At 42.9% G+C, this 72,089-nt stretch overlaps 1 protein-coding gene and 1 pseudogene across 1 annotated transcript; both read right to left on the bottom strand.

Annotated features, from left to right (window-relative positions):
* Window positions 1–32,062: 32,062 nt before the first annotated feature.
* LOC136456154 (calcineurin B-like protein 9) lies at window positions 32,063–35,741 on the bottom strand (annotated as a pseudogene).
* Window positions 35,742–35,895: 154 nt separating this feature from the next.
* LOC136456155 (chromatin modification-related protein EAF1 B-like) lies at window positions 35,896–60,520 on the bottom strand. The gene is given in 25 exon segments (XM_066455935.1): window positions 35,896–37,234; window positions 37,527–38,990; window positions 46,621–46,990; window positions 47,071–47,277; window positions 47,401–47,501; window positions 49,252–49,368; window positions 49,781–49,918; window positions 50,225–50,305; window positions 50,378–50,431; window positions 53,750–53,934; window positions 54,070–54,127; window positions 54,533–54,583; window positions 54,663–55,016; window positions 55,018–55,241; window positions 55,351–55,411; window positions 56,171–56,251; window positions 56,548–56,725; window positions 56,908–57,161; window positions 57,264–57,383; window positions 57,463–57,530; window positions 57,533–58,908; window positions 58,985–59,082; window positions 59,163–59,217; window positions 59,298–59,529; window positions 60,157–60,520. Coding segments are annotated over 23 exon segments (5,766 nt in total). The 5' UTR covers window positions 59,435–59,529; window positions 60,157–60,520; the 3' UTR covers window positions 35,896–37,234; window positions 37,527–37,592.
* Window positions 60,521–72,089: the final 11,569 nt, after the last annotated feature.

Here is a 72,089-nt window from a genome sequence, read left to right as displayed (position 1 = left end):
GTGCTAGGCTTGTCGGTAACCTTCCCCCGCTTGTACCTCTGATGAATGTCGGCTTTGTACCTCCATGGGTATTTAGTAAGTGTTCGTGATTCTTATGATTCAAAGTCTTTGAGTAGTTAAGCTATACTTTTACTTGTTTGTGGGTTAGTCATCCGTCCCATGGTGGATGCTCTAGTAGAGGACTCCTGATAAAGACGGATGTTCCTAGCTAATGCTAGAGTCATAGTTGATAGTGTAGACGTGGTGTCTAGGCTAGAGGCTACCTTTGTTTGGATCATGCCCTCTGGTTGAGGGGTAGGCGATAGGTGGTGACAACCATGTCCGTCCCTTGTAATACCCCATGTTTGGGTATGATGTAGAGCCATAGGCCGGTATCGCTTGGCAGACTAGTTGTAAGCTGGTGCCCGAAAGTAAGCAAGTAGAAGAAGAGTTTAGTCTTCTCATAGACCCAAAAGCCATAGGAATCCGTCTCTACCTTTTCCAACTTTACCCCTTGTGTTGTCCTTGGACGAATTAGTTAGAAGAAATACCTCTGTTCCCTGTGGAAATACGATACCCTCAATACTTCTGGGTGAAAGCTACAACGGTAATTCTGTACGCTTTGGATTAACTTCTATAGACGTTAAGAAATACCAACATTGATCATGCTCAAAATAAATGAGTAGCTTTGATCTATTGTGAACCCAACTCGTCTTATTTAAATGTGTAGAGTTCATCTAAACAAGTCTCACTCTTCAGTTTGCCCCTTGACTATTGTGACTTCTTGGATAGGAGTGAAAAGACCTATCACAACCACATCAGGCTTTCAAGTCTCAACCGTATCATGGTGGTCAAAATCTCTTAAATTTTCTCTGATTCACTCCTGTCTAGCTTTCCTCCTACATTCACTTCACACTCGGCAACCATGCAAGGTTTCTTTAAGAGGAGCAAGCCTAGCCTAAATGTAGAACAGAGTAGCCATAGGTGTTGAAATTCTACTGCACACGCAAGAAAGTCCTCTCGCCGTATATTTGAACTGCTTCGAATAGTCTAATGTGTTGTTCGCATTTGTGCAAATGTACTCCCTGGCCCCATGTCATACATTATGAAAAATGTTACATTCTTTTTAGGAATTACTCCTAAATTAAAAGCCAGACTCATGCCGAGACTCACGCTGTCTCATCGGCGTAAATGGAGGAGACGTGCTCTATGTTTTTACAGCTGCCGGTGTAATACAGGTTGTCGATTCCGAAGGGAAGCACGATGGCACTCACCTCTAGGAAAGATAAATCTTCATAGAGTATCTTGCCTTAGAAGCCCTAGCATCCCTATGTATAAATAAATCTTTGTGGAGTATCCTGCCTTAGAAGCCAACGTCCTTGTGTATACATAAAGTCTAGCCTCGCTCCAATTCCAATCATTTCCCATTCCACCTTCCATTATGCAAAAGCTCTCTCCTTGTCACCCACCTCCACCACCCCATTGGTTGCCATGAAGGCCATCTATGGCCTGGCTGTAGTCCCTACCTCCTCCAATGGTTCGGTAGAGGCGGGGCCAATGGCACACCCCGGGTTGGTGTTGGTGGAGGCGGCGGCGACATCCAGTCCCCTTAGATCAGCATTCCCATCACCAAGACTCACGCCATGTCCTAGGCTACTGCTCTTCCCATCGACCTCAGTGATGACACTGACACCATCAGCACCGGTGATTCGCTCGCCACCGCCGGCCCCGATACGGTCCCGCTAGCCATCGTTGGATCCTTTCCCCATGTGGGTGGATCACTTGCATTGTTGTGGTCCCCCTAACCATCCACCAAGGCCAATGATGAGGCCAAGGCCAAGGCCGTTGCTGACATCTTGGTCAAGGCCAAGGCTGAGTCCGATGGCTCTCTAGGCTATGTCACAATGGACTCAGAGAATGATCGTCTGCACCACTACGCAGCGCCTTTTCCCCCCAGGCCCAAATTTGTTCTTGTGCGTTAGCCTATATGGTGGTATGGTGTGCCCCATCTACCCCAACTGTATGGCCCGTGGTTGGATCAAGGCTAACATTAGGGCGCATGTGCTGGCAAGGGCACATGCCCCCCTAGACGACACCTGCACCAACAATAAGAATGTTGCCTGCCATCGCACCCTGGCGAGGAACCAGGGCTAGGTGCCCTGAAGGGATCGTCCAGCCACACCTGTTCATCGAGGTAGAGAGGTTTGTTGGCTTCAACCAAGGCTGGTTTACCTTGTAGGTGTTGGATTTTATTCACACATGTTGGTGCCCTTGTTGCATGACTTGCGTAGAGGTGTGGGATGGCACTCCTCGTTAGTAGTATCAAGTCATGTCAATATATGTAGTTAGGACTAGTTTGCTACCAGGTGTCGTTAGAATTAGTATGAATTCATGTTAATCATCTATAGTTAGAATAGTATGTCTAGGTAGTAATTGGATGACTTTGAGTAGTGGGATGGCACTGCTCTCCTCTTATTATTATGGCAGATGAAGGCATGGTTATGTTGTTTGTACTCATATCATTTCAGTAATCCACATATATATATGAAGTCTGGTTTGCCGTTATCTTTCTATCTAGTAGCACTGATATCCTCTTATTATGCATGTAATGTGTGCATTTGTGCAAACATTTTGCTTCACAAAGTATCGTATACAATTATTGTCATGCGCACATGATGTTCTAAGCATAGTAAATCTAAATGGACCGAACATATCTCAATCTTGGCAACCGTGCAAGGTTTGTTTGAGAGGAGCAAGCCTAGACTCAATGCAGAATAGAGTAGCCATAGGAGTTGAAATTCTACTGCGTGCACTAAGAAAGTCCTTCCACCATATATTTGAACGTGTCGGATAGAAAACATGTTCGTCCATAGTTTTGAGTGTCGTAGCAATTTGTATGCATTTGTTTGTAGTATCAGTAGTATGAGTAGCTTTTGATCTATGGACCTATGGTGATCCCAACTCGTCTTGTTTGCATGTATCTGATAAAATTTATTGAACTTCATTTCAAAAAAAAGATAAAATTTGTTGAACTTGCAACAACCATGTCGAGAGGAGTTCATCTGAATAAGTCTCGCCTAGATAGAAAGTTTGTCGGCCATACATTTGATATCGTCGTGCCGTCTCATCGGCATAAATGGACGAGATGTGCTCTATTTTTTGCAGAGGATGGTTGGGAACGCCATTACTCCTGCATCTCTAGTCGCACACACCTTCCCCAGCAGTAATACAGTTGCAATTCCTAAGGTAGTGCAACGAGCACCTGAGGTGACACGCAGCAGTTTGGAAAAAGTAAATCTTTATCTTGCCTTAGAAGCCCTACTGTCCCTGTGTATACATAAAGCCTGGCATCGCTCTAATTGTTTCATTCCACCTTGCATTGCACAAAAGCCCTCGCCTTGCCTTGCAAAGTCCCCACCTCTGCCTCCCCATCGGTTGCCATGAAGGCCATCCCCATGAATCGCTACAGGTCTGCATCGAGGAAGGGTGGACTAGCTATAGTCCTTGCTTTCTCCAGTGGTTCAGCAGAGTCAGGGCTGATGGCGTACCCTGGGTTGTTGTTAGTGGAGGCGGCACCGATGTCCAGTCATGGGAGATTGGTGTTCTCGTCGTGCTCTTACACAGCATCTCCTAGGCTACCATTACTCTCCTTGTCACTCTCAATGATGACGCTAACGCCATTGGCACTGGTGGTTTGCTCACCATCGCCAGCCCCAGTGTGGTCCCACTCGCCATCACGGGGTACGCTCACCGCTGTCAGATCTACTCCCATCGAGAGCTGGTCTCCTCCACCATCATTGCCCCACACCATCTATCGAGGCTAAGCCTGAGTCCGATGGCTCTCTAGGCTACATCACAATGGACTCCAATGATGATCATCCACACGGCTACCCAATGCCTATCCTCGTGGGTCTGAATCTATTCATCCATCCATCCTATTTGGTGGTCTAGTGTGCCCTGTCTACCTCAACCGTATGCCCTGTGGTTAGAACGAGGCTGGTGCCAGGTCGCATGTCCTGGCAAAGGCATGCGGCCTCTGAGATAGATACTACACCAAGGACAAGAACATTGCCCACCATCACGCCCTAGGCGAGGAACCAGTGCTGGATGGACTGAAGGGATCGTTTGGCCACACCAGTTTGCCATGGCTGAAGAGGTCTAGTATGTTGCCTTGTGCCATTAGAATTAGAATGAAGTCATGTTAATCATCAGTAGTTAGAACTCATATTGTATAGGTAATAGTTGGATGCCTTTGAGTAGTGGGATGGCACTACTCTCCTCTTTTTGGTAGATGGTAGATCGTAGTTGTACTCCACATATATATGAAGTTTATTTTGCCATTATGTTGTCTTTCTATCTAGTAGTACTGATATCCTCTTATTATGCATGTAATGTGTGCATTTGTGCAAATATTTTGGTTCACAAAGTAACGTTTACCATTATCTTTGTGCACACTTGATGGTCCAAACATCATCCATCTGACCAGGGCCAGACACATCATAGTCTTGCCAACCGCACAAGGGTAGCTTTGTGCCTTAGTTTGGTGAACCAAACACGTATCAGTAGTGGTAGTAGTCATGAGTGGCTTTCATTTGTGGTGAACCCAACTCATGTCTTCAATAAAATTTGTTGAACTTGCAAGAACCATGCAGTGAGGAGTTCATCTAAACAAGTGCCACCTCGATCTAATGCCCAACAGAGGAGGCATAACTATTGCATTTTTAATGCACATGCTAGAAAGTCCGCCGCTATCCATTTGATCTCGTCAGATAATAAAAATTGTAGCCATCTCTAGCTAGATGTTGCATGCATCTGTAAAACCAACCAAGAGAAATTGCTTACGAAAGCAACTCATCTTCACTCTTTCAGTCTGCTCATCGACTGTTGTGACTAGCATTTTCGGAGTGAAATAACTACAGAGGCTTTCTTCCTGCATTCAATTCACTATTGGCAACCGCGTAAGGGTTGCTTTGTGCCTCGGTTTGGTAATCCAGACACGTATTAGTATACGTACTGGGCATGCTGGTAGATGTGATAGAACCACCCAATTTATACAAGATCAAGTATGGCTATCCCCTGCTAACACGTTGACACTGCGCATACTTTCACTTATATAAACTCGATAGTCCGCCGAGTGTCACGTAGGACCTCGGTAAATCAACATCACAACCAAGATCATGTGATTAAGCAGATACAAATCACATATGCAGAGTTGCAGCTGGAAAATAATATTACAAATAGGTTCATAAATAATAGGACAAGTTTGGGTTTCAAAATCGATTAGTGAAAACAACATAGCTTTCAAATGATTACATTAATATAAGTTTCAAATACATTGCTAGTATAAGTGACATCCTCAGATAAAAGCATATAGATGAGATAAAACATAGAGTCACCGAGCCCACCGGCGGTTAGCCATCATCTTCAGTAGGCCGAAACCTCACCTGCAACATGGTGGGATAAACCCTGAGTACTCGAATGTACTCAGCTAGACTTACCCAGTCATAAACCAGAAATAAAATTGACTCCAAGGAGTATGCAAGGCTTTATAAAGTGGAGGTATCTTGACAACATTTTACATAAAAAGTGATTACCTCAATTATACAATTATAATTCTGTCCTCAAGTTAATTATAACTATCCATCTCTAGATTAGCAACTATCATGTGCCAAACATGTGGTATATCTTTTTAGAGCATACAATAGTAACCATAGCAGGTGTAGTAATTCCATATTTATCCAAACCATCAACTTCTATAATACAATTACTACGATGTTGGGGCTAGCCAAGTTTCCTCACTATCCGGGAGAGACGACGATTCGAATCGATTTCAACCAGCTGGAAATTTATTCCTAACACAAACCCAGGCAGACCAGATCAACGGTCACCTTAGGTCACCTTTGGTACAACTCAGGTCCACATTTTGCGGGTTCATACCGTGCCGCACAATCGGGGACACCAAATGCCAGGATGTTCAGGCCTAGCCTGCCCTTGGGCTCAGTCTGGCTCCCTGCAAGGAGCGCACAACAGAACAGGGCCTGGCCTGAGTTGAGCTACTCGACTTCGCGGTCAGAATGAGTTATCCGGCCAGCTAAGTGATAGGCATTCATTCAATCTTGTCAGAAGTGCCAACAATAGTACGGTCCTTAATCGGCACAGACGGAATCACATGAGTCAACGTACACATAGACTCCGCCCGGCCTTGATTTTCTTTTACCCCATGGTTCTATTCCACGATAGCAAATATAGCCAACCATGCTTCGGTATCCACCTATATCTCGCAGGTGATAGAAAATCACCCGACTTCTACCGGTCTAAGCATGGCTAAGCATATATTCGATCCTGGACCTACATAGGGTTAAAGGTAGCATTTCTGGACAAGAAATTTATATGCATCAAGTGGTTCCAATCAACTCTTATAACCTAATGCATTAATCATAAGGACTTAAGTAATATTTTGTAAAATACTGGGAGACTTAGAATGCTCTAGGGCTTGCCTTGGAGTCCGACACAAGTCAGTTCAGTTTGCTTGCATCGTCTTGGTGACATCTCCGGTCCTAGCACTTGCTTAGTCCTTCCATCTTCGGGATAGATCCACCCAACCAAATCTTCGAGTTCGGTTCCACATCACATCCTTCACATGGTTTATCTAGTCTACCTAAATGAGATGCAAGATGCATGTGTATGAATGTGAAGAATGGTAACACAAGACGCATCACCTAGGCATTCAAGACAAACACAAGATTATGCAAGACATAGACACCAATAGCTATTTAACTAACATCACACAACTAACTATACAGAGCAAGCACATCAAGCATGACACAAGTTTAACAAGGACACAAGTATCATAACTTGACCATCAACAAGGGCATAAGCCACACTTAGCAACACATGGAGTAAATAACCACAACTAGCATATGTCTATTTCTGGACTGGAAACAACAGCTTCATGTTAGGATCATAACTAGAGTTATACAAATCCAATAGCCATGCAACAAGACATTATGGAAATCTTATGAAATTTTCTCCAATTCATCTTTAATCATCTTAGCATGATTCTCAGGTTAGCTAAGTCAAATATACCCATTTACAGAAACTGGTCCACAATTGACAGAGAGCAGCCATTTCTGAAACCCAACTTTAAACAGGCATAACTCACAAACCACAAGGCCAAATACCACCAAATTTTAACAGAAGCTAGATACATGAATTATCCACAACTTTTTTATTATCACCAAAAGCTTATTCCAAAGCTAACTAGGTCAAACATGCCAATGTTTCAGATCTGTGCCGAACTAGGATAGAAAAGTAGTAGTAGTTTCAAAATGGCATAACTGGAGTTCTAGACCTCCAACAAACATGAAGCATAACTTTTTGAAAAGCTTATAAAGTTACCTACAACTTTATTATTCTCATATTAAGATGATTCTACAGTTAGCAAGGTCAATCAATCCAATAATTGTATCTCTGTCCAAAACATAGACAAAAACTGACATACCACTTCAAACAGCTACAAATGGAGTTATACCTATCCAATAAATGTGGTTCTAGACTTTTTAGAAAGCTTAGTAAATTCTAAACAACTTTGTTGTAAACACATATAGCTAATTCTACTATTAAGAAGGCCCCACAATAAGAACAAGGAAACACTCTCTGGGTTTGGGCAGAAACAACCAGAGAGATTCAAGCGAGTATAACTCAAGATCTACTTAACCAAAAATCATGATATTTAGCTTTTTGAAAAGATTAAGAAAAGTACTACAATTCATTTATTGTCATCATAGTATGATTCAAAATTTAACTGAGCTGAATAATGCAATCTTTCAAGTCTGTTCAGAATAGGAGCAAGGCAACACAGAGCATTTGTTATTTTTATAGCTCCTAAACTCCAAATCCTAAAATCCTGAAATTTTTGCAAGACATTTATCATCACATAAGTAACATGCCATAAACATTTCACATTTAATTGAGCACTACTACTGCAGTTATGAAAAAGACAAGTAAGACTAGCATTCAAACCCTAACCTGCATAAATCTATTTTTATAGCAGAAACTTTAAACTAAAACATGCCATATTATAGATCTACTGCATAGACAATTTCACAAGGATTCCAAAAAGTCCTCAATTGCTATTTTACGAATTCCCTATGAGTTACTATGAATTTCCAAAAATTAGCAAATTTCCTGCAAAAAGGTCCTTAATAGCACTATTCATTTGAGTCACAGACTATGCAGTTAGGTCCTTCCATTTTCTCAAATTGGAGCCCGAGGCCCCTGGTCGGAATTTAGAGCAGAGAAGCATGTCGGGCTTGCTGTTGCCGGCCGAAGGAGGCTCATCGGTGGCGGGGGAGTGGAGGCAGAGCACCAGGAGCCTCACGGGCATCCATGGGACAGCTCGTCTTGGCACGAGGCAGCTCGTGGTGGCCCGGCCACATGCGCCGACGGCCATGCCCACGGCACCACCGGTGGCTGGGCACTCCGGTGACCACGGTGGCCAGGAAAGGGGCGCAGGAGTGGCGGCTCGAGCTGGAGATGGTGATGATGCACTTGGATGGGACGAAGAAGGCTCGCAGCAGCGGCAGCGAGCTCAGCTCGGGAGCTCAGCGGTGGCGGCCATGGTGGCTCCGCTCTGGTGCGGCCATAGCGCGAGCGAGAGCCTAGGTGAGCGCAAGAGGGAGCGGAGAGTGAGTGAGTGATGCTGGGGTAGCTTGGGCGTTCGCTTTTGGAGGCGCAGGAAGCAGGGCGGCGCGTGGCAATGGAGGTGGGCGCACTGCGGTGCATGGCTACCACAACGCCCTTTCGTCGAACATGTGGTGTGCGTCACTGTGCCCTCCTTGGAGTCCGTTTTTGGGCTAGCTCTGCCCCGAACTGGGCTATGGACCTTGAAGCAAAATCATTCCACTTCTGATGCTCTACAAACTTCATTAAGGGTTCACAGCCATTGGGGCAGTATATTAGCGATTAATGACACTCCAAGATGGCATTGTCAATGCATTAACGACAATTAACAAACTCCAAAAATTGATGGTCACAATGAAGTCAACTGAGTGCCATATTTATACATGCTCTTCTCCATAAACTTAGCTCCAACTTTTATTTTGAGACCCCATCACATTGCTTAACAAAATCACAAGAACGCGAGATGCCAATGTCGACGACGATGAATTCGAGACTTAGAAAAATTCTAAGTACCAAAAACAGCTGCCGATTCAAAGTTTGAGCCTCGATTTGACTTAGTTCCAAGTTGATCTGACTCTTGGTACAAAAACAAAGTTTGTTCTACTCCACTCAAACTTCAACTTTGATTTAAGGTGCAACTCCATGCAAGCAATATAAGTGATTGGTCAACACCGGTCAAAGTAGCATCATGGTAAAGCTTAAATCCAAGTTTTAGACCGATTGAGGTATTTTCTTGTCCTTCGCTCAACACAAACCCTTCATGACTTCTGTTGTAGAGTTCAATTAGAGTCATTTGGGCAAGGTTACAAGGTTTGGTTGATGATCTAGAATTCCATTCACTTTATAAAACAATTCAAGCAAGGACACAACTTGTTATTTCATGTGACTTCTTGATTCCAAACTTCATGAAACTTTTCCATGGATCAATATAGATGGATATTGATGTGAGACACGTAAAACAAGTACATCTAACATTACTCAAGCATACTTTTTAGAAAGGCAGCATGTAAGCAATAGTGCATGGTCCAAGTTTAAGTGGTGGCTCATTTTCATATGTTTGACCTAACATCTCCATCACCACTTAACATGCCATGGTTGAGCTTAAACCCATTGCTTAATTGGTGATAAACACCTGGGGTGTTACAGCCCTCCCCCCTTACAGGAATCTCGCCCCGAGATTCGGTGCGAAAGCCATTTAAGGGAAGAGAAGCGTGTCATCCATTTTCCAATATCAGTGATAGCATTATGCTACTTAACTTCAGAGTATCAGAGAGGCTAATTTGGTCAAGACACTTTTTGATACTTGTCCTTTATAGTAAGTTTTGTCTGAAGAATTTCCTTCATTGGCCTTCATGAAGTATTGTTACTTTGGGAGGAATCAAAGACAGCACAATACTTCATTCTCGGGATACGGAGAGTACTACGGAGCATAAACCAATTACCCACAATCTCTATTTCCATAATGAATATAGCATGGACCATGTGAACTTTGCACTAGACTACAAGCTTCTAAAAGCTACACATTACAATGGTTCCATGTTCATTCACAAAGTTCAAAAAGCAGTTCTCTACCAAAGTAGCTTGAGTACAACCTTTCATAAGGAATGAGATTATAGATGGGGTAAGCATCCTCTAAGGTTGTGAGAAACCGAGTAACCAACAGACAATGTTGGTGTTGGTCGTGACTATTCAATCGCTCAGATTCCCAGCGATGGAAACTACATAATGTTCCATGTGTGCAGTTCTCTTTCTCTAATGATAACACTATATTATCTAAGTTCGTTGAGTGAGCGGTGAATGTGATAGCTGACTCAGTTGACTCAGCATTTTTGACGATCATTATCTAAGGTAATCCTTGTATCCAAGCGGCAATAGTTATCTGGGTTGAATCTGAGGCAACCTCTTGGGTAAAACACATGGAAGGTACTCAAGGACAAGTCCGCCTTAAAAATCCTTGCTGAGGAAGGATGGTAGCAAGGCCTGGAGGTCAACAAAAGTTGCAAGTATACACCAACTGGAAAAATAGTACACTACTAAGGAGGTTGAGCACAATTTGCCTTCATGGTGCAGTTGCTCAGTAAGTTGAGTTGACTTGCACTATATCAAAACTATCTTTGTGGAACTACTTTTGACATTGTGGCTTCATTTCTAATGTCAGTCAATATCTCCAAATCACAATTTGAAATCTATTGTTTGACACCTTTCAAATTGCTTCCGATTTGCAAGGGTACAATTGACTAGTAGAACACCTTGATTGCTCGAATATTGTTGATAGAAGAGGCCAAAAAAAACAAGGTACGAAGGGGTACAAGGAGTCTTCTTTAGGGCATCTAAAGGATTATCTAGCAACAATTATTGACCGCATTGCATACCTTGGCATCAATTGCAAACACAACTTTCGAATGCGAAGAATGATCGCAGTCACAAAGAAATTACAGATTCTTTACACTTCTATTTTCTATTCATATTTCACAAACTACTGCTCCATTGTGCATGAATTTTGGTAGGAATATAGATCCATGAGTCCCCTAACTACTCACCAAAATTTAGCTCAAACGGACACTGTTTGGCTATCCAAACAATGTGGCTACCAAAACTGCTCTATTCTGTAATTATAGCATACCGAATTGACCAAAACATCTCTCAAATCCGATGTTCCACTCAACCAATCCTCAAACAAACTTAAGGCATCGACGTGTCCTAAGTGAGGAATGAGGTCACCAAAGTTTGAGGCCATTCCAACCATGTCTAAGCCACTAATCGTTGACTTGAAGATGTTTGGTTTTGTACCCTAAAATCTAGACAGATTTCTCGTTCTTCTCTTTATAACCGTGGTAGCTTTCTCACTGAGGATGGAGGCTAGGATTTTCCTTACATGCCTCTTAGGAAACAACCTCAACTGTTGATTTAGACACCAACTTGACGATGCACAAACATTGGACTTGTGGGCTATTTTCATAGGGCGCAAAGCATTACTCCACATGGAGGGCATCCCTATATAGATAAGGAACCATTTCTGAATATTCTCTGGCACTTCGTCCAATAGAGCATTGAACAAATCTATTTGTGGTACCTAGGGGCACAATGACGCTAATCAAAACTAGGGATATGCTTTCTCTAGTTCTTCACTTAGCTGATACAACATCTTGCACTATATACATGATTGTCCAGGATGGAATTGACTTGATAGCACATTTGGAGAAGAAGTAGCACTTGCATTGCAGGGCCAGGTTTGCTGTTTCCTTGATCAACATTATTCTGTGAGATCTGGTCTTCATAGTTACCAAATAGTCATTACCTAACTGAAGACTAACTTTCCTACTGGTAACTAATCAGTTGTCTCTCAACACTAAAAAGGTTCCAAATCTTCACTCTTGATAATAAAAATTGTGGTCGAAGCATACAGATGGTCCATTGAAGTCAGCAGAAAGGGGTCACACCAAAGAAGGTCGGTTTGTCTACATGACCCTTATGCACCTAAAGATTGAAAACTTGGATAGGAAACTCATAAGTACCAGGTGACCTATTACAACACATAATATCCTGGTCCATTTATCATCCGACTGATAACTTGCTCAACCTTAAGTGTGGTGCACCTTTCTGATCCAACAGAAATGACATAAGTTGCTCACTAGATGACAGACGCCATTAACAAGACCGTCAAGTAGAGTCACTTGTCTACCACCTCTTGCAGTCTATTTATGTTCCTGTTAGTGACCTGTTCTTCAAAGGCTAACCATTGAACGACTTCAAAAGGGAGTCATATTGCATCTAGTTCGACATATAGATCTCTTGACATGATAAGGAGAGATAACCAAGGAAGAGCTCATGTGAAAATAACACATTGGTGTAGTTCTATAATGGATCATGACTAGAAACCTTGATACCAGCGTGTGCCGAGCAGCATAGCCTTGTGTGTGCACCCATAGGAGGCTCTCGGTTTTGTTGCGGCATCGTAGATCGCTAATCGTGGCACCATTACTGAACATACAACCCACAAGAAATCTCACATGGCATAAATTGGGTTGCATAGGAGCAAGCACTATGCAAAGGAAGGATAGCAAACAAAGGTAGTCACAAGGTTAGGAGCCAACAAGGAGGCGATCAAAACACAGCGCAAAAGAACATAGCCTAATTGTTGAAGGCAACTAAGCAAGGGACTCATGCTGAATTTTCATATACGCCTTGTGTCAACTAAAGTGATTACCAGATAAAGATTAACATGAGATTAAGACCGATAAACATCCAGAGACATGAAAGGATTGGAGGCAAAATAAACGAGATTCCAGGGATAGAGCCAAGACACTGACTAGGGATTCAATTGATAAAACAATGACATGATCTGCAAGGAAAAGGTTCCAAAGCCAGGGTAGATAGCGATTAGCGTTGCACCAGATCATCCGTAGAAGAAGGAGCAATGAGATCTGATAAGGATTTTTGAGCAAGGTCCTCCCACACAGGAGCAGGACAACCACGACACATGCAAGCGTTCAAGGGAACTAAACTTGGGCCTAAGGTCAAGCAAAGGCATGGATAAAGGTCTTCGTAGCACAACGTTCAATGGCTAGCAACCACATGTACAGGCTTAGGCTCCTAAGAGAGAACTTAATTGAAAATGATAACCATGAGATTACCAAAACTTGGACGTAGTTCTAGGATAGCTCTCTTCAACACTCATATGCTTACCGAGGACAAAAGGGGTGATAGCTATGGCATTACCTAGATAACGAACATCCGCACCTACACCCTGGTCTTAAGCAAGCATTTCGAAATACTCAATCTAATTAGCTTAAGCGACTGTTACTAAGCACAAAGCTCCACCTAACAAGTAGTCACCTACAACAACACTACTACACATCATGCAAAACATGGTGGTAAAGTATTGTTATCTTTTAATTCCTTTTTTTACTAAGTAGGTGGATATCTCTACAAAATAAGTTTTACTTACATTTAGCAATTTAGTTTTCAAAGGGGTGAACCTTTTGCTAACCATTAACTTGTCATCTATTTCCTTTGGAAGCAAACATACAAGGCAAGGCTAATCACACACTATCTTCAAGCACAGCTATTCAAGCGGCATGGAACAAGGCACTTTGTCTAGCTTCACACAAGGAAGATAGTAGCATCACATTGATCACAAGTTACTTAGTATTAGAACAAGGTGAGGGAAGCATATTCATGCACAAGCACAATCATGATGCATGCTCATCCTATTCATCCTCACAAAATTGCTAGCCTAAGGCGGCAATCACGTTCTATGTCGGTGGCATAACACGTACTCTCTCGATATATAGCTAGTCGTCAGCCACATTCAATCTATGCATTCGTGGTTAGCATACCTACAGGCAAATTCATTGCAGCCCATCCCCACAAGAGATAAATAAGCACACAATGAAAGCAGTAAACTAAGATACTCTCCATATATACATCCCCAGATATATATACTTCGGTATCCAAAGCTACCCGACAGATATACCCACAATTAAGTACCTTCATATATACATGTATGTAACATGTAAATATTCCAGTAACCACAGCTAATTCTCCCCTAGACCGATAGTTGGATGGTCATGCTCTCACAACTCACACTTACCTGGGCGTAGAGGCAATTGATCCATACATTACCATTCAAGTGAACGGCATCCATACAATAGCACGCCGTATGGATGATGAAAGTAAAAATTGCAATAAAGTACATCCCCCAAAGTTAGTACTTAGATGGCCACCTAATAGTCCTTAACTGGGCATAAAGGAGGATGTCGCTAGCATAGTTTTTGTAAATAAGTTTTGATAAATTTATCTGTAGCTAAAGTTTTAGTTAAAATAGGCTTTTTAAAACCAAAACTTGGCTTTTAAAACTATGTACATGACAGTATTATGCTTAATCTCGCTCTGATACTAGCTGTGACAGAACCGCCCAATTTATACAAGATCAAGTACGGCTATCCCCGCTAACACGTTGACACGCGCATACTTTCACTTATATAAACCTGGTAGTCCGCCGAGTGTCACGCAGGACCTCGGTAAATCAACATCACAACCAAGATCGAGTGATTAAGCAGATACAAATCACATACGTAGAGTTGCAACCAAAATAATATTACAAATAGGTTCATAAATAATAGGACAAGTTTGGATTTCAAAATCGATTAGTGAAAACAACATAGCTTTCAAATGATTACATTAATATAAGTTTCAAATACATTGCTAGTATAAGTGACATCCTCAGATAAAAGCATATAGATGAGATAAAACATAGTCACTGAGCCCACCGGTGGTTAGCCACCATCTTCAGCAGGCTAAAACCTCACCTGCAACATGGTGGGATAAACCCTGGGTACTCAAATTTACTCAGCTAGACTTACCCATCATAAACCAGAAATAAAATTGACTCCAAAGAGTATGCAAGGCTTTATAAAGTGGAGGTATCTTGACAACATTTTGCATAAAAAGCGATTAACTCAATTATACAATTATAATTCTATCCTCAAGTTAATTATAACTATCCATCTCTAGATAAGCAACTATCCTATGCCAAACATGTGGTATATCTTTTTAGAGCATACAATAGTAACCATAGCAGGTGTAGTAATTCCATATTTATCTGAACCATCAACTTCCATAATACAATTACTACGATATTGGGGCTAGCCAAGTTTCTCACTATTCGGGAGAGACGGCGGTTTGAATCGATTTCAACCAGCTGGGAATTTATTCCTAACACAAACCCGGGCAGACCAGATCAACGGTCACCTTAGGTCACCTTTGGTACAACTCAGGTCCACATTTCGTGTGTTCGTACCGCGCCGCACAATCGGGGACACCAAATGCCAGGACGTTCAGGCCTAGCCTACCCTTGGGCTCAGTCTGGCTCCCTGCAAGGAGCACACAACAGAATGGGGCCTGGCCTGAGTTGAGCTACTCGGCTTCATGGTCAGAACGAGTTATCCGGCTAGCTAAGTGATAGGCATGCGTTCAATCTTGTCAAAAGTGCCAACAACGGTATGGTCCTTAATCGGCACAGACGGAATCACATGAGTCAACCTACACATAGACTCCGCCTGGCCTTGATTTTCTTTTACCCCATGGATCTTTTTCACGATAGTAAATATAGCCAACCGTGCTTTGGTATCCACCTATATCTCGCAGGTGACAGGAAATCACCCAACTTCTATCGGTCTAAGCATGGCTAAGCATATATTCAATCCTAGACCTACATAGAGTTAAAGGTAGCATTTCTGGACAAGGAATTTATATGCATCAAGTGGTTCCAATCAACTCTTATAACCTAATGCATCAATCATAAGGACTTGAGTAATATTTTGTAAAATACTGGGAGACTTAGAATGCTCAGGGGCTTGCCTGGAGTCCGACACAAGTCAGTTCAGTTAGCTTGCACCGTCTTGGTGACATCTCCGGTCCTAGCACTTGCTTAGTCCTTCCATCTTCGGGATAGATCCACCCAACCAAATCTTCAAGTTTGGTTCCACATCACATCCTTCACGTGGTTCATCTAGCATACCTAAATGAGATGCAAGATGCATGTGTATGAATGTGATGAATGGTAACACAAGATGCATCACCTAGGCATTCAAGACAAACACAAGATTATGCAAGACATAGACACCAATAGCTTTTTAACTAACATCACACAACTAACTATACAGAGCAAGCACATCAAGCATGACACAAGTTTAACAAGGACACAAGTATCATAACTTGACCATCAACAAGGGCATAAGCCACACTTAGCAATACATGGAGTAAATAACCACAACTAGCATATGTCCATTTCTGGACTGGAAACAACAGCTTCATGTTAGGATCATAACTAGAGTTATACAAATCCAATAGCCATGCAGCAAGACATTCTAGAAATCTTATGAAATTTTCTACAATTCATCTTTAATCATCTTAGCATTATTCTCAAGTTAGCTAAGTCAAATATACCCATTTATAGAAACTGGTCCACAATTGACAGAGAGCAGCCATTTCTGAAACCCAACTTTAAATAGGCATAACTCACAAACCACAAGGTCAAATACCACCAAATTTTAACAACAGCTAGATACATGAATTATCCACAACTTTGTTATTATCACCAAAAGCTTATTCCAAAGCTAACTAGGTGAAACATGCCAATGTTTTAGATCTGCACCGAACTAGAACAGAAAAGTAGTAGTAGTTTCAAAATGGCATAACTGGAGTTCTAGACCTCCAACAAACATGAAGCATAACTTTTTGAAAATCTTATAAAGTTACCTACAACTTTATTATTCTCATATTAAGATGATTCTATAGTTATCAAGGTCAATCAATCCAATAATTGCATCTCTATCCAAAACATAGACAGAAACTGACATACCACTTCAAACAGCTACAAATGGAGTTATACCTGTCCAATAAATGTGGTTCTAGACTTTTTAGAAAGCTTAGTAAATGCTAAACAACTTTGTTGTAAACACCTACAACTAATTCTACTATTAAGAAGGCCCCACAATAAGAACAAGAAAACCCTCTCTGGGTTTGGGCAGAAACAGCCAGAGAGATTCAAGCGAGTATAACTCAAGATCTACTTAACCAAAAATCATGATATTTAGCTTTTTGAAAAGATTAAGAAAAGTACTACAATTCATTTATTGTCATCAGAGTATGATTCAAAATTTTACTGAGCTGAATAATGCAATCTTTCAAGTCTGTTCAGAATAGGAGCAAGGCAACACAGAGCATTTGTTATTTTTATAGCTCCTAAACTCCAAATCCTGAAATTTTTACAAGACATTTATCATCACATAAGTAACATGCCATAAAAATTTCACATTTAATTGAGCACTACTACTGCAGTTATGAAAAAGACAAGTAAGACTAGCATTCAAACCCTAACCTGCATAAATCTATTTTTACAGCAGAAACTTTAAACTAAAACATGCCATATTATAGATCTACTGCATAGACAATTTCACAAGGATTCCAAAAAGTCCCCATTTGCTATTTTACGAATTTCCTATGAATTACTATGAATTTCCAAAAATTTAGCAAATTTCCTGCAAAAAGGTCCTTAATAGCACTATTCATTCGAGTCACAGACTATGCAGTTAGGTCCTTCCATTTTCTCAAATTTGAGCCCGAGGCCCCTGGTCGGAATTTAGAGCAGAGAAGCATGTCGGGCTTGCTGTTGCTAGCCGAAGGAGGCTTGTCGGCGGCAGGGGAGTGGAGGCGGAGCACCAGGAGCCTTGCACGCATCCATGGGACAGCTCGTCTTGGCACGAGGCGGCTCGTGGTGGCCCGGCCAAGTGCGCCGGCGGCCATGCCTGTAGCACCACCGGCGGCTGGGCACTTCGGCGACCACGGTGGCCAGGAAAGGGGCGTAGGAGTGGTGGCTCGAGCTGGAGATGGTGATGACGCGCTTGGTTGGGATGGAGAAGACCTGCAGTAGCGGCAGCGAGCTCGGCTTAGGAGCTCAGCGGCGGCGGCCATGGTGGCTCCGCTCTGGTGCAGCCAGAGCGCGAGCGAGAGCTTAGGCGAGCGCAAGAGGGAGCGGAGAGTGAGTGAGTGATGCCAGGGCAGCTTGGGCATTCGCTTTTGCAGGCACAGGAAGCAAGGCGGCATGTGGCAATGGAGGTGGGCGCACTGCGGTGCATGGCTGCCACGACGCCCTTTCATTGAACATGTGGTGTGCGTCTTTGTGCCCTCCTTGGAGTCCATTTTTGGGCCAGCTCTGCCTCGAACTAGGCTATGGACCTTGAAGCAAAATCGTTCCACTTCTAATGCTCTACAAACTTCATTAAGGGGTCACAGCCATTGGGGCAGTATATTAGCGGTTAATGACACTCCAAGATGGCATTGTCAATGCATTAACGACAATTAACAAACTCCAAAAATTGATGGTCACAATGAAGTCAACTGAGTGCCATATTTATACATGCTCTTCTCCATAAACTTAGCTCCAACTTTTATTTTGAGACCCCATCACATTGCTTAACAAAATCATGAGAACGTGAGATGTCAATGTCGACGACGATGAATTCCAGACTTAGAAAAATTCTAAGTACCAAAAACAGCTATCGATTCAAAGTTTGAGCCTCGATTTGACTTAGTTCCAAGTTGATCTGACTCTTGGTACAAAAACAAAGTTTGTTCTAATCCACTCAAACTTCAACTTTGATTTAAGGTGCAACTCCATGCAAGAACTATAAGTGATTGGTCAACACCGGTCAAAGTAGCATCACGGTAAAGCTTAAATCCGAGTTTTAGACCGATTGAGGTATTTTCTTGTCCTCCGCTCAACACGAACCCTTCATGACTTTTATTGTAGAGTTCAATTAGAGTCATTTAGGCAAGGTTACAAGGTTTGGTTGATGATCTAGAATTCCATTCACTTTATAAAACAATTCAAGCAAGAAGATAACTTGTCATTTGATGTGACTTCTTGATTCCAAACTTCACGAAACTTTTCCATGGATCAATATAGATGGATATTGATGTGAGACACATGAAACAAGTACATCCAGCATTACTCAAGCATACTTTTTAGAAAGGCAGCATGTAAGCAATAGTGCATGGTCCAAGTTTAAGTGGTGGCTCATTTTCATATGTTTGACCTAACATCTCCATCACCACTTAACATGCCATGGTTGAGCTTAAACCCATTGCTTAATTGGTGACAAACACATGGGGTGTTATAGTAGAATTGATTAATGATCTCACCATAGTGGTTGAAGCATGTTGTGTGAAAAGGAATGCTTTATGTCAATGGCTTATGTAGTGTATATGAACCTATAACAAGTACTAGTTGCAGTTGAATGGAGTAGTCATGTACACAACACACAGTCCGCATAGTGCAGTACTGACCCCGGTGGACAAAGCCTGTGGCCCTATTCTTTAGCACTACTTTAGCAATACTTTTTAGTGAACGAACAGTGTTTCCCTCTCGCAACAAATCATTATAAGCATCAGCATAAGCCAAATTTTAGCGAAATGAACAGAGCCTATGTGTCCGCTCAAACACAAGTTTATAGGAACTAACCATACCAAACATGTTCAAAATACAAAGCCAGAAATCCAAAGCAAAGTGTAGTTTTAGAATACATATTTTCCCAAAGATTATACATGAAATCACCTACAAGTCTTCATCGTCTCCAGACAGGTGATCTCTGCCGTCATAGTTACTATCATCACTACAATATTGGATTCTAGTATCATCTTTATCCTCATATTCATCCTCACTGCCTTCAAGTATGCCAACTGGTTCCATCTTATCTCTTAGAAGGTCTTCTAAATTGGCTTCAATGACAGTGGCTTCTCCATCATGACTAGCTTCGTGCATAACCTGATCACCATCACCCTCTAACACTTTATGCTCATTGTCAAAACAGTGATCATCTTGGTGCACTTGATGCTCTATTTCATTCATGTCATACATATCCCTATGTTTGAACTTCTGCATGACCCACTAATCTTTGCCCAAGGAGGTGTCCTATAGATAAAAAAATCGTCCTTGCTTGTGTCGTGAGAATGAAAGGGTCACGCTCATACCACAATGATGTAATGTCGATGGATTTGAAATGTTCGTCATTGTTAATGCTTGCAGACTTCATATTGATAGCTAGATTGTACCAGCCACAGTGCAGAAGAACCACTATCCTATGGCTTTGTACGCTGGAGTTATACATCAACTGAATAACATCTCTAAGGACACCATAAAATTCCATTATTTTGCCTTCATGTGTGATGGCGGCCATGACACCACTGTTCTGTGTATGCAGGAATTTTTCATGGTCAATAGTGCTATACCTGACTCCATTAATACTGCAAGTTGCATAGACCCTAACTCGGGTATCAGGACCACATGACAGTGCATACAAACCTTCACTGACCTTAGTTGGTTTCTCTCTACACAGCTCCTCGATCTGCACACAAACATGAAACCATAGTCACCACTAAATTGTCGTATAATTCTGCCAATGATTGGCCTAACAGAACTAAAATATGCTAATCACATACATGAGACTTAAACCATGCTGGAAACTCTGCTGCTAGCCTACTATCAACATCATCACTTGCCCCTTCTTTCTGTAAACTTTGTCTGTATATTCTGTAGCACATATAAGCATTATTATTGGTAATATTTCATACGTAATATAGGAAACAGCAAATCAGCATATAAAAAATCATACTTACTCCACATATGGTCTAACCTCATTGTAGTTATTAAGCACATACTAAGATAGCGCATTGATGTGGGCTTTATCAGCGATTTCCTTTACCCCAATCCTACCAATGGGCTTGACACCATGCATGAAAATAGAGGTGTCACCATCTGCTGGCCCATCATGTGACATATTGTTGTCCTAGTTATATCTTGTTTGAACATCGTCCATGAACCTCTCCCAAAATGCCAATGTCTCACTTTCTAAGTAAGCCTCCATAATTGATCCTTCAGACCTGGACCTGTTCCTTACGAAATTCTTCAACGTGCCTAGTCGTCGTTCTATTGGGTACATCCATCCATACTGTATGGGCCCTTTAAGAAGTGCCTTGATAGGTAGATGGACAGCCAAGTGCACCATAACATCAAAAAAGGCCGGTGGAAAAATCTTCTCAAACTTGCATAAGATGAGTGGGATGTCCCATTTCAGCTTTTTCATGACTTCTTTCCTCAGAGTTCTACTGCACAGTTGCCTAAAGAAGTTTCCAAGTTCTGAAATAGCTTCATATACATATTTGGGAACAAAACCCCTTAAGCCTACAGATATGATCCTCTGGAGAAGGACATGGCAAGTATGCGTTTTAGCTTGCCAACTACCTTGATACCATCTGCACTTATGGATTTTGCTAGGTTGGCTGCATAACCATCTAGAAACTTGACACCCTTAAGGAACTTGCAAAATTTTGCTCTGTGTTTTTCCTTCATGACATAGCAAGCTTCTAGGAATTTAAGCGCGGTGCCTTGTTGCACGCCATGATATTCAGGCCTTATGTTCATATCATGAAAATCTAGCCTAGCATTCGTTGTGTCCTTTGTCTTGCCCTCCACTTTCAGCAATGTCCAAAGAATGTTGTCACATATGTTCTTCTCAATGTGCATGACATCAAGATTATGTGGCAGCAACAGTCCTTCCAATATGACATCCCCCACCAAGCAGATTTTTTATTATAAATTACTGGCTCTCCACGCTTTTGTTTCTTGCTTCCACCGTGCTTACCTAGGCAGTCATCTTTCACCTTCTTGAGTTCCTCAAGGACCTCCTCTAAGGTGAACTTTTCTAGCGCATCTTAGTCCTTAGTTTCTCCATCAAAATCCATGCTCTTCCTCCAAGGGTGATTCCTAGGAAGGAAACAATGGTGTCTAAGGTAGCCTATCTTCTTTCTTAGCTTCCTTGACAATGGATTGTGTCTCAATAAATACATGCATAATAACCTTTTGTAGTTTGGCCTGACAAGGTGCTCAATGCTGGAAAATTGTGTCTGCACCAAAGCACGATAGCGCCCAGAGTGAAGCCTTCCTTATCATCAGGATGTAGTACATGAAAAGTGTTGACACCCTTCCATAGTTTTTGTAGTTCGTCTATAAGAGGCTCCAAGAATACATCAAAATCCTTTTCTAGAGAGGTTGGGCTAGGGATCAGTAGTGACAAAGCAATTCGATGGGTTGACACATTCCCATGGTGGAAGGCTCAGAGGTGTTACAAGAACAGGCCACATACTATATGTCGAGCTAAAGTTGCCAAATGGATTGAAACAGTCTATGGTGACGGCAAGCCTCAAGTTCCTTGGATCATCTGCAAAAGTTTTATGCTTACTATCAAAGTGCTGCCATGCCTCCCTGTCTTCTGGATGGCTCATTTCATCGGTATTCTTCTCTCGCTTAGTCTCATGCCATTTGACATCTGTTGTTGTTCCTCGAGAAGCAAAGATCCTTTGCAACCTCGGTATTAGTGGAAAATGCCTCAAAACCTTATGAGGAACCCGCCTGCTACCATCTGCATCCTCCCATCTAGACACTTTGCATTTTGGGCACACTTCCCGTTTCTCACGATCACCCCAAAATAACACACAGTTGTTCTTGCACACATGGATACTTTCATAACCAAGTCCCAATTCTCAAATATATTTGCATACCTCCTCACATGATTTTGGTACGTTGCTCCTAGGGAATGCATCTAACAGCAACCCTAATAGTGCATCAAAATAGTTGTTGCTAACTCGATAGTGGGACTTGATATAGAGCAACCTAACAAGGAAGGAGAATATTGAGTAGGTAGATCAAGAAGAAACTGATTGCTTCAAATCATCCAACACTCTTGTAAACTTTGGCTCTCTTCTAGCCTGCTCTTCAGATGTGAACAGGTTTCTAACTAAATCATCATAATCTAGTAATATGTTATTGTCACCGTCCTCCTGCTCCTTCTCTACAATCCAACCATCATGATGAGATCCATGCATATCTGATGGCTCTATAATCTCAGTACCTAAAGATTCTTCCCCATGATGAATCCATCTAGTGTATGTGGCCAACATTTTGCATATAAATAAGTGGTCCTTCAACCCCTACCAAGTATGATCCACCTGGTTAAGACATGATTGACACGGGCAAGGGATCTTTTGCCCCGGGTATGTTTTTTTAACTCACTCGATGAACTCTTCAACTCTTGTGTTGAATGTAGGCGAGAATGGTACCCCATAAGGAATCTAGGATCTGTCCATCTGTTGCAGCAAAAGTATGCAAAGTCTGTTAGAGTTTAGACCATTAGGTGGACAATGGCAAAACTAGCATTAGAACAAAGCATATAGTCTTCAAGAGCACTAATCAGTGCATTTGTTCATATCATACTATGGGATAGTCTGGTTTTCTATTTTTGTGTGACAAAAGCATTGATTTCAATTGAAATTCATACAGAATAGTCTTTCTTTATGTGTACTCAGTCCTATAATCACAGAAGAAGGTACTCATACCTTTGTTCTATGAACTAGCATGGCTCGGCTGCAAGGCACCTCTGCTATGGCACACACCTAATCACATGGACGCCAATGCTGCCACACCACCAAAAGGATGCCTGAGCCACCACAGCAAACCAAGGATCCTCCACCTTTGCCACCACCGCAAGTCTAGTGGACATAGATTTGTTTCCACTTATAGGGGATATCTAATTCAGGTCAAACTTGTAGGGCATCCATAGAGCCAATAGGATACTATAGCGTCTCCAAAGAGATATCAGCACAGCCAGGCATCTAGCATAATGGTAAAGATGTTCCATTCCTTGGTCTAGATCATGGGTTTGACTCCTAGGTATCAGACCTTTTTTGAGAAATTAAACCTCGACAGCACACATGGTACAAGTGACACGCAAGCCATCGGGCCCCATAGGTTGGATGCATATGGAGAAAGGTCCCATAGTTAGACGTGACACATAAGTCATCGGGTCCTAGAGGTCGGATGCAGAAGGGGCCCGTAGGTACACGTCGGATGGATAAAGGACCAAGCAGAGACTTTTATGGCAAATTCCAAGCATCACGGATGAGTAACTATAGGTCCCATAGGTCGAATGTAGAAGGGTCCCATAGGTACACGTCAGATGGAGAAAGTACCGAGCAGAGACTTTTATGACAAATTACAAGCGTCATGGATGAGTAACTATAGGTCCCATAGGTACACGTTAGATGCAGAAAGGACCATGTGGAGATTTATGATGAAGTGTCATTCATTACAGATCAAAAACTTTGTCACAAATGTGTAATTAGTTCAATAACAAAGCCCTGGTCATCACAGTTCTAAAGAGGATCATCACAGATGAGCAGGAACAGTCGCGCGAGGGTTTTTTGTGACAACCCATGTGCTTTTCTGTGATGGTTTTGTGTGACGGTGCCTAATTTCATCATAGATAGGGAGGGCTAGAGGATCGTCACCATTGATCTATGACAAAACATAAATATTCATCATAGATAGCGATCTTCTATGATAGCTTTAGATTCATCATTAAGATTTTCACCATAGAAGTGGATATTTCTAGTAGTGTGAGCTTACAGGCGAGCCGCCTTCTCTCGAAGGTAGTTCGCCTAGCTATAGGGACTCTGGTTCGATGGCATGAGCATAGGAGCCTCCTCGATGGGGTCCTCACCATCGATGTGGTAGCACATGCGAGGTGGGGCATAGCAGTCGATGTCGTCAGAGTCGTACTCCAGGCCGTTCCCTAAGAGGATCCTAAGGAAGGCGCGTAGTGAGGGGACATCAGTCCCTGCCATGCCGGATAGGATCTCCATGGCACCTTGTGGCTGAGGTGCTCTAGCTCTAGCTAGAAGGACGTCACCGCATTCTAGATCCTGAAAGGCAGGTCCGGGAGGTAGTACTAGAAGCGGTCAAGCGGCAGGAGCACCTCGCCAGTGGCGATCTAGTTATGGACTTTGGCCAGCATGTAAAACATCTGGCGGTGGTTCAACACAGTGCAGTGCAGACCCAGACCACACCGAATCTGCTGGGCTAGGACCTCGAGTTCTGCTCCTAGGAGGCCCGGCAGAGCAAGCAGCGCTAGGGTCTCATTGCTCACCGGTGGGATCTCATTGAGCAGGTGGAGCTTGTCGTAGCAGTCGACAACATAGGCTAGGCTCCCAAAGTTGAGGACCTGGCCCAGAGCTAAGGTGCTGGCCATGACGGAGAACTCATCAGGGAAGTAGACACTGCTGTCTGGGGTGGCACCGCCTGCTTCGGCGATGAGGCGAGTGGCTCTGGCCACTATAGAGCCTAAATCACACTTGACATTGCCCCCTACCTAGTGTGTTAGCTATCACAGGGTCAAAACCGCGGCAAACATTGTTGTTCGAGGTGGTGTCAGAGTAGGTGTCTCCGGTGCAGGGGCGAAGCCAGGATTTTTTGTCACTAGGGTCGAGACGAACCTATAATATTAACTTTAAGGTTACAATAATACAGTACCACACATAATATTGAATAATATAAAATAGCATTATACCAACCGACAAATTATAGCAAAAGAAGTTTTCACAGTAGTAGTTACCTCCCAAAGGTTCCCTCTACAGTTACGGTCCTCCATCTTGTGAAAGCAAATGATAACATCATCAAGTGGAATTGCGCCTAGAAATTCTTGTTCATATGGAAGCTCATCAAAATTTACCACTTGTCATGATATCCGCGAAGAGCGATGACTAGTATGATTTGTAATTGATGCAGTGCCATCTCTTCTTGTTCTTGAAATATCCACATCATTATTCTCATTATCATTGGGCGGAGGTGATTTCCTTTTGAAGAATTGTTCTAGTGTGCTTTGATTGCCTATCAAATTACAAATTAGTCACATAATTAAACACTAAAGTAGATAGATATCGATGTGCTCATGTGCAAGTAGCCATACATATGATTAAAATAAATACCTAACATAGAGAATGTCTTGTCTCCAAAATTCAGAGTTTAGAGAGAGCTGAGAGCATGTCGCGGTGCCCGACGGCCAGTGAGCGTTGCGTTATCACTATCACCAGCTGCCACCGATGCCGATGCCGTCGAGTCTCGACCTGCCCTACCTATCAAAGCATCGATGGGAGAGGAGAGTGAGTCGAAGGTGTTGAGGCACGATGTTTCAACTTCTAGTTTGCTATTGTAGACTTGGCTGATGGGCATGGGTAGTGGAAAATGGGCCTTCAGGGTGGGCTTATTAGCCTGAATGTGCAAGCTTCAGCTTGAATGTGCGGGATGTTGGACAATGGGCTAGAGCTACGGAGCTGGACTACCAGACTGTGGGGGTCGTATGTTTTTTTGATGGGGTCTTACAAGGTGAAATTTTGTTATGTATAAGAGCTTCGCTGCAAACCATCGGTGTCGGATGACCCCAGCGGCTGAACATAGCTTCACCGCTACTCTGATGACTCGGATGGACTCAAGAACATAAGAATTATAGAGAGAACACAATGGTTTATCCTAGTTTAGGACAATCAGTGCCCTACGTCCAGCAGGAGATGATCCCTATACTCAAGAGCACCCAAAATCAGGGGTTACAACAGAGTATACAGGAGAAAGAGGGAGATTTGGTAGGGGTTAGCTCGGTGCTAATCCTAAGGTTATCTCACTGTCGGTGGGGTCTTCCCCTCGTCGGAGAGGAGGAAGACGACGGGTGCGATGGAGGAACTCTCGATACCCCTCTCTAGGTTGCTCTGCTCTCAGTGCCGAGCCGGAGCGGATTGGTGAGGAATGGGATGATCTGTCTAGGATCGTCCTCCCCCCTATGGTTCCTACCTATCCCTTATATACCGAGATAGGTCGGGTATATGGCGGTTTGGGGAATGAGCCTATGGTCTGCATGCGTCTGAGTTCAGGAGGGTCTTGCAGCGGCGCTCTGTGGACCGTGGCGATGTCGTGGAGCCAAAGAAGCTTTGGGCATCATCCGACTGCCTGACACATTAAGTGTCAAGCTGTGTCAGCTTGGATCGGCCTCCCCAGGTGCACCTTCTGGAGACTTCTTAGTGGCGAAGGAGGCTGGCTCGAGGGGCTGACGTGGGGCCTAGGAGCCTCCGAGCCCCTGGAGGTCACGGAGAAGCTTGTCTTCTTGTGTCACGCCCCGTGCGTGACATTGTTGGAGGAGTAGTTGATAGTGTCGTGCTCGTGAGGCGGCATCTGGGAGCCCCTGAGCCCTGATGGCTCAAGACGTGTCTTCTTGTGCCCGGGCCTTGTTTGGCGCCGAAGGCCAAGGATCGGGTCTAGACTCCCATCGGTCGGGAGCCTCAGGCTCGGGCGAGCCCCCGAGCGCTGAGTAGAGGCGGCAAGCTTACTCAGGCTTGGCCCAATCCTCTGACCTGAGAGTGCGTGCGAGCGTACCCGATGGGTATAGCCCCCGAGCGATCCTGGAAGGGTCAGTGGGGGGTCTCTTGGTCGGGAACCTTTGATCCCGAGACTTAGCATACACGTATGTTAGGATCTCGTCACACATCCAATATAACTTTTATATCGACACATACGAGATACAGATTGGATTAGGCGTGATCTTGGCGAATTAAAAGAAAATAATACTCCCTCTATTTCAAATTATTAGACATTTTGAGTTTTCTAGATACATAGCTTAAACCTGTGCACTTAAATAAGCACTATGTCTAGATACATAGTAAAAATAATCTAGAAAAGCTAAAACATATTATAATCTAAAATGAGGAGAGTATTCTTTATACTAATATTATGTATATATCTAGATAATAGTAGCAAAACATGTCTATATACGTGCAGTGAGAGATTTTTTTTTATTTTTAACACTTTTCGTAAACTAATTTTAAATCTAACATTGTTTTTTTTTCCAAAACTAACAGTTTTGGCCACGCATATTTCCTTGGCGCGGCAAATGCCTGTGCCGCGCCATGTATGTTGGCGCGGCGAGAGAGATGACGTGGTGATGACCGGGGCGCTGACCGGTGACGTGGCAGGCTCTGCCGTGCCACCGATCTTGACGCGATAATGACGCGCCATAGAGAATGGCGTGGCAGTGCTCCCGTCGGCTACAGGACCATTATTTCTAGTTCTACGGAACACGGCACCGCGGTACGGATGTGACTGGTGTGGCAGCCTAGCCTAGCCTGCAGCTCCGTGTGGTCAAGGGCCTGTTTAGTTCACCCGCTGAATCGGCGCCGCCAAAAATTTGGCATACACTGTAGCTACTGTAGCGTTTTGTTTTTATTCGGTAATAATTGTCCAATCGTTGACTAATTAGGCTCAAAACGTTCGTCTCGCAAAGTACAACTAAACTGTGTAATTAGTTTTTGATTTTGTCAACATTTAGTACTCCATGCATATACTGCAAATTTGATGTGACGGAGAATCTTCTTTTTGTATAGCGCCAAATTCTGGAATCCAAGGGAACTAAACAAGGGCCAAATCCGGCGCATTTAAATCCCCTGCAGGCTGTAATGACGAGGGTGACAGCATGCGTGTACGGGACAGTTTCCACCGAATAATCATTTTCAGTACTTGTTGAAGAAGCCACTGGGTCATCTATCCATCCATCGATCCCAGCAAAATTTTATTTTATTTTTAAGTTTTATTTAGGAAGTGACCCAAGTCATTGTGAAGTCATGCATGTGTAACCCATTTTATTATTACTAGATTAGTTAACTTTACTTGTTGCCTTGAATGTCATGTATGAACAAGTCATGCCGCGACCTCGTCGACGATGATGATAAAGCAGCTGCAACAACTCATGCCGACATAGCCGCAGCAGCAGCAATAATAGATGTGGCAGTACCATATCTCGCAGTACCAGTCGAGGCCGGACGCTACGCCTTCCCCGGTGGCGGCGTCGGTGGCGGCAGCGTGGCATGGCATTTCGAAATTTTGTGAAGATTTTGTTTTTTTTTAAATTTGTGAATAATTTGACATATATTTTTTTTGATGTCTGGAATCCATAGAAATAATTTATAATTTTTTAAAAAAAATGACATATATTTGTGTTATTCCTAACTTACATCACTCTGTCCAATAAATTACACTGAAGAAATTATTGTAAATATAATAATAAGACTGTGTAAATATAGCTAGAAGACGGTGTAAGTGTATGGAAAAATTTTAATTGACAGGAGAGACCAAAATAACTGAATATCATCTAGACATATCCAAATACAAACAGAGGGAGTACTCTACAATATCCATTCCATCTTTCTTTTTTTAGCTTTGAAGATGACAGCAATTTTGATAATCAATGAAACATATACTGACGTAGAAGGTCGCTTTATTCGCAATTAATGTAAACGCATATCTTTTTCTTGAAAAGTCAACAATTAATGTAAATGCGCATCTCTTTTTCATAAGCTTCATCGGCAAGGCAAGCCAGGAAGAACATCTGTATTTAGTTACTTATTAAACTTTGACAAGTTTCTAGAAAATTTTGTCAAGATTTATGTCATTAAATTAATATCATTAGATATACCATAGAATATATTTTCATAATATGCTCATTTTATGTCATAGATGTTGTTATTCTTTCCTATAAAAAGTTAATCAAATTTAAAATAGTTTGACTCGCACAGATTTTAGAAATTAATTTATTTAGAAATGGAGGGAGCAGCAATTTTATCTTAGCATCTTGTTTCTAATATACTCTTTTTATAAATGTGCTGCCAATATACTACTAACATTAATTTGGTGGGTCGTGTATGTAGAAAAGGGCAAGCAGGCACCTTTTGGTTATCTGAATATATATCCTCCTTGCCTCACCTTATTGGAACAACGACAAGACAGGCGATTGGATCTCGGTATTATTAATTACTAATCTTTATATATACCTTGAGTTGCCTCAGCAATAAACTGCATTATATATATTCCATGGCTAGTACTACCTCCTCCATCCCAGAAAAAAAACACAATTTTATAACAGCAAATTAATTTGCATAAAAAAGGTACCAATATTTAACATACTCTAGCTAGTATGCACCATTAGTACCTATCATAGAATGTATTTTCATGGTATATCTATTTGAAGTCATAAACAATGTTGGTATTTTTTTAAAAAAAATATTAGACAAGGTTAAGATAGTTTGATTTGAACCTGCACTAGAATTAGGTTCTTATGGAACGCAGGGAGAGTATTTGGCAAGACACTCTTACATATACACACACAAAATAAAGAACAAATAAAGGTCACTGAAGAAATAAAACCGATCCTTAGTTGCAATCTGTGAGCTGTCGAAATCAGGGATGAATATGTCCTTATTTTTTTGCTTAAGTAACAGGAAAAGACCAAATAAAGACGCTGTGGTGCATGTGAATGTGATGGCTTAGCGCTAGCTGCGTGCATATGATTAGGGATGAAAACGGTACAGATATTTTTCAACCGTATTCGAAACCGAATCTGTTTAGAGGGGTTGAGATATGTCCATATTCGAGTCTGGATATCCAACATCCGATACCGTATCCGTATCCAAATACTCAAATCGCATATTTATGATGTCGATATACAATCGTATCCTATCCGACATAGTTGACACTATCTGTATTCGAATCCGAATCCGGACAGAAATATGAAAATAAATATAATATCGGTGATATCCGTCCGTATCCGATCCGTTTTCATAAATGCTAGCTGTATTTTCATAAATGCTAGTCCTGACTGCTTGTGCCCCCCAGGTTTATAGTAGGCTCATAGCAGAGGATTTAAATGCGTGGTATTTGACTGCACGTGGCCGTAGGCTAGGCTAGGCTGCCACACCAGTCACGTCCACAGCGCGGTGTGGCAGGACTAGCAATAATGGTTATGTCTTATGTGGCTGGCGAGAGCACTGCCGTGTCATTCTTTATGGCGCGAAACTGCTGCATCAAGATCGGTGGCGCGACAGAGCCTGCCACGTCATCGGTCAACACCTCGGTCGTCACCACGTCATCCCTCTCGCAGCGTCATCATGCATAGCGTGGCATAGGCATTTCGTCATGCCAAAAAAATAGGCGTGGTCAAAAGTGTTAGTTTTAGGAAAAAAAATAAAACTATGTTAGATTTAAAATTAATTTACAAAAAGTATTAAAAATAAATAAAAAATCCAGCTAGACCAATAATTTGTCTTTGGTGTTTGTATCATTGAACTAGCTTTTTTTTTTTTGTTAGATCTAACGTGACTAGCAACCTTGTGAAGGGGTCCACCTAGGTTGTGGCTGTGGACGGCTGAACCATCAACCTCCGCACGCAATCTTATCCTTAGCCGACATGATTGGTATCAGGCAAGCAAAGAAATGCGAGCTGACATGAGGTCACTCTTGCTGTCCCTTGCAAACTACGGACAAAAATGGCCATTGCATCACTCAAGGAGCATCGCATACTCCTACATACTAGTACTTGTTTCTCTGATAAAATAAGGCTATTCTGTCGTTGATCTTTTTTTTTTTTGTGAATTTATTCTGTCGTTGATCACAGGTGGGAGAGGATATGTCCTGATGAGGTGGCAGAGGATATGTCAAGGAACCATCTGGCAGCTCGCTTGGCATCCAGTTGCAGCTATCATTACCAATTCAGAATTCAGAAAACTCATACGCATCAGCTTCCTTGGCACCACTAGGAAAAAAAACAAGTGTATAATCAAAACAGAAGCGAAAGGTCCCTTATCCATTTCTTTAACAACGGTCATTAACAATTTCATCAATCTCATCCATCTACCTGTGGGCCAGCGAAAAAGAAAGTTCGGACAACTGACCGACAGATTCCCGATCATGGTACCCAGTGGCCAGTGCAGTCTTGACAAGTGTTTGTGTTCAGAAGATAGCATTGAGCAAGAAAACTACTGCAAGAAACAACCGCTGATTTCAGATCTGGCTGGCATACCAGGAACTTTTCGATTTCCTCATAAAATCTAACGTATGTATGTACACGTTCCTGAATTTCTGCCTACCGAGTGAATGCTAGCTGTATTTACAGTTAATTACCAACTCAATGTATTGCTGGACAAAAACGGCAACAATGGATTATAACAAGTTACGTTGCCGATCCACCATCCCGGAGTGGACGAGCCTTAGTTTATTGCAGGAGTGATGCTCAGGTGGCTGCCTTGATGTTCAGCCATCAGAGGTGATATTTTTATCACCAACAAGTGCTCATGATGGATTACACATCTGTTTCTCAGTGGTTGAATGCGGCACGTTGACATAATTGGCAGCCAACAGTCATCAGGGTTCAGGAATCTTGTGCAGCTCAAGCAAACCCAATACTGATTAATCTTCCACTGCTGTGTTGAAGACGAAACTAGGGAAGACGGTTGTGATGTCCCTGAAATTTTTAGGGCAAGAAATCAGCAAAGTAAGGTATGCTGAAGTTCTGTCTTGTAATTATGAATCACTTTTTCTGTGCAGTTATTCTTTTGCAAGGATTCTGCATACATTAATATGTTTGACAGAACATCATGCCAACCTAATTTTTCATAAAGATCAGGAGATGAGATGCAAACCTCAGATAAGGTAGTGTCATGTTCTTCAACAGGTTAGGGTGGCGTAACACAAAATCCTTCCACTCTTCTTGATTTATTTTTCCATCCTTATCGGCATCAGCATCTTCAAATGTCTGGGAAATTGAGTAAAAAAAAAAAATCAGCATAGTACACACAAACACAAAGACTTCCCCACACCCCCACCCCTGCCGACATTCCAGTTGATTATTCACTACCTTATCTATAATGGCCTCAAGTAGGTCATCTGATAATTTCACATCAGATTCCATCAAAATAGCAATTACCATTTGCTTAACCTATAAGACAAGTGATGTCAATGAACTGCTTTACTGAGATTATTATACTAGAAAACAATCCACATAAAAGGTATGGATAGATACAGAACATCTTTGCAAGCTTACCTCTTCACGTTCAATAAACCCAGTTTGCCTCAAGTCATACAACCTGAATGCAACTGAAACAAACAAAAAGGGTAGCTACAAATATAAATATCAATATGCCTACATATATTATTATATATATTGACCATAGTTTCTGCAATTAGCATACATACAATCAATCTTGCTTTCCATTGGTGCCAAGGGATGGAAGACACTCAGAGCATGAATAAACTCATCAAACTCGATCACACCATTTTTCTTCTCATCAAACAAATCAAAAACCTGAATTATGGAGACAATCTTAGTTTCATGTCATTATCTATGCTGGCAGCATGCAATGTAAATATTTTGAGGATAATCAGGGGAGAAACGGAAAGGTATGTGTATGGTGTAGTTAGGACATGTTTTATAAATAAATACAAAGAGAAAAGCATAGCAAAGACTCACCCTATCAAGAAAAAGATTCTCGCCACTTGGAGTTTTGAACAATGCCAGCTGGAGTTCTTCCTGAGGAACCATTCAACAGTGAAATGGTTAAGAAAAAAATAATATGACATTATGACCATTCCTCTAGTTGTATGCAAAAAAAGGGCATTCAATTTTTTTTTTGTTTCTAATTTGACTATTACGCATCCCAACATGTTAATATGCACGCATAGAAGATGCTGCTGAAAATATAAGAGTGGAAAATATTTCTCTGACTTTGAACTGAATCAGTCACGAAAAAGGTTGCTGCTGTGTTAGCTTAATTAAAAAACGTCATTCCATGCTTCACCAATCAAAACCTTCAACCCTTGGTATGGCGGAGGAAGGAGCATGGTGTTATCCTAGGACCTAATGGCACACGCAACATGGGAAAATTCAGACATGTGATCCTATGGGCTGTTAAACAAAATTTTATAATGCACTCATGTGTGCCTGTCACATGACAGTCTCCAATTGACTCATCAAAAAGAAGAATATGATATTGTCTTAACTAATCCAACCCTCAGGAAATAATCCAGTCCATTGCGTGCAGTGCAACAATTGAACATGGATCTATGTATTAAATTAAACGTCGCCCTCAATGACCTACTACTCTTCAATCATGCATGCAGGGATGACAAAGTGACTCCATGCTTCACGAATCAAACTTACAGCCTTGGTATGGCAGAGGAAGGAACATGACAACCAAGCATACCGAGATGCAGGTGCTATCCTAAGACCTAATGGCACACGCAACATGGGAAAATTCAGGCAAGCAATCCTCATGGGCTGTCAAACAAATTTTTATAATGCTGTCATGTGTGCCTGTCAGACGACAGTCTCCAATCAACTCAAAAGAAGAATATGACAATCTCTTGACAAATCCAGCCCTCACGAAATAATCCAATCCATTGCATGTCATCCAACAATTCAAGATTAATCTCCCTACTAAATTGTGCAGGCCCTCAATGACCTAATATACTCTTCAATCATGCAGAGACGACAAAGTGTCAATATCCCAGCCCAGGTCTTAAGTAACCATTTCTATCATATTTAGAGCCAAGCCAATTGTCCGCAGCCTAAAGGAACAAAAAAAAAAAATCCCATCTTCCAAGTGCAGCAAGGAATGTTTCATTCAAAGAAATCGATGTTCAAATCAACCCCAAAACACGTCATGAATGGCAAGAATATGCACGGTAGATACAGGAATTGAAGAGGGACTTTGTTGGATGCACCTTGTGGATGAGGCCGTCGTCGATGATGGAGCAGCTGATCTTCTTGTAGAGCTCGAAGAGCGCCTCCACCTCGTTAACGGAGACTTCGGTTCAATTCAATTTCAATCGAAACAGAGTCAGATGAGACGGCATTGCGAGATGGAGGCGGAGAAACCAAGGAAGCAGGAAAGAAAAGGTGGGGTAGGCTTGGATCGATCTTTTTACAGCATCGGGACTCGTCGGCGAGGCGTGCGAGCTGGCGGAGGTTGAGGGAGGTCCATCCACCCGCAGCGGCGCGGCGTAGGAAAGGTCTGTAGTGGTGGTGGTGGTGATGGTTGCTCCGACTGTTCTTGGCGGCGGAGGAGGACGCGCCCGCGCCGGAGGCCGAGGAGCTGGAGTCGGGGCAGAGGTCCGCGAGGCAGTCGGTGAAGGCGAAGAAAACGGCCTCGGCGATGGCGATGAAGGGGAAGAAGACCGCGCAGAGGCGCTCCCCCAGCGACAGCGAGCTCCCGGACCGCTGCCCGCGAGGAAAACAGGCGAGGAACCATGAGACATGAGTTGAATCCTGAGAAAAGATCTATCAAGAACCCGCTGCGTCGGGGATACTCGCCGCGAGAAGGGTGGACATTGCAGCCACCTGGCACCTACCACGTCGCCGGAGGAGAAACGGAAGCCGAAGCGGGAGTCCATGGCTCACGGGTGGCGCCCTGGGGTGAACTGGAAAGCCTGCGGCGCTGGTGCCGCCTCGGTGGCTCGTGGCATTCGTGCGCCGGTTTAAGGGCGCATTGGGCTGTTGAACAACAACATCAAACCGATCTCGATGGCGGCAGGGAACGGGGTCGCAGGATCAGCCTCGAGGAGCTTTTGGGTGGGTGCCTCTGCCTGTGCGAGCCTGGATCCGTCGCCACTCGCTGCGCGGTGGTGCTCGTGCGCGCACCATCTGTGGTGTGGTGATGGCGGCGTCGTTTTTATGTACTACTGCAGGCAAAAAGACGAGCTGAGTTCAGGGTGCCTTTGGTTGCTTTCCGTGTTGGCTTTGAGTTGCGGTCGCTGTGATGCGATATCAATCCGTCCCGACTTCCCCCCTCCCGCCCCGAAGAACACACAAGGCGCCGCCAATCACACGGCACTTCAGTGCCATTGGTGACTGGTTTTGGCTCTCTCGACTCTCTCTCTCAACTGATGTGAAGTCACATCCTACTGTTAACAGATGAGATCAGGAGGGGATGAATTGGGGAAGTAAGGAGGAAGAAGGTAGAAGACGCAAGTTGGCAAGAGAGGAAGGATTGGATTAGTTCCAGTAGTAATGATTCTTGTTGTCCTCCCTCGAGCTCTCCATCTCTCTTTATACAAGGCATCGGCCTCGGCGTGAACCCACAGGCGCAGCTGTGTCTAGCCTATGGTTCACGCCCACTCCGGTCCGCTGATGCGCACACTTGCCCGCCTGGCTCGCGCCTCGCGTCTTGGTTCGGGTGCGCCCGGTTCACGTTCTGGTTCAGCCTCCCTTGTCGGAGTTGCTGACATCCCCTCCCCGTTGAAGACCTGCTTGTCCCCAGGCCGGGGCGCGCGGGAACCTTTGCTTCAGAGCTTCCAAATCCTCCCACATAGCCAGCAATCGAGGTAGATTGGACCACTGCACGAGGGCTTGCGGAACGCTGGCGTGGTCGGAAGAGCTGACGCGGCGCTGCAGGATCTTCAATGGAATTTGGAGGCCATCAAGAGCTTGAGGAAGCGCAGACACTTTGTGCGATGCAGGAACGGCCGTCTTGAGTTGTGAGACATGGAAGACGGGATGAACGGAAGTAGACTCCGGAAGCTGGAGTTTGTAAGCGACGCTGCCGATTCGTTCCACCACCTGAAAGGGGCCAAAGAACTTAAAAGCAAGCTTTTGGTTAGAGCGAGGTGCCAGCGATGTCTGAACGTAGGGCTGCAGCTTCAGGTACACCCAATCTCCCACTGAGAACTGCCGCTCAGAACGAGATTTGTCAGCCTGGGTCTTCATTCGCTTCTGGGCACACACCAGGTGCTGCTGGATCAATGCATTCATCATGGACTTCTCCTTTATCCAGTCATCCAATAGAACAGGGAGAACAGCATCACTATCAACCATGCCGAAATGCCGGGGATGATGGCCATACAGTACATAGAATGGAGAGTAACCCAGTGAGGAATGCCGGGTGGTATTGTACCAGTACTTTGCCAAGTAGATCCAGACTATCCATTTTAATGGACAAGAGCTGACGAAGCAACGCAAGAATGTCTCCATGCATTGGTTGACACGTTCGGTTTGGCCGTCCGTTTGGGGATGATAAGCAGATGACATCTTGAGGGTAACACCGGCCAAACGAAAGAGTTCCTGCCACAGCTGACTTGTGAATACATGGTCCCGGTCAGACATGATTGAAGTGGGCAGACCATGAAGCCGGGAAGGAATTTGCCCACAAGAACCACCTCCAGCAATCTAGGGTCAAACTACATGGAAGGTAGCAGCATGGCGCCAAAATGGTACGAGAAATAATTATCTACCTGACACTGAGGAGGCTACAATTAGCTCAAAGTTGAGAATAAAGAGCACTATCATCCGCACAACTTCCACAGCACGGACGCCTACAAAAAGATAGGAAGGTTATCAGAAAACTGAAAACAGAGGCCCTGCCATTTATAGATGCTCCAGCAGCAAATAAGGCCAAAAAAAATCATTTGGAGTCATAAAGCTTGAGAAACAAAAAATTATGCATAAAGTTGGGGGTGGGAGGGAGCAAGAGTAGATTGATATACCCATGAGAACTTACAGAATAGACAGTCAAAATGTGCTCAGGGTTTTAACTCAATTCTTGTATAACTTAAATGCAAACAAAATTGTGGCAAACATCAAGGAGCATGTCTGAATAGTAGATACCTGTACAAGTAACTTTACAAGGGGAAGGGATGCTCTTCAGAAATATGGGCCCAGTGTGGTTCATCATCATCCTGGTCCGGAATTTGAGGGGTGAGCATACACACCGCCTTGAACAACAGGTCTCTGCTGCTGCTGCTGCTGCTGAGACTGCAGTTGCTGCCGAGACTGTTGTAGCTGCACCTGGCCACCAATGCCATGTCCATGTATAGGCACACCACCGGACATTTGCCTCTGCAGCATGCTTTGGCTGGATGATGGCAACAGCTTATCACTTCCAACAAAGGTGTCTTGAGGTGAGCTAGCTAGCTGCGAGCTTGAGGTAATTGCACTTGGGTCATGGGCTGACTCTTGTTTCCGCTGGCTCATAGATGAGATGCCTGGGCTACCCGAATCTGTACTTCTTACAAGTGAGGCAGATGACATTACCTGGTTATGTTGTACTTGGTCAACAGGTAATTCAATCCTGCCATCTGTGTTCACATGACGATTTTGTTGCATTATCAACCTTTGAATATTATTCTGTGATGGATTCATGTACCGTAGTTGCTGCTGCTGCTGTTGCTGTGCCAACTGTGAAGGTGAATGAAGTGAACCTTGTTGGGAAGTTAATAAGGTATGGTTGGAAGAACCCTTGACTGCGCCCTGATTACTAATATCTGGTGTGTGCATTGGAGACAGAGGCATCTGAGAAGTGTATACCTTTGGTTGATTCCCAGGTTGAGGTATCGATGGGATTGATCCTTTACTACCAACAAAATGCCCTTGACCCTGTTGCATCACATTCTTATCAGGAACTTGATTTTTACAGCTTGTTGAAATGCCACTGGCTTGAGTAACATCCACAGGACTCTGGTGCACCATGTTCCCTCGGCCTAAGCTCTTCATAAGCTTAGCTTGCTGACTGCCTTGATTTCGTTGCTGTTGATTTTGTCTAGGCTGCTGCTGGCCCTGTTGCTTCTTCTGTTTATGTGAAGTTGTGGCTGAAGGCTGATGGGGAAGCATTGGGTTACCTTGTGCATTTTGTGCAGGATGTTGCTGCTTATGCTGTGGCTGTGTAGCTGGGATTACACCGGTTGCAGATCCTTGGCTCTGCTGTTGCATCTGTGAGCCATTCTGTACAGCTGACACTGCACTGGCTCCAGATAGTGGGCGTTGTTGTTGGGGCATCATTTGTTGAATATGTCTCTCTTTAGCCAAGCGCATAGCATAAGCCTGCTGCTGCTGTGGATTTGGCTGGTTTGTTCCTTGGGTATGAGGAACGTGTGTGTTTCCATACATGTGTGATTGTTGTGGCATCTGATGTGGTTGGGACTGCTGGACAGGGAAAAATTGAACAGGTGAAGATGCCCCAGTGTTGGAATATGGTGGACCGCTGAAATGCACAGCATGATTATTTCCCTGTGAGACTTGTAACTGAAACTCTGGCATCATCATCTGTCTATGCTCTTCTGGATTATGGCCAGGCTACAAGAAACAGACGATAGTATTAGTAACTGCAAAAAAGCACAAATGAAAACTGCTCATTTATCCATAACTTTCCTTGCTCAAACGAAATTAATGTCGCAACAGCAACTAAGCCTTTTATTTGACACAATAGTAACCAGTAAACCTTTTTGTCTCAAGCATAGTAATAGTAGTAACAAATATTAACATCCTAGGTCATGGATCTAGCATAGGAACTGCTAATTTCATCACGCTCCTATATAAATACAGTTCTTTGGATATATTCCATCAGCTCAAATATCTATTAAATGCTTCCTCCCATGTCTGGAGGCTGATATGTACGAAATTCAGAACCCATCTCAAAATAACATTGGAGAATCTTTTCTTCAATCCACTCAAACGCCAACCGCCCAACCCCCACCGCACCATGTCCACATACATCATTTTGGATTTGATCCTTTATTCTATAACCACAGATCCAGTGTTGAATAAGCTTTCCTTCACTCATTGCCACGCCTTACCCTCCTCACTACACAACATACATATCTCAACTAAACTTAATTATCGAATATGTCATCTTTAGGTCATTCCATTGGATACAACGCCACAAGGCTGGTCTTCATCCTGTAGAAATTTTTAGCTTTTGTGGTTCCTGTTATCACGTTACTTCCTACCAAACATAGGCCGCCACCTTCATGAGCACACACAATGACAAAAAATTCATTTCATGATGGAGAGGAATATTATCAGTTCAAAGAGATTATTAGAACAGAATGATAAATAAGGGGATCACAAAATTTTGCTGCTCAACATACCAGCATTTGACCATTTTCCTTTGATGTCCCACTAACATATGGCAATATTTCAAGCCCTTCAAGAAAGAAGATTAAGTGTTGCTCCCTATTAGTTTGTTCTCTGGCTACATCACTGCAAGTGCTTTCGGTATTTTCTACTTCTATTGTTACTTTGTTAGACTTCGCTATCCTACTTTAACTATTTTTCATTAAGCCCACCTGTTCGCCTAAACAAAGGCCAACAATGTCATTTAGGCCCTAAACAGTGAATTAAACGGTTGGACCATTTAAACCCATTCAAACCATTAAAAATCGTCTAAACAGACTTGAGAGCGAATAGGTCTCGGGGATTGATTGATAGATTAGCAGTAGTACAAGGTACAATATATAGGCAAGGATCAGTAGGGTTTATAGAAACACCCAATCAACGGTGATCCTTGCCTTATTAATGTAATCTATCTATCTTAACCCCTAAGGCAGCCAGCCTAACAGGCTAGGCGCCAGGCCCAAGGCCAGCCCATTAGGGCGCCTATTCTAACACGCCCCCGCAGTCGAATCGTCAGCCACTCTGCATGTTTAGACTGGACCTAAACTCCGTGAAAACTGAAGTAGGCAGCCCTTTGGTGAAGATATCTGCATATTGTGAAGAGGTGGGAACATGCAGAACACGAAGATCACCAACGGCGACTCGCTCCCGAACGAAGTGAAGATTGATCTCAATGTGCTTGGTGCGCTGATGCTGAACCGGGTTGGAGGTCATGTAGACGGCACTGATGTTGTCACAATACACCAGTGTGGCGCGTCGTAGAGGGGCATGCAGCTCCAGAAGTAGCTGGCGGAGCCAAGTAGCCTCTGCAACTCCGTTGGCCACCGCGCGATACTCGGCTTCAGCACTGGATCTTGACACTGCGTTTTGGCGCTTCGAGGACTAGGAAACAAGGTTGTCGCCAAGGAACACCGCATAGCCTGAGGTGGACCTGCGAGTGTCCGGACAACCAGCCCAGTCAGCGTTGGTGTAGACGACAAGATCAGTCGAAGTAGACGGTCGCAGCAAGAGACCAAGGTGAAGAGTGCCTCGAACGTAGCGAAGAATCCTTTTCAGGGCCGCAAGGTGAGGCTCTCGAGGATCATGCATGTGGAGGCAGACCTGCTGAACTGCATATGTAATGTCTGGGCGGGTGAACGTCAAGTACTGGAGAGCTCCGGCAAGGCTGCGGAAGTCTGTAGCATCAGACACAGGGACCCCATCAGCTGCAGCAACCTTCGGATTGGTGTCAACTGGAGTGGAGCACGGCTTGCACTCTGTCATCCCTGCACGGTCCAGAATGTCCAACATATACTGTCGCTGTGAGAGGAGGCCATCACCACTTCGCTGAACCTGCATACCAAGGAAGTGATGCAAGGCACCGAGGTCTTTCATGGCGAACTCCTGCTGAAGTGCTGAGATAATCCGCCGAAGGAGACCAGGTGAGGAAGCTGTGAGGACAATGTCATCCACATAGAGCAACAGGTATGCTGTATCGGATACACGGTGGTAAATGAAAAGTGAAGTGTCTGACTTGGCTTCAACAAACCCAATAGACAGTAGGAAAGAGGCCATCCGGCTGTACCATGCGCGAGGAGCCTGCTTCAGGCCGTATAAGGATTTCCTCAGAAGGCAGACAAAATCCGGGTGAGCTGGATCTTCAAACCCGGACGGCTGCTGACAATACACAATCTCAGACAGGTGGCCATGAAGGAAGGCGTAATTCACATCTAGCTGGTGGATAGGCCAGGTGCGAGAGAGCGCCAAGGAGAGCACCGTGCGGACAGTAGCGGGCTTCACCACAGGACGGAACGTCTCATCGAAGTCAACACCAGGCCGCTGGGTAAAGCCGCGAAGAACCCAGCGGGCCTTGTACCGCTCAAGGGAGCCATCGGACTGAAACTTGTGCTTGAAAATCCACTTGCCAGTGACGACGTTGGCCCGAGGAGGTCGAGGCACGAGGTCCCAAGTGTGATTCTGCAAGAGAGCACGGTGTTCGTCTTCCATAGCCGCTCGCCAATTGGGGTCAGCGAGAGCGCTACGAAAGGTCTTTGGCATTGCAGAGAGGGGGGCGGCGTGGTAGGCGGCAGGCATCCGATAGCCGCTCTTCGACTGCGTGGCCATAGCGTGCTGGTTCGTCACCGGAGTGACAGCAACGGCGCCCTTAGGTAGCGGGGCGGCTGGTGCAGGAGCAGCCGGAGCAGGCGGTGTCGGTGCGGCTGGTGCAGGAGAAGTCAGCGGTTGGGGTCGACGCGTGTAGTGGTTCGTGAAGGCCCGATCCGATCGGAGAGGTGGGAACCCGGGTGGGGGTCCTGGAGGTCGGAGAAGCCCTGGAGCAGCTCGTCCAGCTGCAATGTCGTGGTCACGTGGGCAATGGTCGTGGTCGGCCCTGCCAGACCACTGGTTGTGGTCGGACCTACCAGACCACTGGTCGTGGTCGGACCTGCCAGACCACTGGTCGTGGTCGGCCCTGTCAGACCACTGGTCGTGGTCGGCCCTGCCAAACCACTCGAGCACAGCTCGCGGCCCCGGTGGATCATCAGCAGCATCAGCAGCATCAGCAGGCAGGGGTGCCCCAGGCACAGTCGCAGTGGGACCGGCAGGGGCGCTGGAGACATCAGCGGTGCTGGGTGGTGTTCCTGCAGACAAAAACTTGTGCATCGATCCAATAGGAGGGAGCACATGGTCAGAGGTATCGTCATCAAGGAACTGTAGGTCCGCTGGAGCACTAGGACCATGGCGCTCAGCAAAGGGAAAGGCCGTTTCATCGAAGATGACGTGCCGGGAGACGATGACTTTATTGGAGGAGAGGTCAAGGCAGCGGTACCCTTTGTGATGAGCGGAAAAGCCTAGGAAGACACACAGGACAGACCTAGGAGCAAGTTTGTGGGATGCAGTAGCCGACGTGTTTGGGTAACATTTGCAACCGAAGACTCGTAGATGATCATATGCTGGTGGCTTGCCGAACAGGGCAAGGTGCGGCGTGGAAAACTGGAGAGTCTTGGTGGGCAGTATGTTAAGCAGAACAGTGGCTGTAGAGAGGGCCTCTACCCAGTAGGACGGAGGCATGGACGCCTGAAAGAGCAGTGAGCGAACAACATTATTGATGGAGCGAATAATGCGTTCAGCTTTACCATTTTGAGACGATGTGTAGGGACAGGACATGCGAAGGTGGATGCCCTGAGCGAGGAAAAACTGACGGGAGCTAGAGTTGTCAAACTCTTTCCCGTTGTCGCACTAAACAGCCTTGACCCGGGCGCCAAACTAGGTGGAGACGTGAGCGATGAAGTGAGCAAGCGTGCTGAAAGTGTCAGATTTAAGTCGCAAAGGAAACGTCCACAAATAATGAGTGCAATCATCAAGGATGACCAAGTAGTATTTATAACCAGAAATGCTGACAATTGGAGAGGTCCATAAATCAGAATGTATAAAATCAAACTTGATAGACGCACGAGAGGTGGACTCATGAAAGGGCAATCGAACATGACGCCCTAACTGACAAGCATGACATAACTCGGAGCAATCCTGAATATGACAGGAGACACTAGACGCGAGCTTCGACAACGCCTCATGACCGGGGTGGCCAAGACGCCGATGCCACAGCGGGGAGGAAGCCTGGGCGACAAGGGAGTGTGTTGGTGGTAGGCGCAGAGGGTATAGCGGCCCAGAGCTATTGCACCTGACGATCTCGGTCCGAGATGGAAGAACCTTCACAGAACAACCAGCGGGGTCAAACTCAACAGAACAATTATTCGCAGCACGGTGTGGACCGGCGCGTGGAGGGGCGCAGCACGGCGAGGGGCCGGCGCCCGTGGAGTGGGCAGCGGAAGAGGAGACCTAAACCTAGGCGGCTGATACCATGAGAGCGAATAGGTCTCGGGGATTGATTGATAGATTAGCAGTAGTACAAGGTACAATATATAGGCAAGGATCAGTAGGGTTTATAGAAACACCCAATCAACGGTGATCCTTGCCTTATTAATGTAATCTATCTATCTTAACCCCTAAGGCAGCCAGCCTAACAGGCTAGGCGCCAGGCCCAAGGCCAGCCCATTAGGGCGCCTATTCTAACAAGACTAAATAGAATCGAGTTAAACATGATTAAATGAGCTAAACGACCATTTAATTCACTATTTACTCTAGGAGGATTACAACTATCACATCTGGCATCCAACTAATTAACATCGTAGGTATATGAGGTGGTTGGATTTACTTTTATTCCAAAAAAATCAATTGGTAGAACACTTATATTTTACATGCGTAATTATGTATATTTTCTAGACTATTGGGCTTCTTATATATACATAAATATGTATATTTTAGTGCTACTATACAAAACCGTTTAGTCCGTTTAACTCTATTTAAACACCGTCTAAACAGCCTAAACACTAAACAAAGGGTGACTAATTGTTTACCGTTTAGCGTTTAGGATAATGTTGAAGCCATGGCAATGGCATGAAGTTGGTCATAATATTCAAAAAGAAAAAAGGGAGCTAATTTCCCGTGAATATTCAATAATTCGCTAATCAGGCGAATTGTCTGCCTTGCTCCAATTATTCAAGTTTTCAAAACTACAGTTGCTACATTTTCAACGCATCACTTGCGATTCACAAACTCTGGCCAGCACTCAATCAAGTCCGCGTATATAGCTCTCTCTATTGGGTCGGTCGGTTCTGAACCACGGCAGCTAATTTGGAAATCATGGGCACCTACCTAAGAAGTGTTGATTTTTCCTTTAATCAACAACAACAACAAAGCCTTTAAGTCCTAAACAAATTGGGGTAGGCTAGAGTTGAAACCCAGCAGAAGCAATCAAGGTTCAGGCACGTGAATAGTTGTTTTCCAAGCACTCCTATCTCAGGCTAAGTCTTTGGGTATATTCCATCCTTTCAAGTCTCCTTTTATTGCCTCTACCTAAGTCAACTTCGATCTTCCTTTGCCTCTCTTCACGTTACTATCCTGGTTTAGGATTCCACTACGCACCGGTGCCTCTGGAGGTCTCCGTTGGACATGTCCAAACCATCTCAACTGGTGTTGGACAAACTTTTCTTCAATTGGTGCTACCCCTAATCTATCACGTATATCATCGTTCCGAACTTGATCCCTTCTTATATGACCGTAAATCCAACGCAACATACGCATTTCCGACACTTATCTGTTGAACATGTCTTTTCGTAGGCCAACATTCTACATCATACAACATAGCAGGTCTAATCGTCGTCCTATAAAACTTGCCTTTTAGCTTCTATAGTACCCTTTTGTCACATAGGACTCCAGATGCTTAGCGCCACTTCATCCACCCTACTTTGATTCTATGGCTAACATCTTCATCAATATCCCTGTCTCTCTGTAGCATTAATCCTAAATATCGAAAGGTATCCTTCCTAGGCTACTTGACCTTCCAAACTAATATCTTCCTCCTCCCGAGCAGTAGTGTCGAAGTCACATCTCATATACTCAGTTTTAGTTCTACTGAGTCTAAAACCTTTGGACTCCAAAGTCTCCCGCCATAACTCCAGTTTCTGATTCACTCATGTCCGGCTTTCATCAACTAGCACTACATCGTCCATGAAAAGCATACACCAAGGGATGTCCCCTTGTATGTCACTTGTGACCTCATCCATCACTAAGGAAAATAGATAAGGGCTCAAAGTTGACCCTTGATGTAGTCCTATCCTAATCGGGAAGTCATTTGTATCTCCATCACTTATTCGAACACTAGTCACAACATTGTTGTACATGTCCTTAATGAGCCCAACGTACTTCATTGGGACTTTATGTTTGTCCAAAGCCCACCACGTAACATTCCTTGGTATTTTATCATAAGCCTTCTCCAAGTCAATAAAAACCATGTGTAGATCCTTCTTCTCCCTATACCGCTCCATAACTTGTCTTATTAAGAAAATGGCTTCCATGGTTGACCTTCCGGGCATGAAACCAAATTGGTTCATAGAGACCCGCGTTATTGCTCTCAAGCGATGCTCGATAACTCTCTCTCATAGCTTCATAGTATGGCTCATCAACTGAATTTCCCAGTAATTAGTACAACTTTGAATATCCCCTTTATTCTTGTAGATCGGTGCCAATATACTTCTCCTCCACTCGTCAGGCATCTTGTTCGATCAAAAAATATGGTTGAACAGCTTGGTTAGCCATACTATAGCTATGTCCCCGAGACATCTCCACACCTGATTGGGATACCATCTGGTCCCATCGCCTTACCTCCTTTCATTGATTTTTCCTTTAATCGGTGGCATAAAATATATGTTGGATGACAGGACAGGCTGGCCCGTAGAGGTATGCTTCACCTGGCTAAATGCTTGTTCTGTGATCAGGAAGCTGAAATCATCCAGCATATCTTATGTGCATGTGTTTTCTCTAGACAAGTGCGGTCTCCCACCTTCTGTCACTATGATCTCCAAGACCTCTCGCAATCTCCTCTGGACAGGGACTTCTTTGGATGGTGGTTAAGGATAAGCAAGTTGATCCCTGGTGATTTCAAGCTAGGCCTGAATTCTCTGATCACCTTGGTTGCATGGATGTTGTGCAAGCACCGCAATGAGGCTGCGTTCAATGGCCAGCCCTATCATGCAGAGAGTTCTTAGACAGCTTTATGAAGAGAGCCACCTTTGGTGTTTGGCTTTTGGAGATGTATATGGGTTAAAGCTGGCAGGTTTTTTGGACTAAAAGGCGCAAATGTAACTTTGCCATAGCAGAGTTGACGGGCATGGATGCGTGCATGTGTAAATCAAATTGAATACTTACCAAATTATAAACACAACAGAATATATGACGAAATTAAATCTTAATGTATATCAAATTGAGTGCTTACCCTAAGCATCTGCATTGGGTCACGTGGCCTCAACATAGTACTTCCAGGTCCCGGTATGGCACCAGGATGAACGTTTACTGTATTTTTTAAGCCTTGACCATTGTTGGGTGACATGTTTCCAGGAGAACCAAGCCTTGGAAAACCCAGCCTAGTAACAGGTGTACCTCGATTTAGTCCATTCATGATTCCAACACCATGTGTGGGTGGCATCATTCGGGCACCCCGATCAACGCCAGATGGCAACACACCAGGAACAGGAACTCCAGGTTGCTGAAGGTTTCTGCCATTGACCATCTGGTTATAATGAATTCTTGATTGCTCATCACCCTGTATTGAGGTTGGTCTAGGCACACCATACCTCTGAGCATCCCTGCAATAGAGATTTTGCAGAAACAAATATGAACACAGAATGTTTTACATATCAGCTATAGAGGATAATCAACCATTTACCTAGAGGGAGCATTCAAAGGCAATGGCGAATTGCTTCCTAAAACCATACCAGGGGAACCTGGTAATCTCACGTTCATATTTGAAGTGGGAAGAGTAGGACCAACAGAACAATTATTGTTTGGAAGAGCTAACCCACTTGTGTGAGATCCTGGATAACCAATAGAAAGTGCATCCGAGTTCAAAGGTCCATCACAAAGGTCAAGTGGCCTATAACAAGATTAAAATTAGAAAAAACATGGCAGTTTGATATGGACAATATAGCAAGTTGTAAGTTCATAATCAGAATTAGATAAGAGAGGTAGTTCAAACTTCAAAGTGAATAGTTCATACGTCAAAATGACACCAGATAAGTTGCCTGGACATGCTTGAGAAAGTGCAAAAACATGAGAAGTATGAAGCGGATTTATTTGCCTCAGTTCCTGGATCTCACCCTAACAAGAAAAAGATGTAGACACATGAATATCACTGTGAGCAAATACCAATGATACAAAAAATGAGTTCCAGATTGGAAGAAACATTAGAGGTAAGTTCTCAAAATAACTTAAATACTCCCTCTGTCCAGTAATCCAGTGTATTCAAGCATTTAAAAATTGCATCAAAACATCAGGGATTTGTAGTACAAAAGGATAAGCTTGTATAAAAATTTTGTACTATTGTATCGTCACATTATTTTTTTTATATATAAGTAAACATGTCACCCAAGGCTTGGTTCTCCATATTACAGGTTTTCCTAATATAGTGTATTAATGTTGATCATGCGGAGGGGAGTCAATGTGAATATTCAGAAAAATCACTAGAATACACTATATTCACAAAAATCACACTGTTTAATCTCTTAATTTCTCTGAAAATCACTAGAATACACTATATTACAGGACGGAGGGAGTAAATGTGAATATTCAGAAAAAAAAAAGCATGGTTTGGTTTCACCATACATCACATGATGGGTTATGACCTGACTTGGATTGCAAACTGAAATATTCAAAACTTTCAAATTAACCAAAATAAGTATGGTTAAATCATATAGTGCATGATTGACTGTAATTTGAATTGGACTGCAAAATGAATTATACATTCTAGAAAAAAAACATAAATCACGATAAGAAACTGTCAATAATATAATATAATATAAGAGCCTATATTCATATCGATATCCATGCAAACATTTTGTTTTCAATGTAAGTAGGGATATGGATAATGATTTAGTAGCTCCATAGAATAATAAAGGTACATATCGCACAGAGGGTAGACTAATCCATCAATGCACCAGAACATGCAATTAGCATCTCCATTACTTTCCATGCACATGCCTAAAACAGTTGAGTAGTCCTAACTAACTGTAAGGAAATGGTCTATCAAGTATCAAGCAATAGCAAAAAAGTAAGTACAAAAGAATTAGCAAATATTCCCTCCGACCCAAAATAAGTGTTGCTATGGCATTCGTGCCGGTCAAACTTTCTTAAGTTTGACTAGGTTTATAGAAAATATTAGCAATACTTGTATTTCCAAATAAGTTTATTATGAAAATAGATTCAAGGATCTATCTAATGATACTAATTATGTACTATAAATATTAATATTTTCTTATATATATTTGGTCAAAGTTAAAAGCGTCTGACTTATTGGTAAGTGAGAACGACACTTATTTTTGGGACGGAGGGAGTACTCCCTACATCCCAGAATGATAAGCGCATTTTGAACAGGGAAAAGTCATACAAAATAGATGGACCCTTACAATATGTTGTCAACTGCTAAAATATCATTATCATCTCAAAGAATTTTGAATACAAATCTAAACTTGCATTTGACTAATCTTTAGTCAGTTTGTGAAATTTGACTTTCCTGATACAAAATTTACTTATCATTTCGGGACGGAGGGGGTAGTAAATTACCTATTCGCTATTACCACTCTGATCGAAAACAAAAGTTGTTAGGACATTGACACTTGGACAATTTCTATTAAAATTACTAATTTAGTAAAAAACAAAAATTATTTTATGAAAGAATTCTTAGCAATTATTCTAGTAACATTAATTTCATTTCGTTAATGCATGTAATTCTTCATATATTGACAGTCAAAGCTCAAAAGATTTGAAGGGAATACATGTTAGCAAAAGATTACAAACATATTACATCCCAACCAACAATCATTTATGATGTTTTCCAAAACATAATACTAACCTTTCTACGAGTTTGATGCAATTTTTGTCCAAGGAATATTATTTTCTCAAAGTGTGTCTTGAGAGTCTCTTCCTCGAACGGTCCTTGAAGGCGCTGAAACAGTTGCCTTGCACTACCCTGATATTCAAATGCAGAGGGTCATAGTGTTAAAGACGAAAGAGTGTGTATCTTTGGTTAATATGTGCTGCCCATTGTTGAAGAAAAAATTCTAATTTTCTTTCCATAACCGACACAATGATTTTTGGAAAGATGCAGCAGATTAGAAGCCGCTTGACCAAAGGTCAAGAATCATTAAAAAAAAGGGGCGTACCCAGTGCAGAGAGCGCTCTGTGCGGGGTCTGGGGAAGGGTGTCAGTGGCAAGTCCTTACCCTCGCCTGTGCAATGCGAGGAGACCGCGACTCGAACCCGGGACCTTCCAGTCACAGGCGGTAAGACTCTACCGCTTGCACAAGAATCATAATCTTCCAAAAATCATTTCCATATACAGGCTGAGAAGTAAAATAGAAGAAATAATAAATGGGAATTAACCTTTGGAATCCCAGGCAATGCAGAAGGATAGTGTTGAGATGAGCCTGAGTCATCAGCACTGTCAGCACCATCACCACAACTTTTATCCGTCAGAAGTTTATGGCGTTCCTTACACTCATTAGGCCTTCTGTATATGCACTGCGAAGGAGATGCTAAAATCTTCAATCAAGTAATAAAATAGAAAATATTTTTTTAATTAGCACCAGAGTATTGAAAGTTTGCAACAATTAAGATCCAAAGCCATGAAATATTATAAATATAAATCAGTTACAAAGAGGAACCCCAAAAAACATAAACTTACTCCTAAGAAATACAAAAGGTGCTAGAAGAAAAACACAAACATACAGGTTGCAACAAAATAGTTGCATGGTACATTTTGATGATTCAGGAGAAAAATGAATGACTGATACCAAATTAAAACAGTTATCCTAAATAAAATGTTACCTTCAATTGGATAATGCTGTTAAGGGCGTCGCTCACCAATTCCCAGTTTTCACCCATATCATGGACAAGGACAACAAGAGCCTGGTATAAAAGGAAATTAGAGTATTGCCAACCAATAAAAAGTAAGACCCACAATATTGCAAAGACAATAACCTGATCCTCAAAACTTGACCATGGACTTCCAGGACCTGAATGACCAGCTGGCATCTAACAAAAAGATCAGAATTTTAGAAAGCTTTTTTAATAAGAAACACATAAACTGCAAGAAGCCAAGAGTGGCCACTGTCTAGTGGCGTAGACCAAAGTGTGCCTCCCCAAAGAGCTTGGTGGTTTTTTTGGAATTTCTAATCTCCAAAACCTTGGCTGGGCTCTTCGGTTGAGATGGTTGTGGTTGAAGAAAAATAGATCCTACTCATCCTTCGACCAAATTTCATGTGCCAGTCCGTAAGTGTGTCCAAGCATTCTTCTCTATTGCTGTGCTTTCAGAGATTGGTAATGGTGCTGCAACTTTGTTTTGGACTCAGATAAATTTACAGCCAGAGCATAGCTGATCTTGCCCCTCAAGTCTTGGAGTTAGTTCCCAAAAGGAAAAGGAACAAAAGAACAGTTCTGGAAGCTTTAACTGACCTTACCTGGGTTAGGGATATTCAGGGTGCCTTATCTGCTCAATTTTTCACAGGGTATTTCGCCCTTTGGGATCTCATCTCAGAAGTACTAAAACCAGAGGCGGAAGACACACACATTTGGAGGTTCTCTGGTGATGGGCATTATTCAGCAAAATCTTCCTATGAAAGCCTGTTTCTTGGTACGGTAATTTTCAGTCCTTATGAGAGGATTTGGAAAACTTGGGTGCCTGGGAAATGTCGTTTTTTTCATGTGGCTAGTGGTCCGTGAAAGGTGTTGGATGGCTGATCGATTGGCACGGAGGGGGCTTCCTCACCCTTCCTGTTGCCCCCTTTGTGACCAAGAGGAGGAAAATATTAACCACTTGATGTCGACATTCGTCTTCGCACAAGAATTCAGGTTTTTCCTTCTGCGCCCAGTCAGTTACACAGTCTCACTCCCCTATCTGATGAGATCTCCTTTGATGATTGGTGGGACAGAAGTTCAAGGAGGGTGACTGATCACTTAAGAAAGGGTCTGGATTCCATCACCATCTTAGGGGCCTGGACATTGTGGAGTTTTCGTAATCGCTGTGTGTTTGATGGTGAACCTCCTAACCTAGTTAGAGCACTATTGCTTGCTAGTGAGGAGCTTCTTTTTGGGGGTTTTGCTGGGGCGAGAGGCATCAATCACCTCCTTGCACAGGGGCTGATTGTGTATTGATTGTGGTAGTGGTCGTCTCCAACTCTTGTTAAGGGCGCGACTGTTGTTAGGATCCTAGTGGGTTGTGTTGTGCGTGTGTAAGGCTTCTTGTATGGGTTCTTGCCCCATTTTCTTCTTAATATAATGATACACAGCTCTGCTGCGTGTTCTGAGAAAAAATAAACTACAAAAAGCAACATAGAATGCTAATTATCTTAACACAAAACAGAAAATGTTGGACTATTCAAAAGAATTTGAAATCTTGAAGGTAGCAATCGGCTCATATTTGAGATCAATTTATATTTGATCAAACCTGGAATCAGCATCTCGCACACCCTGAGCGAGTGACTGAGTTCATGAGGTGATATTTCAGATTTTTAAAAACAGGGGCCTACACAAGTTCTTTGGCCAATAAACTTGACCAAGCCTCCCTCTAGCCACGCTCGACAGCTAAAGCACTTCAATCAATCAAGAATGTGAAAATTGGCCAAATTCATGCTAAGCATGGCTGTATTTTCGTGAACTCTGCTCATTCCTGCAAAATCCTCCTTAGGGCAATACTCTGCAAAATCAGCTTATGACGGCATGTTTCTTGGTGCGGTGCAGTTCAGACCTTGGGAAAGAATCTGGCAAGACATGGGCACCGGGCAAATGTAAGTTTTTCATGTGGTTAGTTGCCCACAATAGATGTTGGACTGCTGATTGTCTTGCTTGAAGCCTCGAAGAGGCCTTCCTCATCATGAGCATTGCATCCTGTGTGACCAGGAAGAGGAAACCATCGATCACTTGCTGGTGGCTTGTGTTTTTGCACAGCAAGTTTGGTATAGTTTGCTACATCTGGTCGGTTTGCAATCTCTGTCCACAACCTGATGAAACATCTTTCGCGGAGTGGTGGGCAAATTCTGTGGAAAGAGTCTCTGTAATGTGGGGCAGCCGGGGACCGGCTGCATGCCACCAGGAACGCAGAAGAGGGGGCATGTGATGTGGGGCCGACAATATCGGCGCCAGTATCAAAGGCGCTCCAGGGCTCGAGATGCAGCCAGGGCAGCCAGGACGGTATCTCAGGGGGTGCCGGCTGTAATCAATGGCAATTAGAGTTCTCGGGAAGAGATTAGAGTTAATGATGGGGAGAGAGGAGCTAGAGGCTGGGCGCCTCTATTTATACCTTGTAACCAGTTTATGATGAGGCAAGCAATGAACAACAAACAATCCAGTTACCCTCAAATATTCTAGTCTCCCTCCACGCCGACTTTGCCCGGCCTTCCTCTTGGCAATGGTTATCTTCCCTATCCCCGATATGAACTAAGGTTCATAGCAGTCTCTGGACAAGACAAGGGCTAAATTCGATTGTCATCCTAGGTGCTTGGTCAATCTGGATCCACCGTAACCATTGTGTTTTTGATGGAATCATCCCTAGTCTAACTATGGTGTTAACTTCTGCTTGAGAAGAGCTTCGTCTTTGGAGTGTGGCTGCAGAGTGGTGGGCAAATTCTGTGGAGAGAGTCTCTGGACAGGACAAGGGCTAAATTCGATTGTCGTCCTAGGTGCTTGGTCAATCTGGATCCACCGTAACCATTATGTTTTTCATGGAATCATCCCTAGTCTAACTATGGTGTTAACTTCCGCTCGGGAAGAGCTTCGTCTTTGGAGTGTGGCCAGGACACAAGGCATCTCTTACCTTGCTGCCCTTGCACTAACAAGTGGCCAGTCCTAGAGGCTGCCGGCTGTTGGTCGAGGTCAGGTTGAGTTGTGTTTGAAGGCGCGATCTTAGTGTTTGATTAAGTGAGGGTGGCACGGTGCTGTACAGGTTTCTAAAACCCCCTTTTTTCTTCTCAATATAATGATACGCAGCTCTCCTGCTTATTCAAGAAATAAAAACTCCGCCCATTCCTAGCATTACCAATAATGGAGACACATAATGTCCAAGTGACCAATAACAAGGTAAACAGCTTTACTCCTAGTGAATTCAGTTGTTGTGGACAACAGAAGCAAGAAGAAATAGCAAGAAATATATTTGTAGTGCTTCTCACAGTGACTAAACCATAACCTGACCTAAACGAATGTGTAGGCCATCCATTTTTATGTTACCAAAACATGGATCAAAAACTAATTGCTGATAACTTTTAGTAAGCCAAAGTAATGCAAACGTTCAAGAAAAAGATTCAAGTGGGATACAAAAACTGTATAACCAGAATGATAATTACAAAAAGATATTAATACCTTGAGTCCTTTACTTTTTCTTCCACGGGTGCTAATCTTTATGACCTTCGTAGGGTTTGCCATGTTGCTCATTTGTGATGCAGCAGGAGAGGCCATTGGACCAACTGGTGTAAGAGCTTCCAGTGAAATATCTGGTGCTTGATTCAACAATTTAAGCTTCTTAGCAGCATGTAGGCCATTAACCACTGTTGATAAATCAATAACACCTAACATGTGAGGAGCTATTCACATTCGACTGATAAGAACAAGTTGTGCTCATGTGGCAGTAGTGAAAATATGACGATAAAGTATGCTATCCGAAGAATGGATAAAGGGGGTACCAAAATTCCCATTTGACTCGGATTGATGAGTCTCCGGTCTCTTTTTAATATAATCCTTCTGGTACAGAATGGAGAAAACATGCATCAGATACTAAGTATGGTGGTGTTAGGTTATCTTGTGGCATTCCCAGGTGTCAGCATTAGAACACACAAAAGAGCGCTATACTACATGACGCACGTCTAAATTCATTTAGCACGAAGATTTGTTTTCAGAACCTTAAATCACAGACTGCTTGTTCAGCAATTTGTTACTAAATAGAAGTATGGATAGCCACCACAAAATTTAAATCTTGACATAAAATTTAGGAGCTGTTCGGCTGATGGTTTCTGCGGCTGATAAGTCGGCTGAAGCTGATTTGTTGTGAGAGAAAAACACTGTACCATGGCTGAGTGATAAGCTAGGCTGATAAGTTGCAATGATCTATTTCAAGCAATATATTCAAATATAGAAGAAAAAGTATACCTGCTCATATTGAGCTATCATATCGATCTGAGATCTAGGATCATAAGTGGCCTGAAAAAATCACCAGAAACTTCCTCTATCAAACAAAGACACCAACAAAAATAATGAAAATTTTGCACAAAGCATTAACCTTTCCAGGAGCCATCAATGAACAAGATTCAGCCACATTTGGTAGTGCCTTGTACCCTGGGTGCTTAGTCTTTTTCTTCTTTTTAGATTTTGTAGACACCTCACTACCATCATACAACAATTGTCTGTCAAAATCAACAGTGGACTCTATATCTGCATTCTTCCTGGAAAATGACCCTCCATGTAATGAACTTTGATCATCTTGACAGGAGTTTGTGTCTCCACTAGATGCGTCCGTTTTATTTGTGAATTGAGGGGTCCCAGAAGCACCAGCAGGAAATGGACTCACAACCCGCTGCCTAGCTGCTGTGCGGATTCGTTTTATCGGAATGGAGAGGAAGTCTGTTCGTTTGCCAGTTCGATAAGAGTTGCTGGTTTCCTGATTTGCTTTCCAAATACGGTGGTTCATAATGACTGTCAGCACCAATTTCATATAACCTTGCGCCATTTATCCTCTGCGGCAAAGGGTGCTTCTTTTTTTGACTATTTTTTGATGCCAAACCACCATCATAAGCTCCAGGCAATAAATAGGTGCGTGCCTCCCTTTCGTCATCTCCATATGCATTGTCCATGGGGACATCTACACAAAATTTAGTGTTGGCAAGAACATGAAACACATATAACACAAGAAATTAGAGAATAGTGGTATATAGTTTATGTTGGTAAGAATATGAAACACATAATAATACCTGTGACAGATGCATATGTTGATGGCTCATAATCATCCTTGAGTGCAGTGTTACCAATTTTCTGGAACAAATAGATATTAATTTCAATATAAGTCCATTTTTACGACCACCCAGAAAAGGGCAGAAATGCAAATGGACATGACAGTATTGTGTCAACATGTATCTTACAGGCGTTTCCTGTTAGCGATTTAGTGTTAACATGTATCTTATAGGCGTTTCCTGTTAGCAATTTAGTGTTGACAAGGTAGCTATTAACACCCAAGATTCTATAGCCCATAATACCAAACAAAATCTATAAAGCAGATACTTGGAAAGAGACTAGTGCATTTTGTAACCCCACTGCTTATAACAGTTAACACATGAAGCTTTCCTAGAAACCAGCAATTGAAGAGCAATCACAAGTGAAACAACAGCAGCAACAAAGCCTTTACTCCCAAGCATGTTGAGGTACACTAGTGAATGATGCTCAACAAGAGCCATAAGGACCAGAGAGAAAGAAAGAAAACGAGAAAGACAAACAATTTAGTAACATAGTATTACTGTTAACCATTACAAAATGATACACAGGCGAAACACTTGGCCATGTGTTCTACCAAAAAGATATATGTTTCAGTGTGTGCTCAAGTTTTCAACATTTAGAGCATGTTTGCTTTGCTCCCAGACTGCTTTGCCTGGCGCGAGCGTCGCCCTTAGGCATCCGATTTCGGACGCCTGGCAGGCAGCTCGCCTGGGAGACCATGAAGCAAGCACGCCCTTAACAAAATAACCTGATGATCAAAAAAGGTGTAAGGCTCTTAGAGTGCCAAGACTATCTCCTTACCTTATTATAAACAAAGAGACGCTCCATAGACTCCCTGTATGCCTGCATTGCACCAGGTGCTACACCGTAAAAGAGATTTGCCTGAAATTAGGGGGGATCATTAGCACTTTTTTTTTTGTAGATCCTGTGAGGTCATTTCAGGTTTTATTGTTTATTAAAAAAAATTGATCAACCTAGGAGGAACTCGATGGCATTGTACACAAGGAATAGGCACCCAAATTCGAGCCAAAGAGGACACAAGTCTGAGAGACGTAACCCACATATCCCACCAACTGAGCTAGTTCATGTTTACTAGCACTTTGATGAAATGAAGAAAAAAAAAAGCAAAACGGTGTAAACAAACAGGTTATCAAAAGAACAGTGTTCAGATATATTACTTCAGAAAGTAGATCAGGTACTTTCAAAATGCCAAAATCATTTAGCCTGTCAGGAGTTGGTGGTGCTTCAGCTAATGGCAGACATTCAGATGCATTAATGTCGTACTCAAGAAGCCTAAGTGCATAGCTCTCAATAGGAGACTGACGAGACTTTTCTTGCTCCAAACACTCCTCATCCCTGTACAAATTCAATATCACCCCAATATCAAATGCCAAATACACCAAGCTATATAAACTATGAAGCTCAAACATCAAGAGCCATTAACAATTCCATTAAACTGGGACGCTTACAAATAAACATGAAGTCCTTAAGCATTCTAGCACACTAAAAAAATAATCGGTATATTCATTTTGCTTACCGGTTTTCCTGCTTTGACCCCACCCAGCTTATTTTCTTCTAGCTCATTCGGTTGCTCTATTTGCATTGGTTTAGGAATACCACCACTAGCTCGTAAAGAATGGACTGAACGCCAAAAGCTCATAATACCATTGGCCAGAACTCTGGCAACAGATTTCTGCTTTCTCTGAATGCTTGCTTCTTCAAATACCGCTCGTCCTCTAGAAGAAATCCAGTGGGACATCTGTGCTGCAGCTGCATTTTTCCACAGGCGCTCCTATTATGGAAGCGAGATATTCAAATAAGTTTTTCAAGTCAACAACGGGGAGCTGCACAGCAAAAATATTTCAGTTCATAGAAGGAACACTTGAGGAAGAACCTGCATGAAGTCATTTGCCATCCAGACCATCTCCTCCAGAACAAAATCCCAGTGGCTCTTCCGCTTCTTCTCCAAAGAAATATTGCAGAGAGACCGTTCACCAGCCCTCTTAATGTTTGCCTGTGCCAAGTAATGAGTTTTCCCTTTTTAGAAGCAAAAGAGCACTATCAGAAAGGAAGGGTTTATATACTAGGTATACCTCTATATACCGTGCCCTTCTGAGGATAGCATCTTCGTGATCCTTCTTTGCAACGACAGAATCTTCACATTCTTCTTTGCTATCTTCTCCTGATCTCTGCTAGATTTCTCAACATCATTTTCTACAAAGTTACTCACATCACCTGTGTCTGTGGCAGGGGGCACAGTAACAGAAGCTAGCTTTTGGGCAACACTCGATTCACTTGCATTATTTCCATCAGAATGTTTGCATTCCTCCATGTTCCCTTTTCCCTGATTAGAAGTAGCAAGCTGTTCTGCATTATTTTTTGAATCTACTGCATTGTTACAAACTTCTGTTTCATCTTTCGCGCAGAAGGAATTGCTAAATTCAGGATGTGCAGGAGTACAACTGTCATCCAAAACGACAGGCTGACTACTAACTTCCAGTTGACCATCTTTCTTGTCATCCTTGTTGTCAGGTAGGATCTTATTTAAGCCTTCATCAGCCATTTCATCTGCATTCACTGGTACAAGATTCTCATTTTGACAAGGATGTTCAGTAAAAGCTTTGGCAGGATATGCATGAATTGGATCGACTTCATTTTCATTCAAACTAGCACTTTTGACAGCAGAGTAAGGTGTTGCACCATTATCCATGCCATCTGCATGAATGTCAACCACACTTACCATTGATGGGCTATTACCTGCCTTCTCAAGAGTTTGTGCTTCTTTCGATATTTCATTGGATATAGATGGGAGAGAACAAACTATCTTTGAAGCAGCTACTTTTGAAATAGCATCTGGGGATTCCACAGAAGCAAATGCAGTAGCCATCTGATCACCTACAGTAAGATGAGAATTATCAGGCACACTGTTTGGTGAAATCTCCATAGCAGGACTGCCATTGTTGCTGTTTGATAACTCATTTTTGGATGTTTGGTTGCCTTCAGGAATTGCTTGAACATTTTCCGTCTCCATTGCCACCTTATCATCCAGTACTGATGCATTTTTCAGCATATTTTTAGAGTTAGGACTAGTCGGTTTTGAATCACCAATGGATGAAACACCATTATCCTCAGTCTTGGTTTCTGGGATTAACCCGGTTACATCTTTTTGCTGAGAACTCAATGGAGGAATTGGTGGATACCTAACAGATGCACTATTTGCATTCTCTCTGATAGACTTTGACCTACGTCGTGCGTATGCTTGGCTCTTTGGACCAAGACGGAACAACCCAGAATCTTCTCCTTCTTTTGCATTGTTCTGACCATCACAGTGCAGGAACTGCTCGGCTTGAGCTGAATTAGTTCTCTTAGTTCCACGTTTCGAAATTTTCTCCCCACCTATGTTGCTGGCATCTCCATCCAAAAGCATAAGATTATCGGCTGTATTGCCTTCACGGCACAATGAATTTCCTGGCTTGCCACTGCTTTCAACAGAATCTCCATGAGGTGATGTAGCAAATGCAAAACTACCTTTGGCCTCACTGTGGTATAACAGACACAAAAGGCTTAGATGAATAAACAATGTTATCAAATGATAGATCAGTAATTAGTTATCACCTTATCACATTTTGTTCAGCTATCTGTTCTGTCACAGAAGTGGATTGTACACTAAGCGAAGCTACATGGCCAAGTTTGAAATCCAAGGGATTGCCTCCCTGCAACAATAAGTGAATAAACAAGGAAAAAAGTTCTGATGCAAATTCAATGTGCAAAGCATAAGGATGCCAATGCAAACCTTCTCCAGAAATTCAAGCTCCCTCCTTCGTTCTTCACGGACATCGTATTCCTGCCTGGAGTTTTGCATTGCTGAGCATCAGGTATGTAGAGAAGGCATATGTAAGTTCAGAGCAAGGTCTATTAGTTTATGTACCTGAGCTCCTCTTGAGCTTTCTCTATGGCTGCACGACATGGTGAAGCTTTAGTGTCAACGCTCACACCACATTCAGCAATACCTCCCATAGAGCACAGCTCAATAGCCACTGGACCACAGAAGCAGGCTTTGCCCATGCATCATTGTATGCACATCTAGTCAGAAGTGCATGCCATTAAACTGCACAGTATCCTCTCAGATTCCCAAGTCCAGAAAATAGATACTCTGTTTCCTGCAACCAAAAGGCTGGTCAACATACACCCAACTAATGCTATCAGAAACAACGGACCAATCAGAGTTTCTAACAAGAAACGCACTCCTGTCATATAAGGCTCAAGCAAAAGGAAAACATGTAAAAAGATTAAATAAAATAATTCTAACCACAATAATTCAATGACAGACTTTGACATAACGGCATGTGACCAACAAACAATGAGCAAGCGCTGCAAATGACATGACATCCCTTGCCCAATTAACAATGGCGCACAGAGAGAAATAGCAGCATTTGCCTTATCAAGTAACAAAAAAAAAACACAACCTGACAGGCTGCTTAAACGATGTCATTAGTTTCCATATCAGAAGAAAAGTCCAGGACCGTCAGAACAAGTACAGAAAAAATCACATTTTTGAGCCCGCCCACACCATTTCCCAAACTGAAAAGTGACATGACGTACTTTTAGCCCATGCACGTTACTAGTTAACTCTGGCTCAGCGACTACTACGTGGAGCGGACCAGCGCATGTACCACCCCACGCCCGCCCAAGCCCAAATGCAGCACAATTCAGCAGCCGCCGGTGCAGTCCCCCAGCACTGACCACTCGGACCTCCCACCCACAACACCGCACGGCATTCTACATACCTCAATTGCGACCCTACGGGGCCGTGGGAGCCAGAGGGAGCCGAATGGAGCCGATGGGGGATGAACATGCACGGCCCCAAGACAGGAGCTAGGGTTAGGGTTTGGGGCAGGGGAGCCCGGGGAAGCCCACGAGGCGGGATGCGAAGGCCTGAAGGCACCTGGGGAGGCCTCAAGAGCGCGGAAAGGACCTCGCCGGAGGCGGCGGTGTCGACGCCGGAGATCGGGCGCGGTGGAGCGGGGTTGCGGGGGCAGGGGTGGTGGTGCGTCGTCCGTATGCAGGCGAGGTGTTTTCCCTGGGGAAGAAGGGGAGGGAGGAGAAGGTGGTGCGCGCGACGCGACGGGACGCGAGACGGGCCGGCCTGGTTCGGTCGGGTGCGTGTGAACTGTGAAGTGGTGCGATCTGACCCGGTGGGCGTGGGTCTGTGGCCTTGTTGGGGTTCGGGTTGCACGACTGGTGTGGGCTACGTCTACGTGACAGGGGATTTAGGTACATGTTTTTTTAACAAAATATTGGTACTTGTAATTTGTTTTCCTTCGCTCGAACTGACTGTTATACCAACGTGATGGGTTAAAAAAAATAACAGACCACCCACTTTTATTAAAGCCGATAAACAGAGATATTTTAATCTATACTAGGATCATGCATGTACGTTGCAACGAAAAAATAATAATATCACGATAATTGGAGCTTGAACATGTATTGTACTTTAAAAAACGATACTTTAAGTATGATATTCAAACATTATGCTTGTAGTCAACCATTGGTATTACATGGAGTCTTCATGAAACATGAACAGTTACTCGTGAGAGCGATGATAATCGGCCTGTTCGCTGGTTGGTTTCTGGGCTGGTTTGGGTTGGCCGGTGCTGGTTTGTTGTGAGAGAAAAACACTGTTGGCTGATTGGTTTGGGCTGGCTGAAACCAACAAGCGAACATGGTGAATATATGAAGCAAGGTACACACTGACATTAAAATTTAACACATCACTTGTCAAAAATTCAAAGGACCATCGGTTACAATAGTCTCCAATTGACATGCCAAACATAATGGTAAGCTGCTAAGTGCAATTCCATGCATCCATCAAGGCATCAACCCAGTCGGATCAAAGTGTGATACAACTGCCAATGTCCTGAAATAAGGAAACAAAAACTAATAACCACCGTCAAACTCCGGTGATACAAGTAAACACCAAGCTAATATTTGGAATCCCTGGACTTCTCAACTTCTCCTTGGTGGGGATCTCACAAAAACACAAAAGTACCAAATAAAGTCACTAATGTTCCATTTAATTAGTGACTAAGCAACAAGCCAAGCATCGCCAAAAAAAACTGAGAGCGGAAATAGTAACGGTAGACCCCTTGTATCTTATAATAATCTTATAATTATATAATTAGAAGGAACATAATGACCTATCTAGCATTCTTTTAACATACTCCTATGTATTTAGCATAACATATATGGTCAAGCTGCATGGAAGAAAAATCCCGAAATACCAAAATAACTACTCTCATCTACAAATATTAAGGAATCAGGTGCTATGTTCTTAAGAAAATTTTATCGTATCATATATTCTCACATGCACATTAACACAGGAGTCCATAAGTAATCATATGCTAGCATCATCCGAGTACCTATGTCCAGACAAATGCAAACCTAAGCCTATGGACTCTTAACATTAGAGTTCATTGGCCTAATCCAGCACATTGCTTAGGACTCTTTTCTATGATCACAATTGCTTAATAAAAATCTAAAACTATGAACTCATAACCTGAATCTGAACTATCTCATGGTTTCAACATTATCTTTTCCCAAATAAAAGAAAGATCCAATAGAAGGAACTACAATGCACTGATACAAACACAAATCTTTGCCAATGGGTGCATACCAGATGCAGCATTGTGTGGTGCCCTACTAGCTACTGCATCCTATACTAGAGTATGCACTGACGAGGACATAACACCTTCCCATTGATAAGGTGAGCTCATTCCTATATTTGCATAATGATAAAACTAATAGTTAGTAGCTATCTAATATTGGTATTTCAAATGTGCTTACGAACAATGGTGACGATGATAGAGAATGGATATACCATAAATAAGATCAATCTCAAAGTGCAAGTTCATAGGGACGAGGGTTCCCGATCATCCGTTAGGTTCAAGATAACTATCAATTTTGTGAGAGAAACACACCAATCCGGCTTCAGATCAAAAGACTCGAGCCCTGCAATCTGAGCACCACGTCTCCTCTAGTTATCAATCGTGTCACATTCCGGTTGACCTCACCGAGAAGTCTAATCCATGCTACGAATCGAAGAACACAAGCAAGAATAAGATAAAATGTAACTTAAGTAAAGAGACAATTTGCAGATGTATGATTAAGATCTCAACATGGGGTTTCACAAATCAATAACAACAACTATTCAAAAACAAATTAATCTAAAGCAAAACCCAAAGACTAACGCGGGCGGTGGCTACAAATTATAAAGTCTAAGGGTTGTCACACCCATAGGACGCACCCCCTAACTGGCTCTAAGATGATGCACGGCCCAATGGACCAAAAGAGGATGACGAAGCATCCTGACAAATTATGGACGTTGACTTGTTTCGATGATTCCTGTTGACTCCGATGAGATTAGAACGTCCAACCAAAGCCAATGGTTAGCTTATGAAATTATCTTTCCATCCATAGGTGGATCATCGAAAACAGAGTCTGTATACATTCTGAGCATCCGGATTACCTTAGGTTGCTCCTGAATTTCGTGATGGACTCGAACTTGACATGGATCGGATCTCCAACTTGACTTGACGCTCTTGCTAGGCTCCTAAGGTGGTGGCCTAGGAGGAGGACATCCAAGGGATTCCTTTGTGTTCTCCATCTCCTTTGGGCATACTCCAACTTGGGCCAGGGTCCCAAGGGTGAATATCATGCCCATAACGATGACACAGCTCTCGGCAGAAATAACGACAACTTATCATGATGGTTTGGAGGCCTTGTCAATGTGATGTTGACATAAAACTAGATCCATTTAAAAGCTTATCAAATAATCTTTGCATCAAGTGCTCATGGACCTCAAACTATGAAGAGGTGTGGCCTTCCAATTAGAGTATTGTCGGTCCATCGAACGAACTAAAAAAGTTCAACTTTGATGAACTTGCACTTTGAGATTGGTCTTGTTCGTGGCATAAACATTCTCTATCATCATCACCATTATTACTAAGCACATTTGAAATACCAATGTTAGGTAGCAACAAATTTTTAGTTTTATCATTATGCAAATATAGAAACGAGCTCACCTTATAATCAATGATTGTATCTGAAGGTGTTATGTCCTCATCAGCTTCCTCCTAATTGGGCTATTGGCTTGCCTTTATCATGGGCTCCAAATGTTACTTGGAACTTGGGCTTAGAACTAAGGGGTAGGGCCTATAATTATGCTAATAGTGACAATCACTACTACAGATTTACTTTTCACTGTCACCACTTTCACTGTCGTAGCAATAAAAGCGTCGGTGTGATACTTCCACCATCGGTTGGACCGATAGAGAAGCCTCGTAAGGAATGAAACCGGTAGTTGAAAACCATCAATGCGGCGGTGGTAGTGGGGTTAAATTCCACTATCGTTTGGAACACCGAGCCGACTAGGATAGGCATTATGGCCGCCGGCCCTACACGACCGTTTGGTGTATCGGCGGTAGTAAATTCAGCATGAGTTATTTCTCTATTTCACAACTTCTCACAACACAGTTGCATCACCATTACTTTCCTATGGAGTATGCCTCGTCTTCCCTGATGCTTATATTAACTGCTCCTCTCTACTTCTCCATCTTAAAGGTTGGCCTATTTAAGCCGAGGGTTGGATGTGTTTCTTGGTAATCCACACACTCCTTCCTCCTTATGGAGTAGATACTGATAGATACAGACAAAGCTCTTGAGCTAACCAGCTATTTTTTCTTCATCGCCATGGCACTCCTCCAACTCCTCCAGCGGCAGCGGTGGCGTTGGGAGAAGGCCTTCAAGATTGGGTACTACCGATATCTAGGCGTAGCGGGGGCTGCTCGATCTAGGTGCTAGTGAAAGTTTTGCGATTAAGGGGGTCACTTATTTAGGCAAGCCAAGGGGTACTCAATGCTCTTTGGTATCCCTAGTTTGCCATGCGCATTTCTCATGCCAATTCACCATCCAGTGCCCTGGCGATCCTCCTTCCTCTAGAGCAACAGCGATGACGGCGACACTTCTCTTCCCCGCCTGGCCGCCTCCTCTTCTTCAATGCCTCTATCTCCCTCGCGCTCGCGACCATGAGAGGTGCGGCAGGGAAGGTAAAGCACCTCACTGAGATGCTCCTCTTCTTGCCTCTATCTCTCTCACTCTTGCGACCATGAGAGGTGCAGCAGCAGCAAAGGGAAAGCACCTCAGTGAGATGCTGGTGAAAGTTTTTATGGGGTGCTGCCTCGTCCTTAGCTTGCACTGCCTATCTCTAGACTCGACTATGGGATGTACCTATACTTGATAGGTCTTTGTTATTGTACACCCAGTAGTCTTCTATATGTCTTTGTTATTGTATATCTATGGAATGTAACTAAAGTTATCAATGAAATTGCTATGATGATTGTTACTATGTCGTTTATATATAGTTTTTGCCCTAAAACAATTAATAACTAAATGACTATGATGCTTGTTACTTCATTTTTTGAAGTGTTATAGTATTTGCCTTGGCTACACAGACGTGAGCTAAAGCACCTCACTGAGATGGTGCTGGGGTGGAAGTATTTGCCTTGGTTTATTTGCAAATTGGTTTGTTGTGTTTGCAAATTGTCATTATTGCAACTTTCGTCGTCATTTCATATGGTGATTCAGCTTTAGTGTTAGACCACAAAGTGTAGGAAATCAAATGGTCTATGTCGTCTTCCCTGCTCCATCGCCTACGACTCGCGTGGGTGGCTATGGATGTCACAGACCTTGACTGTTGCCTTCCCCGCTCGTGTTTATTAGTGGAGATGACTTGAATAACTTGTATTAAGAAATTGGAAACATGTGCAAGAGAATCTGAACTGCATCATACGAGAAGGAAGGTAACTATAACGAGTTTAGAAAGGAATCGTACTTGCGTATCTCTCGGCATGAAATTTCGTCCCATGCTGAGGGCACACGAGCAAGCCAGAAGGGTCTGCTCGATGGAGCTAGACATCCACCTAGCTTCAGCATAGGGGTGGTTGATCCTATGTACTCCTCCCAAGATGTGCTAGTCAATTTGACCCTACAATTGACAAGAAGAGAAAGTTTATCAGTAATTTAGGGCGGAACATGCCGATGTTGCCAGACAGTCCCGAATGTGTGGCTCTGAGAGCCGATATGAAAGGAGATCGACTAAATAGTCGATTACAGCATATTCATAAGAATAAAGTAGTTAAAGCTCATAGGGTTGTGTAAGAAGAATCAGTTATCGTTTAGGATGAATATCATTATTTAGACAAATATCGATCAATGGCAAAAGGATGTCAATAATGATTAATTTATGATAAGCCAATGACTGCAAGTAACCGAACCCCTTTTTATATAAAAGAAACAGCTTATCACCATTCAACCATTTAATAAAGATAAATCTAATGAACATATTAGTTCTCATCTATCGCTATGACCAGTGGGGCATGAGGCAGAATCATGCAGGCCGTAGAAACAATAATAGACTCGATGACCCTAACTTATTACTAATATCAGTGGAGCATGAGGCAGAATCATGTAGGTCGTAATACAATAATAAGATCATGGGGCTAACACATCTTTTAACCTATCCCTACTTCAATGATCTCGTGATGTGAATTGTTCATGAAAGCGCTCAATATTGGCTAAAACAGTCAATTCAAGCATAGCGCATAGTTAATGTCGTGCCCTCTCAGGAACAGATCTACCAAATAACGATCCCCACTCCACGGTGCTAACAGTGGGGTGTGAGATAGAATCACACAGGCCGTGATAATAGGTCATACAACAGTTTTCGCTAGCCAATAGATCTACTCAAGATCAGACATACCTTATGATGAGGACATCACTCCTTTGGATGTACCAGCTAATCCTCCAACCGTCATGCAAGGTCCAATGACCCGGACTCGAATGCATCAACTCAATTTATAGGTGAGCTCGTTCTTAAGCGATCATTTTCATACTTTTGAGAATAGACTACTACCTAATGATGTTATCTTGCTTAGGAACATTGGAGAGGGTCAAGAGGGACTAAGAGGACGTGGAGGAGGTGATGATGACCAGCAAGGACGTCCAACATAAGCCGGAGGCCCAGTCCAACACAAATTTGAGTCTGCCTCGGCCTCCAGGACCAGTCTGTCTTAAACTGGTCGCCCAGGACGCATCCGGACTCTGTTTTCGATGATCCACATATGGATGGAAAGCTAATTTGATAAGGAAGCTAATCCAAGTAGTTTCACATCAAAAGCTATTCGGAATCAACAGGAATCATCGAAACAACTCAGCGTCCAGAATCTGCTAGGGTGCTGCGACACCGTCTTTTGATCCGTTGGACCATGTATCGAGTTTGGGCCCATTAGGGGCGCGTCCAGGGGTCTTGCACGACCCTAGAGTCTTCATAAACAACCGCTGCCCCTCCATTAGGGTTTGGGGTTTTGCTTAGATTATTCTGTCAAGAAACAGTTTCACCGTTCTTCGGTTTGTGAGACCCCAACTCATGAGATTAATCATTCATCTGCAATTTGGTTGCTTTCTTTCTTGTTCTTGCTTGTGTTCTTTGTTGTGCAGATAGGGATTAGCCTTCTTGGTGAGGTCAACCTAGTCCGTGACTTGGTTGATAACCAGAGGAGCTATGGTGCTAAGATTGTAGGGTTTGATCTTTCGATCTAAAGCCGGATCGGTGTGTCATTCTCTGCCACAATGCTAGTTACCATCACCTGATGGAAGATCGGGATCCCCGTCCCATTACCTTAACCGCACGCTATGCACGATCAAGATTGATATAAAATAGCCGATAAAATATAACTCATCGTTTAAAGTGCAGATTAGATCAGTTTAGATTAACAAACGATAGGTTAAACAAGATATGAGGCCGATCTAGATCAATCCCAACCGGGCGAAATAATATTGCTGTAATTAAATAAATAATAGAAGCAATAAGCAATATCGGTAACTTAATGAATCTATCCAAAGGAACGCCACCCTTAGATAGAGTCGATAACTTGACCTTAATCTAGTTCGAGCAGTGGAGGTCGATCGGATCGATGCAGCCTTACTTGAACTAGACAAGAATCGATAACTAACTTATACCAGAATCGCAGTGGAGGTCGACCGGATCGATGCAGCCGTACGAACAGAGGTATAAGCCATGATCGTACTTACAGACAAGCAGTGGAGGTTGATCGGATCGATGCAGCTGTACTCGCTGAAGAACTTGCCAAGATCTATTCTACTCCTACTCCTAAGGGGTGGCCGGAGCCAAAAAAAAAAGTAAATAACTTGTATTAGATTGATTATGTGTACTTTTACAATGGTCGGGGGCTTATATTTATACCCCTAGGCTAAAGACTCCTAACTGTTCATAACGTACAAGTCTTGTCTCAAAAAAATATCTAAAAAGAAAATATTAAGATACAAGGACTCTAGCTTTCCCTTATGTAGAATCCTTACCAATAAAACCTCTTTGACTAACGCATCCTTTCTTGTTTCAGCTCAACCGGCAAAGCCCTGCAAGTACATTACCTTGCTAATGAATATATGTATATTCCTAATAGCCGAACAAGCAAGCCTAGTGATCACGTATATGCATATATATCTCCTTTGCTTTAATCAGCATCCACGTTAAGCCCCACATGCATGTATGTGACTCTTTTATTTGCTTGCCTCTTCCTTGTACGTCATTTAAATTTCCTTGTGTAGCCAGGCCAGATAATATAAAAATACTATCTTTCTCAAATATCTAAGCCGGACTCCTTTCTTTTCCATCTCCTTGCAACATCCGCTTTCTCTCGTCTGGCCGAGCCTAGATACGGCAATTATTGCAAGGTATATATGGTATGCATCTTGCATGTATACGTATCTTAATTTAGACACGTATCTTAATTTAACCATCTTGTCTGGACACATCCAAATTTAGCCATCTTGCTTGCTTGTACCCAGCTATAAGTATGCCAATGATAATTAAACTAGTTTGCCGATTCATATTGGAGATCTAGCCAGCATGCATTCCTCGAATCGGCCCTTTAAACTCAATATTCATCAAATTATCAGCTTTCTTCTGTAGTCTTTCATTGACAATAACATTACTAATTTTTGGTGTCAACACAGCCCCCCTAGTTCGAAGTATGAATTTTCATGCTTCGAACTATTTCGATCCGATGGTCTTCTTTTCCCCAGCCGATGACATTTGGTCACGATCACTAAAAGCCGCATCAGCTCCATCTTCTTTTTTATCTTGATAACTTCAAAATTGATCTTTCTCTACATCTCCGTTCATCTGCTTTAGTCAATTAGGAGCTGGCCCCCCGAGTTTGACCATAGCAATACAAGTTAACCGGTAGTACGAGAATATGCTGCATAAAAGTTGAGGTATTCTAGCCGATAGTCTTCTTCCAAGGAGCCAAGGAATTTACTGGCAGCGATATTACCTTATTCCAAGCCTCACCTACACATGTGTACTTTGAAGTGTCTACCATACCATCTTGGGTGGTTGAGGAATGGAATGGATTAGAATCCAGTCATCCTCGCTTCCCATGCTCAGAAAACTTGTGTTTTTGAAAGATTTTTAAATTAAAACATAGCTTTGCCCCTCAAATAATTCTCTCAGATCGCTCAATGTGTATAGTTCCTTGTCAAAGCATTGTTTTGTCTCTTCTTATCCTACTTCTAAAAAGCTTATGTAGAGTTTTAGGTAGGGATAAAATATGTAGCGTACTTACCTTGCATATATTGTAAGGTCAAATCCTAGATCCAAGGAGAGAAATGTCATACTCTTAGATCAAGATGTGCATGTGCGTGGAATATTTGGTGGCTAACCTAATTCTACTATGCTTTTTGAAATATATTTCTCTCTTATGAAATATTTTTACGAGAACATGGGCTATCTTTTCTCATTTCTTTCCTTTTTCTCCTTTTTACTTTGGACCTCTTTTGTGTCCATCTTTTATATTTTGCATAACTCATGTCCCTTTTTACAACAAATTTTGAGAGAAATATTATCAAGAACTTGGAGCATTTATTCTAATGAAACCTAGCAAACATTTTTTTTCTTCTCCCAGTGTAGGAGCAGAACATTTTGAGGTAAATGAAAAACATGTTTTTGTGTACTTCCAGTATAGAAGCAGCACATATATGTGGCGTGTATGTGATTTTGATCTTAGGAGCATGATAAATCTCTCAACATGGGTCAGCAAGACTTGACAAAACTCAACAAAGAGCAAGCAGCTTATGTGAAAGATTTTTAATGAGACTAATATATGGCTCTGGTAGGAAATTCAACATCATTGAGGAGACAAGCTATTGATTTTAAAATTTTGTAAGAAAATTTCCCAAGTACTTTGCAAAAAGAAGCAAAGTTTCTTTCATCATACCATATCTCATTCATCAACTAATTAGATAGCATGCTTTCCTTATGATAGATTGTTCACAAGTGATAGGAAAAACAAGAAATAAAGAATATGCGTACCTCTGCTTTGAACCGATGAATGCCTTTGCTCGGACTTTCCCTCAGTATGCATATATTAGCTGGACTTCGTTGGCCTTATGATCTCTGTGTTCCCAATCAAACATATGATATGGCATGACCACACGTACTTCCAAGATCTGATTCATCCTTTTTATGCCCACGTACATCATGTATATATATGCATGGAAATCTGACTTGCATGCACTACATAGAGGGCTCTATCGGCTTGATGTCTTGATCTTCCAATTCTGAGCCAATTGTGAGTAATCTTTCATTTTACTGCTTCTGACTTTTAATAAGGCGGTTGTCAGTTTCAGAAGTACCACAATCAGATCAAGTTGAGAACATAGAAAGAGCACTGCAAAAAATTTGCTTGCCGAAGCCACAAACAACAACAAAGGTCAGGGTTGGCCAAGAGGCTTCCTGTGTTGGCCATTGAGTGCGCTGTAGGTACATCATGGTAGTGCAGATGCCCTTGTTGTTGTCATGACTGTCATTATTTTTGTTTTTGCTCTATAGGCGATACATATCGTATCAGTTTTTTCACATCTTCAGGCTTATTTTTGAACTAGAGGCGATATCCTTCTGGTACCGGCTATTAGAGCCGATGACTAAATGAATCGGCTATCAAGTGTTGATCAAATGTTAGGGTAATATTCCTTCAAATATGTTTCATCGATTGCTATTGATAGGTTGCACCAGAACTTTTTAGACCGAAGGTTAAACGATCGATCGATCCAGGCCAAGCATTTCATTAAGTGAAACAAAACTTCATGTAATAGATCTATCAACTCTGAATAGCACTTATGATTTGACTTAGCATTCACATACGTTGGCCTAAGCCTATCTCTAGGACCAATGCTTATTCTTGCTTAATCCAATGGCCGACCTGAAGCCGTGACTATTTACTAAAAAAACTCTCAGAGTCGATTGCTTGCATCGGCTGTTGACTTTCATTGCTAATTTTAATGAAGCCTCCTTCCCATAACTTGCCTAGAAAAGCATTTGAAGTCTGCTAGCTCCTAAAAGACTGGATCGGCTATTGCGATACTTACAGACTCATCAGCACGAACCAGTTCGACATCATCTCCATGCCATTGAATCAAACACTAATGCATGATCGATGGTACACAATAGTTCACATGAATCCAATCGCGACCAAGGAGCAAACTGTACGACCCTTTTCCATCTATGACGAAGAATGTGGTGAGCATAGTCTTACTCCCAATTGTTAGTTCGACATTCGTTGCCCCCGGGTCTTAGATGCATTACCTCCAAAATCCTTAAGCATCATGTCAGTCTTAATCAGATCTCCTAGTCCCTTGCCAAGCTTATGAAAAGTGGTGTAAGGCATGAGATTGATAGAAGCACCTCTGTCCACCAACATCTTATTCATCGGCTTCCCATCAACCAAACCTTTTACATATAAAGCCTTTAAGTGCCGATGCTTAGTTGGTTTATCAAATATTGCTTGATGTATGACCGTCAACTTGGCAACTATCTCTTCATACTCCGATTCATCAAAATCCAATAGACTTCTTGATCTATCAGATCTCTGATGGCAATAGAAAAGCCATTTGAATATTAGCCGATGGTTGCTTTTCTATCGACTGTTTGCTTAGCACACCATACTTAAGGTTGACTGGATGCCTGAGCCTGTTCCAACTCTCTATTCCTTAGGTGTTGCACCCTTCTCTTCTGGCTTCTTGTCAAACCTCTTGGACACCATTGGCCTTCCTCTCTTTTTCCAGTTGACGCTAGTATTCTTGATCCTTTAACCAATGCTGATAATCCTTTTCCTTCTACCACTGCCACTTGTTCAGTAGGATCTAAGATGTAACTCGTGGCTTTGTCACCCCATCTTTTGACGTTTCTCCTTGCTCATATCATCTCTTTTTCTTATCGCGATGTCTTTTAATTTCCCTGTATTTGTCAGTCGATATTTGCATCTTGGGATCAACTGTTCCAGCTTCTCTTGATTTGGTTGATGTTAGAACCTTAGTCTTTCCTTTGAGCAGCCTAGCATCAACCATGATTTGATCTCCTGAGAAAGGATTATCATTAATTTTTATTTTCTGAGGCGTATCAAATTTGAGTCTTCCTTGCTGAATAGCCCTCTGTATATGCTACCAGAAAATTCTACATTCATTAGTGGAATGAGAAGTAGCATTATAGAACTTGTAGAACTTCTTATTCTTCAACTGATCAGGGGGCAACATAACATGATTATCGGGCAACTTGATCTGTCCCTTTGAAAGGTCCTAATGGCTA

This window comes from Miscanthus floridulus, chromosome 6 (genome assembly GCF_019320115.1).
Source record: "Miscanthus floridulus cultivar M001 chromosome 6, ASM1932011v1, whole genome shotgun sequence".
Classification (NCBI taxonomy): Eukaryota; Viridiplantae; Streptophyta; class Magnoliopsida; order Poales; family Poaceae; genus Miscanthus; species Miscanthus floridulus.
Note: the sequence above shows the minus strand (reverse complement) of the source record. Positions and strands in the feature narration are given on the sequence as shown.